The sequence below is a fragment of the Zea mays genome, chromosome 10, assembly GCF_902167145.1.
Source record: "Zea mays cultivar B73 chromosome 10, Zm-B73-REFERENCE-NAM-5.0, whole genome shotgun sequence".
NCBI lineage: Eukaryota > Viridiplantae > Streptophyta > Magnoliopsida > Poales > Poaceae > Zea > Zea mays.
The window spans coordinates 82,084,714-82,148,216 of record NC_050105.1 but is presented as its reverse complement, the minus strand read 5'-3'; the positions used below and the strand labels follow the sequence as shown (position 1 = coordinate 82,148,216).

General features: G+C 47.1%; 3 protein-coding genes and 1 pseudogene across 4 annotated transcripts; all 4 read right to left on the bottom strand.

Annotated features, from left to right (window-relative positions):
* Nucleotides 1-8,209: 8,209 nt before the first annotated feature.
* Nucleotides 8,210-8,778, bottom strand: LOC103641296 (uncharacterized). Its single transcript, XM_020545877.2, has 2 exons — nucleotides 8,622-8,778; nucleotides 8,210-8,513 (listed from the first exon to the last, which is right to left on the bottom strand). The coding sequence occupies exons 1-2, from the start codon at nucleotides 8,716-8,718 to the stop codon at nucleotides 8,329-8,331; spliced, it is 282 nt and encodes a 93-aa protein (XP_020401466.1). The 5' UTR covers nucleotides 8,719-8,778; the 3' UTR covers nucleotides 8,210-8,328.
* A 1,408-nt stretch (nucleotides 8,779-10,186) lies between these two features.
* On the bottom strand, nucleotides 10,187-13,066 carry LOC100272674 (rho GTPase-activating protein pseudogene; annotated as a pseudogene). The gene is made up of 4 exons (NR_158700.1): nucleotides 11,804-13,066; nucleotides 11,588-11,717; nucleotides 10,893-11,007; nucleotides 10,187-10,561 (listed from the first exon to the last, which is right to left on the bottom strand). The product of NR_158700.1 is annotated as a rho GTPase-activating protein pseudogene (transcript).
* Nucleotides 13,067-16,983: 3,917 nt separating this feature from the next.
* On the bottom strand, nucleotides 16,984-17,546 carry LOC542669 (basal layer antifungal peptide 1b). Its single transcript, NM_001112188.2, has 2 exons — nucleotides 17,401-17,546; nucleotides 16,984-17,292 (listed from the first exon to the last, which is right to left on the bottom strand). Exons 1-2 carry the CDS (start codon nucleotides 17,444-17,446, stop codon nucleotides 17,117-17,119), a joined length of 222 nt encoding a protein of 73 aa, NP_001105658.1. The 5' UTR covers nucleotides 17,447-17,546; the 3' UTR covers nucleotides 16,984-17,116.
* Nucleotides 17,547-32,884: 15,338 nt separating this feature from the next.
* On the bottom strand, nucleotides 32,885-33,508 carry LOC542024 (basal layer antifungal peptide). The gene is made up of 2 exons (NM_001111670.2): nucleotides 33,290-33,508; nucleotides 32,885-33,181 (listed from the first exon to the last, which is right to left on the bottom strand). The coding sequence occupies exons 1-2, from the start codon at nucleotides 33,384-33,386 to the stop codon at nucleotides 32,997-32,999; spliced, it is 282 nt and encodes a 93-aa protein (NP_001105140.1). The 5' UTR covers nucleotides 33,387-33,508; the 3' UTR covers nucleotides 32,885-32,996.
* Nucleotides 33,509-63,503: the final 29,995 nt, after the last annotated feature.

Below are 63,503 nucleotides of genomic sequence, written 5' to 3'. Positions count from 1 at the left end.
TAGTCCTCTCAGTCTGTCCATCAGTTTGAGGATGGTAGGCTGAACTGAAATTCAACTGTGTATCCAAGCTCTCATGCAACTTCTTCCAAAACCGAGAAGTAACTGTGATCCTTGGTCAGACACGATCTTCTTAGGCACCCCATGTAGACAAACTATCCGAATCATATACAATTCTGCTAGCTTGGCTCCCGTGTAATTAGTCCTCACAGGTATGAAGTGAGCCACTTTTGTCAGTTTGTCCACAATTACCTAAATAGAGTCATATCCTGCCGAAGTGCGGGGTAGTCCAACAATGAAATCCATACCAATTTCTTCCCATTTCCACTCGGGTATCTTCAATGGGTGCAATAGTCCAGCTGGTCTTTGATGTTCGGCTTTAACCCTTTGACACACATCACACTTAGCCACGTGTGCAGCAACATCCCTTTTCAATCCATACCACCAGTATTTCTGCTTCAAATCCTGATACATCTTAGTGCTAACAGGGTGGATAGAGTAATCAGAATCATGAGCTTCCTTCAATATAGTCTCACAAAGGCTATCAATCTCCGGAACACATATCCGATCCTTGAACCATACAGTGTCTTGCTCATCCTCCGTGAATTCTGGACCTCTACCTTTAGTAATGAGATCCTTAATCTCTTGAATTTTAACATCACCCACCTGACCCTTGCGAATTTCTTGCTCCAAGGTAGGTTCCAATTCAATGGTAACTCCTTCAGTGTGTGTAACAATTCCAAGGTTGAGTCTCCTGAAATCCTCAACAATCTCATCAGGTAGCTGGGCAACAATAGCTGAATGGACGTGCTCCTTCCAACTCAAGGCATCTGCAACCAAATTTTCCTTGCCTGGGTGATAGTGAATCTCCAAATCATAATCCTTAATGAGCTCCAACCAACGACATTGCCTAAGGTTGAGATCCTTCTGAGTAAATATGTACTTCAAACTCTTATGATCCGTATATACTTGGCACTTAGTTCCCATAATGTAGTGTCTCCAAATCTTAAGCACATGCACAACGGCTGCCAGTTCTAAATCACGAGTGGGGTAGTTCAACTCATGTTTCCGCAACTGACGAGACGCATAGGCAATCACGTGTCCTTCTTGCATGACCACATATCCCAAGCCTTCGCCACATGCATCACAATAAATGTCAAATCCCTTCTATAGATATAGCATAACCAACACTGGGGGCGACATCAATCTCTTCTTTAATTGATCAAAGCTTTCTTGGCACTTCTTGTCCCACTTAAACTCTCGTCCCTTCTCCAGAAGCGAGGTCATAGGCTTAGCAATCTTATAAAATCCTTCAATAAATCTCTGATAATATCCTGCAAGTCCTAGAAACTTCGGATCTCTGTAACTGTAGTGGGTACGCTCCACGCCATGATCTCCTTGACTTTAGCAGGATCCACTAATATTCCTCCATTAGAAATGATATGTCCAAGGAATGGCACCTTGTCCATCTAGAACTCGCATTTGCTAAACTTGGCGTAGAGTTGATTATCTCATAGCTTCTGTGGCACCAATCTCAGATGTTCCTCATGATCACTATCACTCTTGGAATAAATAAGAATATCATCGATGAACACCACGACAAATCTGTCCAGATACTCCATGAACATCTTATTCATCAATTCATAAAATAAGCTGGTGCATTAGTTAATCCAAATGACATAACAGTGAACTCATATAATCCATATCGGGTTGAGAAAGCTGTCTTAGGGATATCTGATGGTCTAATCTTCATTTGATGGTAACCCGATCTGAGGTCAATCTTAGAGAACACCCTGGCACCTCTTATCTAATCAAATAAATCCTCAATGTGGGGTAACGGATACTTGTTCTTCACAGTAACATCATTAAGTGATCTATAGTTCACACACATCCGTTGCGAACTATCCTTCTTCTGTACAAACAGTACCGGTGCTCCCCAAGGTGAGGAACTCGGATGAATGTACCCAACCTCCTGCAACTCAGTTAACCGCTTCTCAAGTTCCTTTATCTCTTCTACGGACATCCTGTATGGCCATTTAGAAATAGGAGCAGTTCCAGGTAAGAGATCAATAACAAACTCAACTTCCCTATCTGGTGGCATCCCTGGCAACTCCTCTGGAAAGACATCCGGAAAATCCGTAACCACACGGATGTTGTCACCAACAAACTCCTCAACTATAAAGAACATAGCACGTCTGGAAGAGGTGGTTACTGCAATTTGAACTTGAAATCTTTCTCCTTTGGGGCTGGTGAGTTCTACAGTACCCCTCCCACATAATATAATGGCCTTTGCCTTTCTTAACCATGACATACCAAGGATCAGATCTATGTTGCTTTCCTCTAATACTATAGCAGTAGCCCAGAATTCTCTTCCCATAATTGTTAATGTCAACCTATGTGTCATATGATTTGCCTCAATAGGCCCTTTAGGTGTGATCACTATCATTGGTTTTCTCATATTTAGCAGTGGTATCTCATTTGTGTTGGCATAATGAGCAGACATAAAAGAATGTGTAGCACCAGAATCAAATAATATTGTTGCAGGAATTGCATTAATATAAAATATACCAAGTGCGATGTTAGCACCATTAGGAGTAGCATCTGCGCTGACTTGATTAACCCTGGCTATAGAGTATCCCTTGCCAGGAGTCTGTTGCTTGTGCTTAGCTGGTGTACCAGAATTCCCCATCGGACAAGCATTAGCATAGTGCCCAATCTGACTGCACTTAAAGCATGTAGGGTCGGTCTTCTGTCCTGTAGGCCTCGTCGGGGTGCGAGTGGGAGCAGCCTGACGAGTGGGAGGTGTCCGTGGAGACCCCTATGGAGCATACTGAGCTGGGCGTGGTCCTCCTCCTAGATGAGTAGGTGTACCCTATGGCAAAACATAGCGAGGACGAACACTGCTGCTACCCTACCCCTATGAAATAGCCTTCCTCTTCAAGTCTCCTAGTTGAACACGCTTGTGTTCAATAGCAAGAGCCTTAACCAGCAATCTCTAAAATGATGGAAATGTATGTGCAACAAGTGCATACTGTAGTGGCCCGTTGAGTCCTTCTATGAAGTGCTCTTGCTTCCTTTCATCATCAACAACTTCATCTGGAGCATATCTGGAGAGCTGAATGAACTTATCACGGTACTCGCTGACTGACATGTTGCCTTGCTTCAATGACAGAAACTCCTTCTTGATCTTCATCAATCTAGCATGAATGTGGTAATTTCTGAACTGTGTACTGAATTCCACCCAAGTAGTAGTGTCAGCAGCATCATAGGTAGCAACATAAGAATCCCACCAGTCAGCAGCAGGACCTGTCAGACGACCAGAAGCATAAAGAACTTTCTCCCGGTTAGAGCATTGGGCGATGTTGAGCATCTTCTCAATTGATTTCAGCCAAACATCAACATCTAGTGGGTTTGGCGAACTGGTGAAGGTTGGCGGCTTGTGACTCATAAATTCTCGGTGCTTGTCCCGCGGTGGAACTGGAGGTGGTGGTGGAGGCAGTGGTGCTTGCTGCTGTTGCTGTTGCTGTTGCTGTTGTTGCTGTTGCGCCCTTCTCTCTTGGCATATCTCTTCTCGCTCTTGACGCAGCTCCTCACGTATCTCTTCTCTCTCCTGGCGCATTTCTTAGCGATCCTGCTGCATCTGCGCGTGCATATCTGCCATGGTGTCAGCCATTTGTTGCATCATCCTCATCTGAGCTGCAACCATTGGGTCAACTCCGACTCGTGGAGGCGGTGGTGGAGGATCCATCTCTGCTGGTTGTGGCTGAGGTTGTCTAAATATCCTCTGAGTGTGTCGATTGGGAGGTAGATCAATTCCACCACCCTTCCTGGTATTGACCACCTGAGTTAGAAACATATGGTAAGAGAGAATAGTTGACAAGGCAGTAGTTACGAAGCATGTTACTATGGGGGAATTTATTAGCTAAGCAGATTGGTGTTTTACCAACTAAAGCTATTTCATTACCTTATGGTGGTACATGCTAAGATGTCCATCTATAATATTTCAATCAATCAAAGAAGCAAATCAGACATTTATCATCAGAACAATCAACCAACATTTTTAGATATAGAAAAATAGTTTTAATTTTGTCTTAGGTTCCCTATCTCTTAAGAAGGTTATAAATGTAGGATTCCAAGGTGTGAAATCCATCTTGTCTCAGAGTAGAAAAAGGTAAGAATGATCAGAGTAGAACAATAGAAGGTGAGACAGGATCAAGATAAGTATAGAAAGAATCAGAGTAAGGTAAATAGGTAAGGGTTTTGTCCATTTCTATCTAGGTTTCGTCCTACAGTCAACATTTCCTCTGATACCACTTCTGTAACACCCGGGCTTTAAGGAACAAAGCCGGGTGCATCTCATATATGCGTCAGAGAAGACAACACATATAATAACAGAGTGCATAGAGATGAATGTCATAAATATCATAAATGTACTTATTACATAGCGGAAGTCTTACAAAAGTAAATGATAAAATAAAGCGAACTATATATTATTCCCTGGCGCCACAAAGCTGATTGGGAGACGCCACCTAGATCAAGCCGAAAGCCTCAGTGTTAGGCGGCTCCTCTTCGACCACCTGCTCTTCTCCTGTGGGGGGTGTGAGACAGCAAGAGTGAGCTCACATACGTTCATAGCTCAACAAGTCGTGGGGAATAATATGCATGAACTCACCAAAGGTGGGAGTTCATGTTAAGTGTAAGGTTGATCAATAAAATAAAGGTTGAAGCTGAGCATTGCTTTTATAAGTTTTTCAAAATTTTATTAGCGGTTACTAAGTGCAGGTAAATACCAAACCATAGTAATAATAAGTAAAAGTAATAATAAAATAATCCCAGATGCAATGAAATGACAAATTGAATTTAATTCCATAAATTAATCATGTGAGTGTCCAAGCCGCTCATGACCGTGAGCACGGCTAGTATACCAGTTTTACACTCTACAGAGGTTGCGCATCTTTACCCACAAGTCGTGTTACCCATTTGCCATAGAGTTGATCAGACCCCATACACCTCTAACAAGGAAGCGAGGCAGGGTACCACTACGAGGCCTTTACAAAGTTCCACTAGTTTCAGAAAACCCGCTATAGTTTATAGGAAGCTCCAGCGTAGGAATCCCTCGCCTGACCGCCATCGCAGCAAAATCAACCCAAGGACCTCCCTACACTGACCACTCCCCTACTGCCCTTGCCCCTTTCAGGTAAGGTAGTCATCCATTAGCTTTCCTAGTTAATCAGCCAAGGGCGTCCCATTAAACCCTTGTGGTAGCACTGTTTTCCCTTGTGGTTCTCCATGTTCCCATTAACATAATGATCTTATCATGAACAGTAAATAATAAATAGATAATAAAAAGAATAACAATGAGTGATGAATATCTCTATACCCAAAGCCACATAAAGCAATAGCATGTACTACCAAAAAAATAGTAGTAAAACCAGTGGTGAAACAAGGTATAAAGATAGTCAAAATCTAGGGTAACCTAGTGGGTCCCATCAAAATTAACCTATACAGATCATTATGATTAATAAGAACATGACTGCGTAAAAGAAGTGATCAAGGGCACAACTTGCCTTCAATGAGCTCCTGCTCAGCTACTTCTATCTGCTGGTCACCAGGATCCTTAGTGACTTGCTCGTCTATTCGCATCAATATAAACATACATGGTATAAAGGGAAAAAATTAACATCACACCAATCATGTAAATAAAATACATGATAATAATCTACACATTAAAATAAAATCCTAGGAACAGGAACCATTAATTTTGGAGTTATAGATTTTAAGATATGAATTTCCAAAGGTTTTATATGCTTGAAATAGGCTTAAGTGAGAAATTATTTTTCTTACTGTTTTCATGTCAAAACAGATACTCTAAGTGATAGAGAATAATATTACAATAGAAACTAGAATGGATAAATTTGGAGTTCATATGTATTTTCTATGAATTTAGCAAGTTTCTGCAATTAATATAATACTAAAATTCGTTTTCTAATTGATTTTATGAATATTATTCACTGTCTGGACCTCGCATCAATTTCCAGAGAGTCTAGGGGCCCCGGGGTAAGTTTGCCTAAGACACAGAAAGCTACTGGCGTGGACGGCGGGTTGATTCGCTAAAAGGTGAGGGTTTTATTTGCAAGATCAGCCGACCGAAAGGGTATCCTGGGTCCTCGGCCGCACGATCGCAAGCGAACGGTGCAGATTAGATCCAGATCAACCCGAACCGGTACGCAACAGTAGCCTTACGATCTGCGATCAATGGACCGCGTTCAACATAACCGAGATCAACGCGCCACCCTCGGATCATGGATCTACGGTCGCGCACGCTCGGCCGAAACGGTACGCTCGGCTTCTAATCTAAACCGTAGGGAACCGATCCAACGGCCCACGCTGCCTCTCCTACCTCCAGCACCGAACCATGGCAGCGCTGTACAGGGCCACGGCGAAGACGCCATAACCGGGACACCAATCGTGCCCCACAATGAACCACTACTAGTCCTGATGCGCGCAAAATGAAATTGACACGATAGCGAGTTCGGTTAAGGGATCTATACCGAGAATCATGCGCGCAGACGGGTTGTCCACGAGTTTAGGCGGTTCGGTGGTGTTCCCTCCACACCGGCGAGTGATTACGGCTTAAGCGGTTGCCAAATCCGCCCGAAGACTCCACGGGTGGCTTCCCTCTAGCTCGGTGCAGATTCTTGACCCGATCCTAGGCTTTGGACGACTACAGGGAAAAGAATTCGCGGCGGCGGCTATATCCTTCCGCACGGCGCGCGGTGGTGCAGTGGATGTCATGGTGAGTGGGTTACGGGGAAGGAAGGAACGAGCCCCGATTTGCGGCCAGCTTTATGGACACGCAGGTGATAGAGACACCACAATGATCCCGCCACAATGGCGCGGCCGGTGAGCGTGCAGCGGCAGAAGAAGCGGACTCGACTCAACAAACCGAGGAGACGACCGGCCTGATCCATGGGGCCATCGGATAGAGAACGCGAGAGTGTAACAGCGATGCCAGCCGACGCTCGAGTCAAGCGACGGAGAAAGGGGAGGCTGACAGCGGGCCCGCCCCGTTAGCTTGGAGAAACGGGCACCAGGCCTTCCGTGTTGGGCCTGCGCGGAGTGCTGGGAGGGCTGCGCGGTAGGGGAGGTTAGATGGGCCGAGTCCGGAAATTGGGCCCACGCGGTGGATTCCTGATTTTCTTTATTCTTTTTTTATTCCCTTCCATTTACAACTTCCATTCCACTTTAAATTCAAAATTTGTGGCAATTTCATCTTCAAATTTATATGTTCTATTCCTCTGAACATAGTATGGATAATTTTATTTATTTACAATTTATTCTGTTTTGCATAGTATTTTCTCTCTTGCTTTATATACATTATTTCCAATTTCCTAAAGTGCACCTTTTTAGTTAACTTAAAATTCTCAACTCAAGTATTATATATTGTTATTATTATTATTTTAAATGCACAAACAAATAAGGCCCAACATGATGCATAAGTTGTTTATTTGCTACTAGTTAATTATTCACTTTTAAATGTGGTTATTCACATGTACCAATGAGTAAAGGCAACACACATAAGGAAAATAATCTCATTTCTTATCCTTTTACACATTTGGGTATTACAGGTCTGCTGGGCGGCTCATGGCTCAGAACAGTTTAGCCCAATTCGTTGTACACCAACATGTGGCAACCAAGCCCGATCACTTTGTCGTGCCTGAGCATTATTTGTGGTACAGTGGGCTAGGCCTAGTACAGATCAGTTTTATTTGTTTTCTCTATTTTCATAAAATTATCTATATTATGTTTGGGTATATAATATAAAACACAAAAATAAGTAGGTTTGTTGACTTGATGAGTGTGAATGTATATATAACAACCAAGGTTTAAACCCTTAGTTGTGTACAATTTTATCTTATTTTTGCATAAAGCAGGAAGGGGAGAGGTGACGTGGTTGACACACGGAGAAACTTTTGTATTATAGGAGTAGAGATGTGGAAAACAATTTCATCCATGAAGTAGTTACTACCGTAATTCTAGAAATGAGGCCAAGCAGGAAATAAAAAATGTAATACCTAGGATTGAAGAAGTGATAAATACAAGTTTTTACTATGGAATATGTTCTTTATTAAAAGATTGATCATGCATTAAGAGGGTGTCTTAAATTTGGTATGTTTGTAAGGAAGATGTCATTTTTTTCAACAAAAAACTCTAATTAACCATGATTTTTTGAGCAGCTTATATTATCCTTTGGTACATGCATGAATTGGTAGAACATTTTTCTGATCACCAAATAAGATCCAAAGAAATCATATCCTTTTATTACACCTTTCAACCATGGCAGTGCTCCAAGCACTTCTTTATGTCATCATAGCACTGTTTGGTCCTTTCACAGCAATATTCTAGAGCCTTTAGATAGCACAATAAATTTTTATTATCTCCAATTATCTTTCGGTTTGCCCCCATCGTGACCATCACTGTCGGGCTCCCAATGTTGCTAACCTCTTCAGTTTCCCCTAATAAAGATCATTCAAATTACCAGCAATATGGTCAGAATCAATATTATGCATGTGTATATAATTTTAATTTACCGCAATGAAGAATATATCAAATTCATTGATTACCACTTATTATGTGTGCATGAATGACGCATGATGCCAGAAGTACCATAGAAAGCATCAAGAGTCCTTGGACGATGGTGTAGTTGAAGAACTTCGCCATGGGTGATGAACTAGCTAGGGTCTAATACTAACAATGTGTTATTATTGAAAGCTACAAGATATGGCCAATATATATATGTAGTCCATAGTCTATTTGTCTATCTATCTAGCTTTTGTCTATCTATCTCAATTTATCTATCTATCTCTTTGTTTATACTATATATCTCTCTATCTCCATTCATATATCTACCTATCTATCCCTTTATCTATTTGTATATCTTTTTTCTTTTTGTGTTTGTCTCTATCTATCTATATGTTTGTTTATCTTTCTATCTGTTTGCTCGTCTGCCATAGGCGCGGCTCTTGGGAGTTCTCGTATTAATTAGGGAACATTTTCTTAAACATAAAATTAGTGTAGGACCAAGTGCAAGAATTCAGAAAATCTTGCAATCAAAATATATCACGAAACACAAAAAATGTGCAAGTTTCCTTTTTAAACTTTGCGGTAATTAAAAATTATAGCTAGAACATTGATTTGGTTATGTGGTACATTTAATGTGGCTAGAAAATGAAGGAAAAAAACTAGATTTTGAATTACTTTCCTTAGCCAATTTGTATGTTTGCTACACTACCCTGTTTGCGTGTCTGCTGTATTTTGTAATGCTGCATCCAAATTACCGTGTAAGACTACTATTCTAATTTAGAAAAAAATCTTTTTCTATAAGACACTGCTACAATAAAGCTCTACATAAGTGATCCAGTTAGCGTCTATACAAGCGATTTCAGGAACTGCTTGTAGTCTACCGCATGTGATGTAAAACAACATCTCAGGCAGTCAATCTAAAATTGCTTGTGATAGACATATATCATAGGCAGTTCTAGACAAAGAAACCGCTTACGATAGACACACATCACAAGCAGTTTCTATAGTCCAAGCCTCCTGTGTTGGACATACATCATATGCGGTTTCTAGTCCTAGCTGCTTGTGATAACCACACATCACAAGCGGTCTTAAATATAAGTCCGATTGTAATTTCAATATACAGAATCAATACACAGAATGATTATATCCAGATTCATACAAATCAATATAAAAGATCCATATCCAGATTCATAACAAATCAACATACAGATTCATTCCAGATTCATACATCAAATAAATATACATATTCACACTACTACAAATCCTGTTATATGAGACGGTTAATTTTCTGTTAGTAAGGCGCTTATGAAGTGTCCATATTTGATGGAGTCGCAAAAGATATCCCACATTTAAGATGGTTATAAACCGTCTTAAAAGATATTTTATAAGACAATTTTTAATTTATAACCAACTAAAAAGATACTTGTTTAAGTCATTTTGTCCGATAAACTGTCTTAAATTAGGTTTTTGTTTAAGAAACTTCTTCTAAAGAACCGTCGAGAATACGAACATTATAAGTCACAGAGTATTTATCTAACTGTCTAGAATATCCTATAATAATAGACGCTTGCAACAAGAAAATCATCTTATTTAAAAGACATATATTGGACATTATGGAAACCGTCATATTAAGATGTAAACAAAATGACTTACATGGCAGTATATTCTTAAAAACAATGAACAACTCATCAAAAGCCAATATCATGGCTACAAAGAGTGTTTCCCATGCTCTTCACAAAAATAATGAACAACCCATATTATTCTTTAGTCGAGGATAATACAAATAATATCTTGGGACGAGTCTGATATACTAGCAGCCTCGACAATCCTGAGAACTATGATAGATTTGTATGTTGCGAGTTCTGTGTTTGTCATGAGAATTGGACCTTGTTGCGCAGTCGAATAGCTCTTTGTACAGCCTATTTTGCCGCACGTTCAGCTTGGGCAACTCTCTGCAATGCTGCCTCCTCTTCATCATTGTCTATCAACCATAATGCACAAACAAATGAAATAAGATTATTCTACCTTGGTAAAACCATATTGATGCGATAAATACTTGATTGGACACCACTTCACCAATTTAATGTCGTTAAGCGTATCATATTTAGGACACATTTTTATTTTTTTTATTTTATTTTATTGCCAAGTGCATAACAAGGTTGGCTTGAGAAGTCTGTGACATGGTCTTAATGTTAGGGATCTCAAATGTCAAACAGAGGAGAAAATTGTTGTTTACTTTACAACCAGAACAAAATAAAAAACTGGAAAGGAGGAGCACAAGAATTGAAGGTTTATTAAGCCGTACTAATTACCATGCAATAAAATTTCAAGCATTCCATGACCAACTTGGCTTTTTTGTCTCTTGAAAGATCTCTTTCGCTTCATGACAAACTTTTGTGATAGATGCCCTCACCTTATGGGTGCACCCTAAGATTGGAACATTGTTTCAATTAGATAATTTACCATGAACCTTGACAAAAACAAAAACAACAATAAGGGGACATAGCAAGAACCAATATATGTGAATCGAATGAACAAGCAGAAGGCATTTCAGTAATATTCTCTTATGGCATCAAGGAGCCTCAAGTCATCACAATACAGAGTTAGCAGTTCAGCATAAATAATTTCACATTTTTACTAGTTCATTTGCTCCTACTTAAGCAACCCTTAGTTATTCGGTACTTTAAAATCAATTTAAGGAAAAAGAATGCATGTCTCCATCAAAACAAGTGCTTTTATTACCAAGCACCTACTTGATCTTCTTAAAAGTTAAATACATAATGTAGTTCACGTATAAGTAGTAGAAAGAATAGAAATGCAACAGACTTGCTCATACCCAGGTCTAAGTATTAGAAAGATAATGTACACTTTTGGTAGGATGTAGAGCATAAAAATAGTTGCAAGTTTTGTGAAATTGAAAGGTCGAAGAATTACCAGTAGATCATATGAACAAAGGTCATATTTTAGTAAATGTAGCCAAAAAAACAGTGAAGAATAGAACTTGTACACTTTCTTTGTAGACCTGAAAAGGGAACTTCCTGCTCAGTGATGCAATACAACATGCCCGCCATGCAGTACACAGATATCCCTAATAGCTTTAGTATCAGGAGGGGGTAGATCTTCTCCATTCCATGTCCCTGAAACACGCTAATATGTTGAAACTAAGAATTGATATGCGAAAGGTGAATATTCACCAAAGTTTAATATAAACATTGGTACTCACATGAAGTCATTAAGCAAAAACTTGTATTAAGAGTTAAGACATGTGCCTTTGTAAGTTTGTGTTCATCACAAAATCCATGTATCCTTCCCCAAGTGAACACGATCTGACTGGATGCATCTATTACCCACAACCCGAGCTCCATCAACCAAAAACTCATTATACAAAACATGCAGCAATTGTGAGTCAGTGAATGATAAAGTTCCTTCATAACTCTACTGCTATAGATCTATAGTGATAGTGCAGTTCCACTCATTGTAGTCACGATTCTCTTCAATGTTGTAACTATGTTTTGAAGTGTGTACCACCACACATTTCCATAGAGCAAAATCGAGATCCCATCCATGAACTAATCCATTATGCAAGAACAAAAAGATATCAACCAAACAAAGCCAAGTGGATGGACAGAGTGCAGACACTGAAACTGTGTTATACTGTTATACCTTAATCATATGCTAGACACATCTCCACACATCTCTGGAGAAAACTACATCCATTATCTCAACAAACGTGTATTGAATTATTAAAATATGGAAAAAGGATTTACCATAATCTTTGATGAACTTTAAGGCCTTACCCAGGAATTTTGTAGTGCCATCAGCATGGACAAGTGCAAATGTTGTTGGTCTGCTAATTACATGCTTATCCTCCGCTGCAATAGATTGAATTTGTTTATTTGTATTCCAATTCCATGATAATATTCAGTCCCTCCCTACCAAATCATAGTAAGAAAGAAATACACAAAAACTCTTGATTCAAACTGAACCACCAAATATTTCCGTCAGAAGCATAAATCCCCAGCCCAGGCGCGTGAGCGCGTCCGCGTGTGCCGTGCGGGTTCGGGATGACTCGGCCGCTCTCAGGTGTAGGATGTTGCCGCCGCTTCTAGAACATGAACCACCGCTCGTACATGACCATCTCCAAACAACCCATGTCGTGGTAGGGCAGTGCGTCGCCATCGATGGCCACCAAGTCGCGGAGGAGTTCTTCACTGAGACCGTGTGAATGGGAGGGAGAGGGAGAGTGGGAGACGATACGAACCAGTGCAGTGCTAGTGCAGCTAAAGGGAGAGGGGTATTCGTTGCAGCGAGGGACGGGCCTCCGTTACAGCGAGGGACAGGTGTGCTAATACGAGTGACGTGGCTTCAACGAGTGGAGGCCTAGAGGTTTAATTTGAGGGATGAGGGCCGCGACGGTGGCGGCGGCGCAGGAGCGGGGAGCCCGAGGTCTGAAGCCGGGAGAGGTGGGAAGGGAACAGGAACGGGAACGCTCAAAACTCAAAAGTGAATTCGGGTCCATTTTACTTAGTAATGTTGTGTGACACATCAACAACTAGGACACAAGATGGGTCCATTTTACCCTATAATCAAATTGCAGAGATAAGTTTTACATCTTATATCATATATATCATCAAACTAAGTCGAATTTATTATTTACTATATTTTTATAATACGTCTTATCAGAACTATAATACGATGGTTTCATATTTATAAGTGTCTAGTATACTCACTAATATCTAAGACATTTCTTATAGTCTAAACGACTCTAATAATACCTTTATTTAAGATGGTTTATTATACCGAGGTGTCTAATATACTAACCAAAATATAAGACGATTTTTGCAATCTTAATGACTCAAAAGGTATATTTATTCGAGACAATTTTCAATAAGAATCTGTCTTCAATCAATATAAGACATTTCCTATGATGTAACTGTCTCAAAATACTTCTTTATTAAAGACGGATCTCCAACAAACCGTCTTACTTTACTCATCGCCATATGGTAAAAGACTCTTCTATAAAATACGCTGATATACGTCTTAAAATATGTGTCTTAAATAAGCATATCTCTAGTAGTGTCATACACATCACAAATCACATTCATAGAACGATAACAGTAGTATTATTAGCACCAAACCACAATAAGATACATCATCTCAAGTTCCATAAACATCTCAACATCATCTGAAGTACCACTTTCACATAACATGTTAACCAAACTAATGGCCTAAACATTGTGTGCTAGCGTGTACAAACTGAGTTATGGGAGGTGTTTCAAATTTCCGTTTTTATTGTAGAATAGCCCTTTTTGATGAAGAACTTCACGGCACGCAAAGCAAAGCAAGTATGTTACAACCTTAGCCACGCCGATGGTAACCATATCTCTTTCTAGCCATTCAGCATGGATCATGGATTTAGGAACATGCAATGAAAGCAAAAAGCAAGCAGTGCTAAGTAAGTGTAATGTGATGACCAACAATAAAACATAAAAATTACAACATAGACAATGATAGCGAACTTACATCCTCACGATTGACCATGTAATGGAAGGTGACACAACACCATTCGCATACAAAAGAACCGCACAGGACAGTACTCAGAGGTTGTTTGTCGCCAAATGGAAATAATGATGTTGATAAATTGGCTTGTCCTCTAGATGTTCGCCACCAAGATCTTTCAAATAAAAACAGTATGCACTCCATATAAGAATAGCATTGTGAGATTAAGAATACATTTGTTAAGTTGTAAGTACAAGTGTGCAAATATAAATTATCCGAGTCAATTCAATTAAACGAACAAAATCTAATAGTTATAGCAAACACTTTTATAATTTTTCAAAAATCGAACATGTAAGTCTACATAGTGTAGGAACAAACCACAAAAAGTTTGGTTTAAAAAAGAAAAAAAACTTTGCCGAGTGTCCATGTAAGGCACTCGGCAAAGTATGCTTTGCTGAGTGTCGCCCGGCCCGATACTCGGCAACGTACCTTTTTTGCCGAGTGTCAACATCTAGCGCTCGGCAAAGATAACGGATGTTAGCTATGGATGACTGCTGACGGTCCTTTGCCGAGCATCGCCAGTCGCCGAGTGTCTGGCTATGTCGAGTGTGCTACCCTCGGTAAAGGTGGTCGTTACGGGGAGTCTTCCTTTACCGAGTGTGGCACTCGGCAAAGAATGCTTTGCCGAGTGCCCGATAAAAGGCACTCGACAAAGCGTCGAGCACTCGGCAAAGAGCCAGATTCCGGTAGGGTATGCCATCAATTATATAAAAATATATTTTTAGAGACAATTTTAAAATTATTCCTATAAATTGATTTTTAGAGATGGTTTTCTTAAGGCAACTTTTCTTCAAAATCTATACATATAGATTGCAGGGGTGACGTACATTTAATGCAAGTGCTATCCTTTTAGCGTGCTAGAGAAGAACCCAAAGACAAGTAGGGATTTTTATTTTGATAGCTAAGGGGAGGTAGGGATACCTCTGTTTCATCTATTAAATTTTTCGCATTCCGAGGTGCCGAAGCCATTGATTCGAAACCTAGAATATTCCCTTTGATTTTGTTAGAGTAGCCTTTATCCAGGTAGGAAGGTATGGTTGCTGGTATTAATCTTGGTAGTAGGAAGGAAGTCGTTAAATCCCTTTTCGTAGCAAGGAAAAATCCGAAACCTCGGACCCTAATCATGTAGAAGAACAACTTTCTATACTACATCTCATATGCTTTCATAATGGTGGAATTGCCAAAGCTTTGGCCGCATGGATCATTTCAATACGAATACGGGGTATAAAAAGACACCGATTCTACTCCCTTGATGGTATGCATAAGGTGCAGAGCTCGCAATTCAACATAGACACATTGTAGTGCATCTCGACACATAAGTAGATCTGGGTAGTCACTTGGTTAGACTATCTCTAGCAGTATCTCACTTTCTATCTTATCTTTATTTCATACTACACTCTGTAAACAGTGTAATCTATAGTGCAAAATAGTATTTTGTACGATCGTTTATATGACTTGCTGGAGATGGTTGTGTAGATCTCTATCGTGATCGCCTAAAATGGTGTGTGTAGGGGGGTTAATAAGGTGGTTGCCTCACGTCGAAAGGGAGGTAGGCCTACCGCGAATCAAAGGCATGTTGGTTTTTTTATCCACGAACCGTTTGTAATAACAATAATCAAATACTTATGGATGGTAATGAATCACGATCCAAATGATTCTTCACAATTTGTTTAAGGATGTAGATAATTTTAATTAAAAAATGAATAAAATAGAATCTAATCCTAATCCGATTCAATCCTTAAATTTTATATTGTAAAATTTAGAGCACATTACCACCCTTAAATACTCCCTCCAGGTCTAAATTATAAGTCGTTTTGAACAAGGTTTGAGTCAAATATATAAAACTTTGACTATAAATAACATATTTCATTACCTAATTTTGAAACCTAATAATCATTGGCACCGATTTATCTTAAAAAGTACTTATACAAAAGTATATCCGCATTAAGAGTTTTTTTGTATTTTAATAAAAAACATTGGTCAAAGGTATATTTTGGAGACTTCAGGACTTGCAGGCGTAGCGTGCAGTGGTGCCACGATGGGTTCCTATGCCGACGCCCCTCCCCTCATCAATCAAACAACTACAGTCTCGAATTGAACCTAACTAATCCCAAATTTAACAAATCAAAAACTCATATCTCAATTGATGACTTGATAGCTCTGTTGCGCTGACACCTAGTAGCCCTATATGCATGGACCATCATCTGGATTGTGTCGATGCCTGCATGCGCGAGCGCATCACTGGTGTATGTGTATATGTCCAAATGGGCTAGGTCTACTGGACGGCCCATGGCTCAACATGGTTTAGCCCGATCCGTTGTACATCAACATGTGCCGACCTAGCTCGACCAGTATGTCGTGCCTGGGCCTTATTTGTGGCACAGCGAGCTAGGCCCAATACAAATCAGTTTTATTTGTTTCCCCTATTTTCATAAAATTATCTATATTATGCTTGGGTATAGAATATAAAACACAAAAATAAGTAGGTTCTGTTGACTTGATGGGTGTGAATGTAGATCTAACAACCAAGGTTTAAACCCTTAGTTGTGCACAATTTTACCATATTTTTGCAAAAAGCAGGAAAGGGAGGGGTGACGTGGGTAACACACAGAGAAACTTCTGTATTATAGGAGTAGAGATGTGGAAAACAATTCCATCCATGAAGTAGTTATTACCATAATTCTAGAAATTAGGCCAAGCAGGAAATAAAAAATGTAATACCTGGGATTGAAGAAGTGATAAATACAAGTTTTTACTATGGAATATGTTCTTTATTAAAAGATTGATCATGCATTAAGAGGGTCTCTTAAATTTGGTATGTTTGTAAGGAAGATGTCATTTTTTCAACAAAAAAACTTTAATTAACCATGATTTTTTGAGCAGCTTATATTATCCTTTGGTACATGCATGAATTGGTAGAACATTTTTCTAATCACCAACTAAGATCCAAAGAAAGCATATCGTTTTATTACACCTTTCAACTATGGCAGTGCTCCAAGCACTTCTTTATGTCATCATAGCACTGTTTGGTCCTTTCACAGCAATACTCTAGAGCCTTTAGATAGCACAACAAATTTTTATTATCTCCAATTATCTTTCGATTTGCCCCCATCATTGTCGGGCTCCTAGTGTTGCTAACATCTTCAATTTCCCCTAATAAAGATCATTCAAATTACCAGCAGTATGGTTAGAATCAATATTATGCATGTGTATATAATTTTAATTTGCCGCAATAAAGAATATATCAAAGTCATTGATTACCACTTATTATGTGTGCATGAATGACACATGATGCCAGAAGTACCATGGAAAGCATTAAGAGTCCTTGGACGATGGTGTAGTTGAAGAACTTCGCCATTGGTGATGAACTAGAGTCTAATAGTAACAATGTGTTATTATTGAAAGCTGCAAAATATGACCAATATATATATATGCACTCCATAGTCTATCTGTTTGTCTATCTAGCTTTTGTCTATCTATCCATATTACCATTATCTATGTATCAATTTATATTCATCTATCTGTCTCGATTTATATATCTATCTCTTTGTTTTTATACTATATCTCTCTATCTCCATTCATATATCTACCTATCTATCTCTTTATCTATCTATCTATCTTTTTTCTTTATGTGTTTGTCTATCTATCTATATGTTTGTTTGTCTTTTTATCTGTTAGCTCGTCTGCCATAGGCTCTTGAGAGTTCTCGTATTAATTAGTGAACATTTTCTTAATCATCAATTTAGTGTAGGACCAAGTGCAACAATTCAGAAAATCTTGCAATCAAGATATATCACAAAACATGAAAAATGATTTTTAGTATAATGTTTCCTCGCTAGTTATACCAAAAAAACTAACATTTGAATCATGGTGAAATATATTTTCATAGTTGTGTACTTGTTGTGATAATTGTGAACAATTTTGTGTATAAAGTTGGTCAAATTAAGTTAGTTTGACTTTGGACAAATATAGAATGATTTGTTTCTTGGAGGGAGAGAGTAGTTATTTCTATAGAACATATATATATATATATATATATATATATATATATATATATATATATATATATATATATCCAACTACTTAGATGCATGTGCATTGTTACAGTTTCTATATATCACATAGGTAGACCTTATTCAAACGGAATAGTTGTTCAAACATGTTCCAAACCTTTACAATAAGCATTCAAAAGTCTTGAATGGCTTGCAAGGATGGTGGTAGCTGGGTCCTGTTCACGTCCTCGAGACTTAAGGCCTTGCAGGCGTAGAGTGCGATTGTGCCACGATGGGTTCCTGCGCCAACACCCCTCCCCTCATCAATCAAACAACTACATTTTCGAATTAAACCTAACTAATCCCAAATTTAACAAATCAAAAACTCATATCTCAATCGATGACTTGATAGCTCTGTTGCGCTGACACCTGGTAGCCCTATATGCATGTGCCATCATCTTGATTGTGTCGTTGCCTGCATGCGCGAGCACATTACTGGTGTACAAGTATATATGTTCGAATGAGTCAGGTCTGTTGGGCAGCTCATGGCTTGGCACGGTTTAGCCTGATCCATTGTTGTCGGCGTTTCGACCCCGGGGGGTCCTTGGACCGACGAGTAAATTGTCGCCGCGTGCCCCAGCCCAGATGAGTCGGTGCGAGACGGAGCGCGAAGGGGGGAAACCAGGGGGAGACAGGCATAAAGGGGAAACCTGCGGCCTTCGTGTTGTCCCGCGCCCAGGTCGGGTGCGCTTGCAGTAGGGGGTTACAAGTGTCCGCGTGGGAGGGAGCGAGAGGCTTGCACGCGCCGTCCCGTCCTCTCCGTGCGGCCAACCTTCCTTGTGAGTGCCCTGGACCTTCCTTTTATAGGCGTAAGGAGATGGCCCAAGTGTACAATAGGAGATGTAGCAGGGTGCTAACGTGTCTAGCAGAGAGGAGCTAGTGCCCTAAGTACATGCCGTCGTGGCAGCCGGAGGGGTTTTGGCACCCTGTTCATGTGACGTCGTGGCCGTCGGAGGAGCGCTGGAGCCTTGCGGAAGGACAGCTGTTGGGGCTATCGAGTTGCTGACGTCTCCTTGCTTCCGTAAGGCGCTGAGAGCCGCCGTCGTCACGGAGCACGCGAGGCGCCATCATTACTTGTTTACCGGGGCGAGCCAGATGGGACGCCGGTCTTGTTCCCCATAGCCTGAGCTAGCTAGGGGTAGGGTAATGATGCCCCCCCTGTGACGTGGTCGATCCGAGCCCTAGGTCGAGCGAGGCGGAGGCTCCTCCGAGGTCGAGGTCGAGTCTGTCTTCCGTGGTCGAGGTCGAGTCCGAGCCCCGGGTCGGGCGAGGCGGAGACCGTCAGCTGAGGCCAGGGCTGAGTCCGAGCCCTGGGGTCGGACTAGGCGGAGTTCGTCATCTTCCGGAGCCGAGGCCGGGTCCGAGCCCTGGGGTCGGGCGAGGCGGAGTTCGTCGTCTTCCGGGGCCGAGGCCGAGTCCGAGCCCTGGGGTCGGGCGAGGCGGAGCTTCCTATGGCGCCCGAGGCCGGACTTGGCTGCTGTCAGCCTCACTCTGTCGAGTGGCACAGCAGTCGGAGCGATGCAGGCGGCGCTGTCCTCTTGTTAGGCTGGTCAGTGGAGCGGCGAAGTGACTGCGGTCACTTCGGCTCTATTGACTGAGGGGTGCGCGTCAGGATAAGGTGTCAGGCCATCCTTGCATTAAATGCTTCTGCGATACGGTCGGTCGGTGTGGCGATCCGGCCAAGGTTGCTTCTTGGCGAAGACTGGGCCTCGGGCGAGCCGAAGGGGTGTTTGTTGCTTGAGGGGGCCCTCGGGCGAGACGTGAATCCTCCGGGGTCGGCTGCCCTTGCCCGAGGCTGGGCTCGGGCGAGGCGAGATCGTGTCCCTTGAGTTGACCGAGCCTTGACTTAATCGCACCCATCAGGCCTTTGCAGCTTTGTGCTGATGGGGGTTACCAGCTGAGATTAGGAGTCTTGGGGGTACCCCTAATTATGGTCCCCGACAGTAGCCCCCGAGCCTCAAAGGGAGTGTTAATACTCGCTTGGAGGCTTTTGTCGCACTTTTTTGCAAGGGGACCGGCCTTTCTCGGTTGCGTTTTGTTCCGGTGGGTGCGCACGAGCGCACCCGCCGGGTGTAGCCCCCGAGGCCTCGGAGGAGTGGTTTGACTCCTTCGAGGTCTTAATGTGTTTCGCGATGCTTTGGCCGGTCTGGTTGTTCCCTCATGCGAACTGGCCGTAGCCCGGGTGCACAGTCGAGTCCCAAGTTCTCGGGCTGGTATGTTGACGTTGTCAATGGTTTGGCCGGAGCCGGGCTTGCGAGAGCAGCCCCCGAGCCCCCGCACAGAGAGAGAGGACGGTCAAGGACATACTCGATTTTTTACATACGCCCCTGCGTCGCCTTTCCACAAGGAGGGGGGGGAAGCGCCATGTTGCCCTCGGAGGGCGCCGAACATGGTGTCTCCAGTGAGTTGCTAACGGGTAATCCGAGTGGACACCCGTGCCCCATTTGTTAGGGGTCAGCTAGTGGCCTAGAGGCGCGCTCCAAAAGTACCTGCGGGTGATTTGCCGGACCCGGTCCCCTTTTGACGGGGTCCGAGGGCTCAATGCCTCCCTCTGGTGGGATTCTGTTATAAAATCGTTCCCATCAGTCTCGGAAATGTCCTAGGGTACCTCGGGAGCGTAGCCCGAGCCTTGGTTATGTAGCGAACATACCCAGGGTCATCCCTCGCTCTGCGTCTGAGGCGGCTGTCGAACCCTTCGGGGGCCAGCCTACGAACCCCTGATCAGTAATGGGCGCGGAGCCCGAGTGGCCTGAGGCGGCCGTTGAACCCTTTCGAGGGGCCAACCTTCGAACCTTTGACCAGTAGTGGGCGCGGAGCCCGAGTGCTCTGAGGCGGCTGTTGAACCCTTCCGAGGGGCTAGCCTTTGAACCTCTGATCAGTAGGGGGCTCGGGGCCCGTTTCCTTCGCGGAGAAGGATCCCTTTCGGGGTATCCCCTTTCCCGGTCCCTATCGTAAGAGAGAAAAAGAGGAAGAGGAAAAGGATACGAAATCGAATGACGTGGCACACCTTTTTTGACGCGGTCATTATGGCGGAGGTGAAGCGTCGCCTGCTTCGCCCGCCAAAGGTGCCGCCCGTCCTGCCGCAGAGTTAATGCGACGTGCGCGAGCCGTTCGAGGAACGGAACACGGGCGCGTCGTCTTCACGCCGTGGGAGAGGGTTCTCTCGCTGTCCCAGGAGGGGACGTGAGCTTGGCTGTCGACTTGACCGCTGCTTCTGCCCGCCTGCCACTGCCATTACTGCCGGCCCATTTCTGGCCGTATCGACCGTCGTGCCTTCTCCCGCGACTGACTGGCCCGTGACCGATGTGCCTGGTTGGCACTGTTGGGTCATGTGCAGGGTTGCCTCGAGTCGCGGTACTGGTTCCGCAGTCGAGGAGGCACGGTAGTGCCGCGAGTGGCGGTGCAGTTTCTTGCATGTAGCAACCAGCGCGCCGGTTACATGACGTGTGGGCCTGGGCCTCCATGCTGGACGCGTCAAAGTCGAAAGGGTGCGCCCCCTTGGTGCGGTTGCATGCCGCCTGCATGGCGGTCCGCCCTTTCGCTCGCTGGTCTGGGCGAAAGTGGAGGAATGCTCGTAACCGCTGGGCAGTTGCGCGCACCGCGCGCGGCGGTTTGGCTTCTTCTGCCCTAGGCCAGCTTGCATGACGCGTGGGACCCAGCCCTCGTGTCATAGGGGGAAGACCTTGGAGCGTGTTGGAGAAGACTCAGTCCGCGACGGCTGAGGACACAAGTGGGGAGAGTTGCTTTTAAAAGGAGGGTGATCCCCTTGGAAGGCAACCATGTCTTCGCACTCCCCTCATGTATCGCGTCCTTCCACCTTCCGAGCCCCCGGATGGGGAACACTCGCGTCGCTTTCGTCTTGCTGTCGGTGGAGGAACGCAACTTCACGGAAGTTGGTACCTTTCAGCCATCGTTCGGCTTCAAGGATTTTCATCAGGCAGCCCGGCCGCATCCCCTCGCCTGTGGTCACCCAAGACGGTGACCACCAGTTCGGTGGTGGGGAGAAGCGAGCCGGGCTGCGATCTTGGTCCTGCCCTCAGCTTCAAGGATCTTCATCATCCTGGCTGGGGCGGAGGCCAGGCTGAGCCGGAGCTCTACCTCCCGCGCGGGTTCATGGGTCACCTTCTCCCTCAGCATTCATGGGAGAGGGCGCTCGCCGGCCTAGCGGGAGGGTCAGACTTCGACAACGCGGGGCCGGTCGGCGGCGAGCGTCGCCAGCTTCAGCGCGTTGGGCTCGCTGGCTCAGCTGGCTCTGGCTTAGCTCCTGGTGGCCCCTCCTGCCGCAAGAGCGGTTGTCGCGCCGCGCGCACCGGAGAACCGCCCAAGACGTCGAGCGCTGCTAGGGCGGCGTTCGTGTTCTGGGGCTGTCCTGCCTTTGCCCCGGTACAGCGCCTCTGCGCGGAGGTCGGTGCTCCGCTCGTCCGGGAGGATCCGAGTGGGGATCTGCCGGTGGGCAGATGGCTTCCGTCGTCGGCGCTGAGGTGGTGGCGGCTGAAGAAGTCCTCGTCGCCGACGGGATCACCGCCACCATCCGCGCTTCGGGCCTCCGGCTCTTTGGCTTTGATAGCTTGTCCTCGCCCCTCGAGTGGGGACGTGGGTGAGGGCATTGTTGCAGCGGCGTTCGCCCTGAGGCCATCGCCGCTGCAGTTTGGCCACCTGGAGCGGAGGTCGTTGTCACTGCTGCCGGAGCGGGCGGCGGCGAGCCATCCGTCGGCCTTCTGTTGCTCCGCAGGCCCTCCAATCGTGGGGGGTTGTTCGTGCCTGCGGAGGTGGAACCGGAGTTCCGTTTGTAATGGCACCTTGAGTGCCGGTGTCTTGTTCATTGTGGCTGTCGGGGCCTGAACATGTATGTATTTTTGGCACGGAGCCGTGTTTTTTCCTCATTTCGAGCACTAGGACTCGCCTGTCGGCTATCTGAACCGCTTCACCAAGCGTGAGTTGCCTCGTGCGAAGGTGACGAGTGAGGTATCCGTATCCCGGAGGCTTAGGAGTCCCTCGGCTCGGTCGGCCTTGCTGCCCGAGGCTTCTCTTGCTTAGTTAAAGGAACCCTCGGCCGCTCTTCGATGAGCCGAAGCCGGAGGCAGCGGTGTCAGTGTGGACAGAGGCAGAGTTGGCTCGAAAAGAAGACTTCGTCGGCCGGAGCTTGACCGGGCCATCCACCGGCGGGACCGGCGCTGGGGTTGAGTTGCCGAGGCCATGAGCCAGGCTGATGTCCTCGAAGGACAGCTAGATGAGGCTTCGGGCCGGCCGAGCCGTCTGCTCGGGGCGGATTCCTGGAGGAGACCCTGGCGGCGATGGCCCGGGCGCGGTGCTGATGTCGTCCTTCGGAGCAGAGATCCTTCGACCGCGTTGCCGTCCGAGGCTCGGTCGGACTTCGCCGAAAGTGTAGTTGACGCCGAGGGTGCTGCTGCTCCCCCTCCGTCAAGGTCTGAGCTTGCAGGATCGGTTTATCTTGTAGCGCGCGTATGTTTTCTGCGGCCGCCGAGGCCCAAACATACTGTCGTTGTGTTGTAAAGCTGCGTTTCTTTTCCTCTTGTTTCGAATATCAAGACTTATCTGTCGGTAATAGAATTGTTTGTCCGAGCGAGAGTTACTTTTCATGGAAGGTGATGAGTGAGGTATCCATATCCCGGAGGCGTAGGAGTCCCTCGGCTCGGTCGGCCTTGCTGCTTACATGTACTCTTACTCGTCCGTAGGATTCTGCTATCGATATAGTCGAGAAGGCACGAAAAATCGTTTCGGCAAAAGAGCTTTCGAGCGTGAAGACTTGTTCGGTCCGCGGAATCGCTTATCCGAGCGTGAGTTACTTATCGCAGAAGGTGATGAGTGAGGTATCCGTATCCCGGAGGCGTAGGAGTCCCTCGGCTCGGTCAGCCTTGGCTGCTTACGTGTACTCCGTCGTTTTCAGGATCCCACTTTCGAAGTAGCCGAAAAGCACGAAAGACGTTCTGGCAGAAAAGACTTTTTCCGAGGAAAATTTTGACGCAGAGGGGGTTCCCCCTTCTAGCCCCCGAGGGAGGGTCGGGCTTTGCCGAGGCAAGGCTGACCCTTCCTTGATGGTTAGACTTCGTATGTGAACGAGGTGTATGAACAACTTGAAAGCATCTTAAGGATAGAAGCGACGTAGCTGTCGGATGTTCCAAGCGTTGCTGTAGACCTCGCCTTGACTGTTGGCCAGCTTGTATGTCCCGGGCTTCAGAACCTTGGCGATGACGAACGGCCCTTCCCAGGGAGGCGTGAGCTTGTGCCGCCCTCGGGTGTCTTGTCGCAGCCGAAGCACCAAGTCGCCCACCTAGAGGTCTCGGAACCGAACCCCTCGGGCGTGGTGGCGTTGTAGGGACTGTTGATACCGCGCCGAGTGTAGTAAGGCCATGTCCCGAGCCTCTTCCAGCTGGTCCAGTGAGTCTTCTCGGTTAGCTCGATTGCTTTGGTCGTCGTAGGCCCTCGCCCTCGGGGAACCGTATTCTAAGTCTGTGGGCCAGATGGCCTCGGCCCCATAGACTAGAAAGAACGGTGTGAAGCCCGTGGCTTGGCTCGGCGTTGTCCTCAGACTCCAGACCACCGAGGGGAGCTCCTTCATCCATCGCTTGCTGAACCTGTTGAGGTCGTTGTAGATCCGTGGCTTGAGTCCTTGCAGAATCATGCCGTTGGCACGCTCTACTTGCCCATTCGTCATGGGGTGAGCCACGGCGGCCCAGTCCACCCGGATGTGGTGATCCTCGCAGAAGTCCAGGAACTTTCTGCCAGTGAACTGGGTGCCGTTGTCGGTGATGATGGAGTTCGGGACCCCGAAACGATGGATGATGTTGGTGAAGAATGCCACCGCCTGTTCGGACCTGATGCTGTTCAGGGGCCGGACCTCGATCCACTTGGAGAATTTATCAATGGCAACCAGGAGGTGCGTGTAGCCCCCGGGTGCCTTCTGCAAGGGGCCGACGAGGTCCAGACCCCATACAGCAAACGGCCAGGTGATGGGTATCGTCTGCAGAGCCTGAGCGGGCAGGTGGGTCTGCCTTGCGTAGAATTGACACCCTTGGCAGGTGCGGACAATTCTAGTGGCGTCGGCCACCGCGGTCGGCCAGTAGAAACCTTGTCGGAAGGCGTTTCCAACAAGGGCTCGGGGCGCTGCGTGATGACCGCAAGCCCCCGAGTGTATTTTTTGTAAGAGCTCCTGGCCTTCGGCGATGGATATGCATCGCCAGAGGATGCCTGAGGGGATGCGGTGGTAGAGCTCCTTCTCGTCCCCCAGCAAGACGAACGACTTGGCGCGCCGCGCCAGTCGCCGAGCCTCGGCTCAGTCGAGGGGCAGCTCTCCTCGGTGGAGATATTGCAGGTACGGGGTCTGCCAGTTTCGATTAGGCGTGACCCCGCTCCGCTCTTCCTCGACACACAGTGCCTCACCCTCAGGGGCCGAGGGTGCCCGGGCTGAGCCGAGGGCGCCTCGGGCTGGGCCGAGGGTGCCTCGGGTTGGGCCGAGGCCTTCTCGGGCTCGGGCGTGTCGTCGGTCTTGATTGTGGGCTGATGTAGGTCTCGGGAGAAGACATCCGGGGGAACCGTTGTTCGCCCCGAGGCTATCTTAGCCAACTCGTCCGCAATCTCGTTGTATCGTCGGGCGATGTGGTTGAGCTCGAGCCCGTAGAACTTGTCCTCCAGGCGCCGAACCTCATCACAGTAGTCTTCCATCTTCGGGTCGCGGCAGTGGGAGTTCTTCATGACTTGGTCAATGACGAGCTGCGAGTCACCGCGAGCGTCGAGGTGTCGAGATGCGCAACCCGTTGACCAGAGCCTCGTACTCGGCCACATTGTTGGACGCTGGGAAATGGAGGCGCAGCACGTAGCGTAGGTGCTTCCCGAGGGGCGAGATGAAGAGCAGGCCTGCGCCTGCCCCTGTCTTCATCAGCGACCCATCGAAAAACATGGTCCAGAGTTCCGGTTGGATCGGAGCCGTTGGGAGCTGGGTGTCGACCCATTCAGCCACAAAGTCCGCCAAGACTTGGGACTTGATGGCCTTCCGAGGGGCGAACGAGATTGTCTCACCCATGATTTCCATCGCCCACTTTGCAATCCTACCTGAGGCCTCTCGGCACTGGATGATCTCCCCCAGGGGGAAGGACGACACCACAGTCACCGGGTGAGACTCAACGTAGTGTCACAACTTCCGCCACGTCAGGATCACCGCGTACTGCAGCTTCTGAATTTGTGGGTAGCGGATCTTGGTCTCGGACAGTACCTCACTGATGAAGTAGACTGGCCTCTAGACGGGCAATGCATGCCCCTCTTCTCGTCTCTCAACCACGATCACGGCGCTGACCACCTGAGTGGTAGCGGCGACGTAGATCAAGAGGGCTTCTCCGGTAGCGGGGGGCACCAAGATGGGCGCGTTCGTGAGGAGCGCCTTCAGGTTCCCGAGGGCTTCCTCGGCCTCAGGGGTCCAAGTGAAGCACTCGGCCTTCCTTAAGAGGCGGTACAGAGGTAGGCCTCTTTCGCTGCGGCGCGAGATGAAGCGGCTCAGAGCCGCAAGGCATCCCATGACCCTCTGTACGCCTTTAGTCCTTGATGGGCCCCATGTTGGTGATGGCCGCGATTTTCTCCAGGTTGGCCTCGATGCCCCGCTCGGAGACGATGAACCCCAAGAGCATGACTCGGGGGACTCCGAAGACGCACTTCTCAGGATTGAGTTTTACGCCTTTCGCCTTGAGACACCGGAATGTCGTTTCAAGGTCGGAAAGGAGGTCGGAGGCTTTCCTCGTCTTGACTACGATGTCATCGACGTAAGCCTCGACCGTTCGACCAATGTGTTCGCCGAACACGTGGTTCATGCAGCTTTGGTACGTCGCACCCGCATTCCTCAGACCAAATGGCATAGTAATGTAGCAATACATGCCAAAAGGTGTGATGAAAGAAGTCGCGAGCTGGTCGGACTCTTTCATCCTGATTTGATGATACCCTAAGTAGGCATCGAGGAAAGACAGGGTTTCGCACCCAGCAGTGGAATCCACGATTTGATCGATGCGAGGTAGAGGGTAGGGAACTTTTGGACATGCTTTGTTTAGACTAGTGTAGTCTACACACATCCGCCATTTCCCTCCTTTCTTTCTCACAAGCACAGGGTTGGCAAGCCATTCGGGATGGAATACCTCTTTGATGAACCCTGCCGCCATTAGCTTGTGGATTTCCTCGCCTATGGCTCTGCGCTTTTCTTCGTCGAATCGGCGCAGAGGCTGCTTCACGGGTCAGGCTCTAGCTCGGATATCCAGCGAGTGCTCGGCGACATCCCTCGGTATGTCGGGCATGTCTGAGGGACTCCACACGAAAACGTCGGTGTTTGCGCGGAGAAAGTCGACGAGCACTGCTTCCTATTTGGGGTCGAGCTCGGAGCCGATCCGGATCTGCTTGGAGGCGTCGTTGCTAGGATCGAGAGGGACAGACTTAACCGTCTCTGCTGGCTCGAAGTTGCCAGCATGGCGCTTCATGTCTGGCGCCTCCTTGGAGAGGCTCTCCAGGTCGACGATGAGGGCCTCGGATTCGGCGAGGGTCTCGGCGTACTCCATGCACTCCACGTCGCATTCGTACGCGTGTCGGTACGTGGGGCCGACGGTGATGACCCCGTTGGGGCCCGGCATCTTGAGCTTGAGGTAGGTGTAGTTGGGGACGGCCATGAACTTGGCGTAGCATGGCCTCCCCAGCACTGCGTGGTAGGTTCCTCGGAACCCGACCACCTCGAACGTGAGGGTTTCCCTTCTGAAGTTGGAGGGAGCCCCGAAGCAGACGGGCAGATCGAGTTGTCCGAGGGGCGGACGCGCTTCCCGGGAATGATCCCATGAAAAGGCGCCGCGCCTGCCCGGACCGAGGACAGATCGATCCGCAGGAGCCCGAGGGTCTCGGCGTAGATGATGTTGAGGCTACTGCCTCCATCCATGAGGACCTTGGTGAGCCTGACGTTGCCGATGACGGGGTCGACAACGAGCGGGTATTTCCCCGAGCTCGACACGCGGTCGGGGTGGTCGCCCTGGTCGAAGGTGATGGGCTTGTTGGACCAGTCTAGGTAGACTGGCGCCGCCACCTTTACCGAGCAGACCTCCCGACGCTCTTGCTTGCGGTGCCGAGCCGAGGCGTTCGCCACTTGTCCACCGTAGATCATGAAGCAGTCGTGGACCTCGGGGAACTCCTCTACCTTGTGATCCTCCCTCATGTCGTTGTTGTGGGCCCTGCCACCTTCCGCGGGTGGCCCGACCTTGTGAGAGTGGCGCCGAAGCATGGCGCACTCCTCAAGGGTGTGCTTGACGGGCCCCTAATGATAGGGGCACGGCTCCTTGAGCATTTTGTCGAAGAGGTTGGCGCCTCCGGGAGGTTTTCGAGGGTTCTTGTACTCAGCAGCGGCGACAAGGTCCGCGTCGGCAGCATCGCGTTTCGCTTGTGACTTCTTCTTGCCCTTCTTCTTCGTGCCGCGTTGAGTAGACGCCTCGGGGACATCTTCCGGCGGGCGGCCCTAGGGCTGCTTGTCCTTCCGAAAGATGGCCTCAACCGCCTCCTGGCCAGAGGCGAACTTAGTGGCGATGTCCATCAGCTCGCTCGCCCTGGTGGGGGTCTTGCGACCCAGCTTGCTCACCAGGTCGCGACATGTGGTGCCGGCGAGGAACGCGCAGATGACATCCGAGTCGGTGACGTTGGGCAGCTCGGTGCGCTGCTTCGAGAATCGCCAGATGTAGTCCTGGAGAGACTCTCCCGGCTGCTGGCGGCAGCTTCGGAGATCCCAGGAGTTCCCAGGGCGCACGTACGTGCCCTGGAAGTTGCCGGCGAAGGCTTGGACCAGGTCGTCCCAGTTGGAGATCTGCCCCGGAGGCAGATGCTCCAGCCAGGCTCGAGCGGTGTCGGAGAGGAACATGGGGGAGGTTGCGGATGATGAGGTTGTCATCGTCCGTTCCACCCAGCTGGCAGGCCAGCCGGTAATCCGCGAGCCACAGTTCCGGCCTCGTCTCCCCCGAGTACTTTGTGATAGTAGTCGGGGTTCGGAACCGGGTCGAGAACGGCGCCCGTCGTATGGCCCGGCTGAAAGCCTGCGGACCGGGTGGATCGGGCGAGGGACTCCGATCCTCCCTGCTGTCATAGCGTCCCCCACGCCTGGGGTGGTAGCCTCGGTGCACCCTCTCATCGAGGTGGGTTCGACGGTTGTGGTGGTGGTGCTCGTTGCTGAGGAGACCTGGGGGCGCAGGTGCTGTGTTGCGCGTGCGCCCGTTGTGGACCGAGGCTTCCCGCATGAATCGGGAAGTCGCGGCGCGATGCTCCGAGGGGTACTCCTGCCTTCGGGAGGCAGAGCTTTCGGCCCGTCGGACCGCGGCATCCTCCAGGAGATTTTTGAGCTCTCCCTGGATACGCCGCCCTTCGGTAGTTGATGGCTCCGGCATCGCGCGGAGAAGTATCGCGGCTGCAGCCAGGTTCTGGCCGACCCCACTGAAAGCCGGTGGCGGCCTTGCCCTGACGTCGTCGGCAATGCGGTGCTGGATGCCGTAGTGTAGATGACGCGCTTCTCCGGCCGGAACTTGGCCTGCCCATTCCTGTCCGATGTCCCGGTGGAACGGCTCAAGTGTTCCTGCTCCCTCGTCGAGCCTGGCCTGCATCTCGCGGATTTGATCAAGCTGTGCGTCCTGACCCCCCGCAGGGACTGGGACCACGGCTAGCTCCCGAAGGATGTCAACGCGAGGCGCAGGCCTAGTGGGATCGCCGTTTTCCGGTATACCAAGATGGTTTCCTTTGCCGGGACCCCCTAGATCGACGTGGAAACATTCACGACTTGGGCCGCAGTCCTCGTCGCTGAAGCTGCGGCTACCGTCAGAACAGTCGGAAAGGCAGTAGTCGCACGCGGTCATGAAGTCCCGCATGGCACTGGGGTTACCAAGTCCGGAGAAATACCAACAAAAGTCGGGCTCGTCATCTTCCTCGGAACCCGAGGGCCCGTAGGTCGAGACGGCCCTCAGCCGGTCCCAGGGTGACCGCACACCGTACCCCGGAGGGTTTGGACATGCCTCTATGAAGGCTTCCACCGAAGCGAAGTCGCTTGGTGGGTCGAGGCTGAATCCAAAAGGCACGAGATGGGAATCGGTCGGTACCTCCTGGTCGACGGGCGGTGACGGAGTCGCGTCAGGGGTAGACTACACCGTCGTCTTGGGTACGAGGGTGACGCCCAGCAAGACCTTTGCGAGCGTGCTGGCGTCGTCCGTCCGCTTGGAGTTGGCGTGTTGCGGGGAAACGGCGCTCGTCTTCGTCTCAGACGCGAGGTCGATGCCCAACGTGTCCCCCGTTGGGGCGCCGACGCCGTCGACTCGCTCGACAGCCGACGAGGTGTCGCCTCCTGCTTGGCCTTGGTTGCCCCGCCTCCTCCTCCGTCGGCGGGGGAGGCGACGGGACAAACCCGAATGTTGTTCTTCCGCCACGTGGGGAAGACGTCGTCGATTCCGCCGCCGGCGGGCGGGTTGTCGGCCGCCATTGTCGCTGTCGCGCGGCGGGGGAAGGAGTATCATGTCGTAGCTGCTGTCGAGGGACATGAACTCGAGACTCCCGAAATGGAGCACCGTCCCGGGCTGGAGAGGTTGCTGGAGACTGCCCATCTGGAGCTTGACGGGAAGTTGTTCGTCAACACGCAGCAGGCCCCTACCTGGCGCGCCAACTGTCGGCGTTTCGACCCCGAGGGGTCCCTGGACCGACGAGTAAATTGTCGCCGCGTGCCCCAGCCCAGATGGGTCGGCGTGAGATGGAGCGTGAAGGGGGGAAACCAGTGGGAGACAGGCGTAAAGGGGAAACCCGCGGCCTTCGTGTTGTCCCGCGCCCAGGTCGGGTGCGCTTGCAGTAGGGGGTTACAAGCGTCCGCGTGGGAGGGAGCGAGAGGCTTGCACGCGCCGTCCCGTCCTCTCTGTGCGGCCAACCTTCCTTGCGAGTGCCCTGGACCTTCCTTTTATAGGCGTAAGGAGAGGGCCCAGGTGTACAATAGGAGATGTAGCAGGGTGCTAACGTGTCTAGCAGAGAGGAGCTAGTGCCCTAAGTACATGCCGTCGTGGCAGCCGGAGGGGTTTTGGCACCCTGTTCATGTGACGTCGTGGCCGTCGGAGGAGCGCTGGAGCCTTGCGGAAGGACAGCTGTTGGGGCTGTCGAGTCCTTGCTGACGTCTCCTTGCTTCCGTAAGGGGCTGAGAGCCGACGTTGTCACAGAGCATGCGGGGCGCCATCATTACTTGTTTACCGGGGCGAGCCAGATGGGACACCGGTCTTGTTCCCCGTAGCCTGAGCTAGCTAGGGGTAGGGTAATGATGGCCCCCCTGTGACGTGGTCGATCCGAGCCCTGGGTCGGGCGAGGCGGAGGCTCCTCCGAGGTCGAGGTCGAGTCTGTCTTCCGTGGTCGAGGTCGAGTCCGAGCCCCGGGTCGGGCGAGGCGGAGACCGTCAGCTGAGGCCAGGGCTGAGTCTGAGCCCTGGGGTCGGACTAGGCGGAGTTCGTCGTCTTCTAGAGCCGAGGCCGGGTCCGAGCCCTGGGGTCGGGCGAGGCGGAGTTCGTCGTCTTCCAGGGCCAAGTCCGAGCCCTGGGGTCGGGCAAGGCGGAGTTCGTCGTCTTCCGGGGCCGAGGCCGAGTCTGAGCCCTGGGTCGGGCGAGGCGGAGCTTCCTATGGCGCCCGAGGCCGGACTTGGCTGCTGTCAGCCTCACTCTGTCGAGTGGCACAGCAGTCGGAGCGATGCAGGCGGCGCTGTCCTCTTGTCAGGCTGGTCAGTGGAGCGGCGAAGTGACTGCGGTCACTTTGGCTCTGTCGACTGAGGGGGGCGCGTCAGGATAAGGTGTCAGGCCATACTTGCATTAAATGCTTCTGCGATACGGTCGGTCGGTGTGGCGATCTGGCCAATGTTGCTTCTTGGCGAAGACTGGGCCTCGGGCGAGCCGAAGGGGTGTCCGTTGCTTGAGGGGGCCCTCGGGTGAGACGTGAATCCTCCGGGGTCGGCTGCCCTTGCCCGAGGCTGGGCTCGGGCGAGGCGAGATCGTGTCCCTTGAGTGGACCGAGCCTTGACTTAATCGCACCCATCAGACCTTTGCAGCTTTGTGCTGATGGGGGTTACCAGCTGAGATTAGGAGTCTTGGGGGTACCCCTAATTATGGTCCCCGACAATTGTACACCAACATGTGCTAACCTAGCCCGATCACTGTGTCCTGCCTGGACCTTAATTGTGGTACAGCGGGCTAGGCCTAGTATGGATCAGTTTTATTTGTTTCCCTTATTTTTGTAAAATTATCTATATTATGTTTGAGTATAGAATATAAAACACAAAAATAAGTAGGCTCTGTTGACTTGATGGGTGTGAATGTAGATCTAACAACCAAGGTTTAAACCCTTTGTTGTGCACAATTTTATCTTATTTTCACATAAAGCAAGAAGGGGAGAGGTGACATGGTTGACACATGGAGAAACTTCTGTATTATAGTAGTAGAGATGTGGGAAATAATTCCATCCATGAAGTAGTTACTAGCGTAATTCTAGAAATGAGGCCAAGCAGGAAATAAAAAATATAATACGTGGGATTGAAGAAGTGATAAATACAAGTTTTTACTATGGAATATGTTCTTTATTAAAAGATAGATCATGCATTAAGAGGGTCTCTTTAATTTGGTATATGTTTGTAAGGAAGTTATCATTTTTCCAACAAAAAACTCTAATTAACCACGATTTTTTGAGCAGCTTATATTATCCTTTGGTACATGCATGAATTGGTAGAACATTTTTCTGATCACCAACTAAGATCCAAAGAAAGCATATCCTTTATTACACCTTTCAACCACGGCAATGCTCCAAGCACTTCTTTATGTCATCATAGCATTGTCTGGTCCTTGCACAACAGTACTCTAGAGCCCTTAGATAGCACAATAAATTTTTATTATCTTCAATTATCTTTCGGTTTGCCCCCATCGTGACCATCACTGTCGGGCTCCCTGTGTTGCTAACCTCTTCAGTTTCCCCTAATAAAGATCATTCAAATTACCAACAATATTGTTAGAATCAATATTATACATGTATATATAATTTTAATTTGCCGCAATAAAGAATATATCAAATTCATTGATTACCACTTATTATGTGTGCATGAATAGCACACGATGCCAGAAGTACCATGGAAAGCATCAAGAGTCCTTGGATGATGGTGTAGTTGAAGAACTTTGCCATGGGTGATGAACTAGAAAGTGTCTAATACTAACAATGTGTTACTTTTGAAAGCTGCAAGATGTGGCCAATATATATATGCAGTCCATAGTCTATTTGTCTGTCTATCTAGCTTTTGTCTATCTATCTCGATTTATGTATCTATCTCTTATATATATATATATATATATATATATATATATATATATATATCCCTTTATCTATCTGTCTATCTTTTTTCTTTATGTGTCTATCTATCTATCTATCTATTTATCTATATGTTTCTTTACCTTTCTATATGTTAGCTCGTCTGGCATAGGCTTGGCTCTTGGGAGTTCTCGTATTAATTAGTGAACCTTTTCTTAATCATCAATTTAGTGTAGGACCAAGTGCAACAATTCAGAAAATCTTGTAATCAAAATATATCACGAAACACAAAAATGTGCGAGTTTCCTTTTTAAACTTTGCGGCAATTAAAAATTATAACTAGAACATTGACTTGGTTATCTGGTACATTTAATGTAGCTAGAAAATGAAGGAAAAAACTAGATTTTGAATTACTTTCCTTAGCCAATTTGTAAGTTTGCTACACTACCCCGTTTGCGTGCCGGCTCTATTTTGTAATGCTGCATCCAAATTACCGTGTAAGACTACTATTCTAATTTAGAAAAAAAATCCATTTCCATATAAGACACTGCTGTAATAAAGCTCTATATAAGCAATCCAGTTAGCCTCTACACAGGCGGTTTCAGGAACTGCTTGTAGTGCACCGCATGTGATGTAAACAACATCTCGTGCGGTCAATCTAAAACCTCTTGTGATAGACATACATCACAAGCGGTTTTGGACAAAGGAATCGCTTGCGATAGACACACATCACAAGCGATTTCTAGTCCTAGCCGCTTGTGTTGGACATACATCACATGCGGTTTCTAGTCCTAGCACCTTATGATAACCACACATCACAAGCAGTTTTAAATATAAGTCTGACTATAATTTCAATATACAGAATCAATATACAGAACGATTGTATCCTGATTCATACAAATCAATATACAAGATTCATAACAAATCAATATACAGATTCATACATAAAATAATATACATATTCATACACATCACAAATCACATTCACAGAATGATAACAGTAGTATTATTAGCACCAAATCACAATAAGATACATCATCTCAAGTTCCATATACATCTCAACATCATCTGAAGTACCACTCTCACATAACATGTTAACCAAACTAAAGGCCTAAACATTGTGTGCTAGCATGTACAAACTTAGTTATGGGAGGTGTTTCAAATTTCCATTTTTGTTGTAGAATAGCCCTTTTTGATGAAGAACTTCATGGCACGCAAAGCAAAGCAAGTTTGTTACAACCTTAGCCACACCGATGGTAACCATATCTTTTTCTAGCCATTTAGCATTGATCATGGATTTAGGAACCAGCAATGAAAGCAAAAAAGCAAGTAGTGCTATGTAAGAGTAATGTAATGAGCAATAATAAAACATAAAAATTGCAACCACAACAGAAATCCAGATAATTCCCGTCGGCTAGAATAATTCTCGTCGGCTTCGGTAAAGGCCGATGGGAACAAGAAAATCAACGTCGGCTATCAGACAGCCGATGGGAATTACATAACTTTCATAATAACCATTCGCATACATAATAACCGCACAGGACCAGTACCCAGAGGTTGTTTGTCATCAAATGGAAATAATGATATTGTCAAATTAGGCTTGTCCTCTAGATGTTCACCGCCAAGATCTTTCAAATAAAAATGGTATGCACTGCATATAAGAATAGCATTGTGTGATTAAGAATACATTTGTTAAGTTGTAAGTACAAGTGTGCATGTACAGAACTAACAAATAGTTGATTTAGAGGTACTTACATGTAAAAGAGGGTTAAGTAGTTGGTTTCCATCCTTTGTCGGTGGTACAACGACAACAATCGTCAAAGAATAAATGTCGCACATGATCTATATTATCTTTGCTCGAAAATGCATCTATTGGCACAACAAATGTGAAGTCCTCGAGTTTGTACTTGTTGCTAGCCACCATGTACCACTCATGCATTCTAATCTCCAGAGTCGACAACTGGTGAATAAGTTTCGTTGAAATCAACGCCGGGTCTTAGCGTAAACCCTTGTGCTACTAGCCTTGCTTTGTATCTCACTATGTCACCATTTTCATTTTGTTTCCGAATGAAAACCCACTTGTATCCCACATGGAAGATACCACGTGGTATAGGCATTACAGCCGAGAAAACTTCTCTTTTCTAAAGCAAAGCTAACTCCGCTTCAATTGATTCCTTCCACTTGATCCAATCCGAGCGCTTTGTGCATTCTACCATATGGTCTTAGAATCTAGATCATTCTGAAGATCCTTAGTAGTTTTCTCGAAGAAATATATGTCGACAATGGGGCTTTTCTATCATAGGTTTCACCAGTTTCAACATAGTTGATGACAATTTCATCTCCCTTTAAAGACTCATCATAATTTCCCAAATTAATGTGTCTAGGGTTTTGCGATGTCCCAGCCTCGGCAATGCGCACATCCGAGCTAGGTCACGGATCATCAAAATCCACTTGATACAGTGCATTCTCTTGGTTTTTGTCTGCATTCAGTAGTTTCTTTGTTTCTTAGCAACAGAACAACGCTTAGTCACCATACTTCTCCTCTCTGGGAGTTGAGTGGTTTTATTCGGTACTTCCACTCTTTCTAGTGTATTCCTAGAAGAAATGAAGGATTTAGTGACACCTTTATAATTAGTGAATGCATCTGGCAGTTTATTTGCAAGTCTCTACAAATGTATAATCTTCTGAACTTGCGGGTCAGTTTCTGTAGTACGTGGATCAGTACCTGGAACACCTTGAGTATTCCAATTTATTTACCTGCTAAAATAGAATCAGCAGTCTGGGCCGTAAATAGATCCCCTATCAAGGGTTCTAATTACTTTATGATCGATGGAGATTGAAATCCCACATAGATCCTCACTTTCTTGTGTGGGCCTATGGCTGTTCTTTGAGGTGGTGAGATTGGGATGTATACACAACAGCCAAATTTACGCAAATGAGAAATACTTAGAGGATTTCCATGTACCATTTGTATTGGGGAAGTAGTATGATATGCAGTAGGTCATAGTTGTATAAGGTCAGCAGCATGCAGAACTGCATGACCCCAACACGACGAAGGCAATTTGCAATTCATTAACAATGGTCTTGCAATGAGTTCAATCATCTTGATTAGTGACTCAGCCAAACCATTATGGGTATGGACATATGGTATCAAGTGCTGAACTTAAATACCCAGGCCATACAATAATCATTGAATGTCTGAGATGTAAATTCAGCAGCATTGTCCATCCGGATTTCTTGAATCCGATGTTCAGGAAAATTTGCCTTTAACTTAATAATTTGAGACATTATCTTGGCAAATGCAAGGTTGCGTGTTGAAAGTAAACAAACATGTGACCATCGGGTAGATGCGTCAATCAATACCATGAAGTACCTGAATGGCCCACAAATATCTCCTTGAATTCTTTCAAGGAATTTTAGCGGTTTAGCTTTAATTTTGAGATGTGATGGTCTCAAAATCATTTTCCTAATTGCACATGCAGTGCAAAAAATCTTTGGATTTAGGAAACTTTGTTGTGGGTAAATTATGACCAATAGAATTGCCTATGATTTTTTTCATCTTCCCTATGCCTGGATGACCAAGTCATCATGCCATATCTGGAATGGATCAACATTTTAGAAAACCACCTTATATACAACATGTGCAATGGACTTAATGTATGTATAGTACAACCTAGACGTGAGTGATGGAATTTTCTCGAATATGTGTTTGCCATATTTGTTCGACTTAGTCAAAAAGTGAAATTCTTCTTGATTTTCATCATGGGTTTCAATATGGATCCCATTTTGCCGGATATCTTTGAAACTTAGGAGGGTATGAGTGGAATCAAGATACAACAATGCATCCTCGTTAACAATTTTAGTAATCATGGGGAGGGTAATAGTTGCTCGTCTAGAGCCAACTATCACCGCATCGCGTCCAACAATGGTCAAAACTTTTCCATCTCTCTTTTTAAGAGCAAAAAATATTTGATCTCCCTAAGTATAGAGTTTGTGGTACAACAGTCCACAAGCCATAATTCCTCCTCCGTCAAGTTGAAATCATGATGCATCTATAAATAAAGAAATCCTAAATAAGAATTTGTGATGCAACTTGGTACTATACAAACATCTTATTCAACATCACATTATAGAAACAACTTTACAACAATAGTATGGCAACTCAAATCTGATGAGTCTGTACAACTCACATGACCCAACAAAGGTCTAGAGAGTATCATACATCTCATGACATGAGTTTGTACATCTCTACTTTATTACAACAACAATAAAATGACAATATAGGACATTTGCACAAGCCTAATTGATCATAGATCAATTCTCCAAGTACGAGAGATTACACCAAATCTCTATATGGATCCTTCAACAGATACTTAAAGATCATGTCATCTGTTTCATCATCTTGTGGAAGGATAAGCTTATTGTCAACATCAGTGAGCTTCTCTCCAGCAAGAGTGTTCTGTGGTTCAATAGAAGCCAGTGAAGAACTTCCAACCTTAGGTGTTGCTTCAGCAAGATTGAAATGAGATTCAAATCTTGGCTTGTCAGCCTTTTCCTTCTTGAGGGATCGTTGATATAAAAGAACAAGATGCTTAGGGCAAGTATAGTCCATAGCAAAGTGGCACTCACTACCACATTTGTGGCAAACTTTATTGCCCTTAGGTGGTGGAGGCTTGCCTTTACCCTTTGCTTTTCCTCTCTTATGGAATTTGCGCTTGTTGAATTTGCGAGGTCCAGTGGAATTCTTGATTTTTTTGAATCCCTTCTTATTATTAAGCTTATGAACATTGAAATGAACTTCAGGCAGTGGAGCAGAACCTGGAGGGCGCTGCTGAGCATTCTTTAAAAGAAGATCATGATGTTTTTTTGCCTGAGTCAATGTATGCATAAGCTAAGAAAATTTCTAGAAATTGTTAGAGCGATATTGCTGGTGCAATATCCTATCCTCTAGAAGTATAGTAGATAGAGTCTTCTCTATCTTATCTGTTGTTGGGCAAAGGCGAACACGCTACCCTTCGCTCTACGACTTCGTCCCCTCTTCACACTAACGAAGGCTACATCGACAGCACGCCAGAACAAGCCAGGGGTGCCGCCCCCGGACGGCGACCAGTGCGACCCCCTTCGTTCTGGTGTTGCTTGACGAAGGCCCCACCGAAGTCTATGGGCCTCCCACGCTCCCGTCCGCCTAGAAAGGCCCATGTGTAATTCGGCCCATGGTGATGGGCCCCACGAGGTCAGGTGCGATAAGGGTCGTGTCTGTAATAGGGTTTACCTTAATGACTATCTATAACCTCCCCTCGTGGGAATATTCTGGGGATAAACCGGGTACTCGAGGGTCTAAACATCTTTGACAAGGACAGGCGGCCCCTCGAGTACCTATAAATACCCCCGTACAGTGCCCACATACGGGTGATTAAGCTTTCGGCATTCTGTGCTAAACTTTGCAAACACACTTTCCTCCCCCTTGTTGGATCAACTTGCCCAGGTAGATTAAATCCCAACATTTGACGCCCACTGTTTGGGCTACAAAAAACAACCCACGATGGCCCCCAAGCGAGCTAACTTGAAGGCTGCCCCATCCATTGACGGCGTGGCGAAGGCAGCATTACTGGCGGAAAAGAAAGGCCAGACCCTCACGGACAACACCCCCAGGAGGCCTTCAAAGATGACGCTGTCAACAGCAAAAGATAGCATCAAGACCATCCCACCCTCGAGGGCATTGTACGCACCTGTAGCTGCAAAGGCGCACCACAAGCACCACCGCCAGGCTTCGCTCCACCAGAGGGTGAAGACACCATAGAGGACAGAGAAGTCATCGGCATCTCAGCTGAAGACCAGTTCAAGCTGCAGGCTCTGCGCATCAAAAACAACCACCTCCAGAAGCAGAAAGAAACCCTCGAAGCCAAGCGCCAACGAGTCATCATGCAAGCAAAGGTGCGGCAGATGATACAAGATGAGGAGCAGAGGGCTCGAGAGCTCAAACATGAGATAGCACTTATGCAAGGCGAAGGCTAGTACAACCTGCAGCGTGGACTGCCCGTACCGCCAGCGCCTCTACAGCAGTACGTACAAGCCGGATACCTATTCATACCACAGCACGACCCACTTATTCCACCCGCCGCAGCTTTCCAGGGGATCAACTACTTCGACGAGCGCAGCCCCCTGGCTCCACAACTCCAAGCATCGCCCTGGCCTGCCAACTTCCGGGCTGGTACCTACCCCAAATACAACAACAGTACTGACCCAGCTCAGTACATCATGAGCTACCAGGTCGTCGTCGCATCGTCCGGAGGGAACGACGCCACAATGGCCAAATCCTTCATCATCACACTCGAAGGCCCGGCCTTGACCTGGTACACCAGGTTACCGCCATTGTCCATTGATTCCTAGAAAGGGCTTCGCGACAAGTTCTTACTCAACTTCCAAGGATACCGACCTGATACAGACGCCCTGGCCGAATTATCTCTCTGCAAGCAGCAAGAGAAGGAAACCCTTCGCGAGTACTACAGGAAATTCATGTCGATCAAATCGCAACTGCCTTCGATTGACGACCACATCACAATCCATTACGCCATCAGCGGCCTTCGGGCTAGCATCCTATACAGCCATTGCATCAGGGATCCACCCAAGAGCCTACAAGAGCTATACCAATTATTTTAGAAGTACGCCAGGTCTGAGGAGCTCCATCAACGCAAAATTGAATCTTAGAGGAAGCCCAAGGACCCTCTGTAATCCAGCAGAACCTGGACCAGGCCAGTGCAGCCAGACTCTGGCCGAGACAACTGCAATCATCAACAGGTGCACAACATAGCCAACTAGCACCTAGCCAGAGAGACCATTCGTTGTCAGGAATACCACCCCCAAGGCCGTGGCAACGGCACAAGGGGAAGAGGCCGTGGACGGACACAACAACCACACAGATTCTACTGCTTGTTTCACGGCGAAGACTGCGCACACCCAATAAGGGATTGTTCGGAGACCAAGGCCACCAGGGACAGAATGTCCAGAGCACAACCAGCCGACAACCAGAGGGTCGTCGCGCACACATATCATCACCAGCAACCCGACCACAACGAGCAAATCCAGCATCCACCCAACCACGCTTATCAGCACCATCAAGAAGTGCAGGTTCTGCCTCCGTCTCGTCCTCATCACCCAAATCCACCACACCACAACAAACACCCACAACCACCCAAACAGGAAGAGTTCACCGAGCAACCCTATCGTGGAGTCATCCACATGATCACTAGGGGATCAAGTGTGGACTTCGACACAAAGCGGCAGAAAAGGGACCACTACCGAAGTGTGAACCGCGTCGCTCTCACTGGCCCAGTAGTGCAAACAAAGTGGTCTCATGTACCGCTCACCTTCGACGCCAGAGACATTGATTTGCGCAGCGCTCCTCACATAGACACCATGGTGATCAACTGAAGTGTAGTAGGTTGGGACCTACACAAAGTGCTGGTCAACAATGGCAGTCAAGCTAACATCATTTTCCTGCACGCCTTCGATCGCATGGGGATAAGCCACAACTTACTCAAACCTTCAGACAATCCCCTATACGGCTTTGGTGGCAAGGGTACCTTCCCCGTCGGCAAGATAGAGCTCCCCCTATCATTTGGTGTAGCACCTAATGCGCGAAGTGAGCAGATCACTTTTGATATTGTCGACATGGTCTACCCATACAATGCCATAATGGGTCGGGGCTCGATCAACAAATTTGAAGCGGCCATTCACGGACTCTACCTCTGCATGAAAATCCCAGGCACGCAAGGCGTGATCACTGTCTATGGCAACCAGCAGACAGCATGCAACATTGAGAGGGACTTCGTTCCAGGGCAACGGAACATACACTGCCTCATGGCACAGCGTGAAGCCTTCGAAAGTAGTCGCCCAATCGCAGATGAAAAAGTCAAACCGCAGCTCCAAAGTAATGATGGAACGAAGGCGGTACCCCTCGACCCGATAACGCCTAAACAAATGGTTATAATAAGCGAAGACCTAACCTCGCGAGACAAGGAAAACCTCATTTCCTGTCTCTCCCGAAACAAGGACGTCTTCGCTTGGTCCGCCCTCGATCTGGTCGGGGTCAGCCACTCCATCATCGAGCATGGCTTGGGCATCGACCCTTCGGTGCGTCCAAAAAAGCAGCGACAGCGCAAAATGTCCAATGAGAAAACTGAAGCCGCCAAGGCGGAAGTGCACCAACTATTGGATGCCAGATTCATCAAGCCAATCGCTTATCGTACATGGCTCGCCAATGTGGCCATGGTGCAAAAGAAGAGTGGCAAGTGGCGCATGTGCATAGACTTCACAAGCCTCAATAAGGCTTGTCCTAAGGATAATTTCCCCTTGCCACGAATCGACAAAATAGTCGATAGCGCAGCAGGCTGTGAAGTCATGTCCCTCCTCGATTGTTTCTCCGATTACCACCAAATTTACATGAAAGAGGAGGACAAGGCAAGCACAAGCTTTATCACACCCTTCGGCACGTACTGTTTTGTCCGAATGCCAGAATGACTCTAGAATGTTGGATCAACCTTCTCTCGCCTCACCAAGAAGGTCCTCGAAAGTCAAGTAGGCCGCAACATTTTCACCTACGTAGACGACATTGTCGTCGCAAGCAAAAACAAAGAGGCTCAACTGGCCGATCTTGCAGAAACATTCACCAACATGCACGACGCATGACTCTAGCTGAATCCTAAGAAGTGCGTCTTCAGAGTTCGCCAGGGGAAAATACTTGATTACCTGGTATCGCACCGAGGGATCGAGGCCAACCCAACTAAGATCCAAGCGATCATCAACATGGAACCTCCGCAGTCCACCATGGATGTCTAGCGACTGACAGGAAGATTGGCCGCCCTGAACAGATTCATCTCCAAATCCACAGAGCGCAGTCTACCTTTTCTCAAGACATTGCGTGCTGCAAAAGACTTCGCTTGGGGACCAGAGCAGGCGGTGGCCTTCGAGTCGCTAAAACAACACCTGTCCGACCTAGCAACCCTCACAAGTCCCGACCCTTCGCTGCCGTTGTTTCTCTACATTGCGGCTTCACCATGTGCAGTCAGCGCAGAATTAGTCCAAGAGCAGGACCGAGAGGGCAAAAGTCGGCAGTGCCTAGTGTACTATGTCTCCGAAGTCCTCACGGCTTCTAAGTGCAACATGACTGAACTTGAAAAAATTTCATACGCCGTTGTCATGGCTTCGCGCAAACTACGACACTACTTCGAGGCATTCATAGTATGGGTCACTTTGGACAGGGGTCTGGGAGAATTGTTCAAGAACCCGGAGGCATCCGCTAGAATTGCCAAATGGACAGCTGAACTATCCGGATACCACATCACCTTCGAGCCTAGAACAGCGATCAAATCACGAGTCCTGGCAGATTTCATTGTCGATTGGACAGGACCAGCATGGCCACAAGAATCCTCGAAAAAAGTTTGGACCATCCACTGCGATGGCGCAAGGTGCCATGCGGGGGCAGGCGCCGCGGCGATTGTCACATCACCCGCAGGCATCAAGTACAGATATGCAACACACCTCATCTTTGCCTTAGAGTCCGACAGGTGCACTAACAACATCGCAGAGTACGAAGCCGTCATCCTGGGACTTCGCAAATTACGAGCCCTCAGTGTCACTACATGCATAATCAGGACAGACTCCAAGGTTGTGGCCGGCTAGATCGAAAAGGAGTACTCAGCAAAGGAGCATGTGCTCATGCAATATCTCACCGCTATCCGTAGCCTCGAGAAATAGTTCAAGGGTTTCACCCTGCAGCATGTCGACCGCAACAAGAACGAAGAGGCCGACGCGCTGGCTAAAGCAGCGGCCAAGGGCGAGGCCCTGCCCTTTGACGTGTTCTACCACGTCATCGGCACGCCAGCCGTCCGCAACCCCGAAGGCCTGCAAATAACCTAGGACACTAAGGGCCACCGCATTGTCAACCTCATCATGGCCGAAGACTGGCGGGCCCCAATAACACTATACCTGCAAGGCCACTACCATCCAACAAATCACAATGAGGCCAAGCGACTGAAGCACAGGAGCAGGAACTTCGCAATAGTCGAAGGTCAGCTATACAAAAAGGGGATTAGCGAGCCTATACTGAAATGCATAACTGAAACCGAAGGCATAGAACTCCTCCTCAAAGTCCACAGTGGAACCTGCGGCTCACACTCAGGAACTAGAGCCCTCGTAGCCAAAGTGATTCATCAGGGATTTTACTGGCCCGCAATAATTTGCACTGCCAATCGAGTCACAAGGTCATGTGAAACCTGCCAGAAGTTCTCTCCTCGCTCAGGTAACCCTTCGCAATTCACCAAGCTCATCGCCCACACATGGCCACTTCAACGCTGGGGCTGGACATCGTTGGACCACTACCCACAGCTCAAGGAAACCTCAAGTTCACCTTCGTCACCGTTGAATATTTCACAAAGTGGATTGAGGCTAGGGCAGTCTCCACAATAACATCAAAGACCGCCCAAAAATTCTTCTGGCAAAACATTGTCTGCCGTTTTGGAGTCCCGTCCGAACTCACAGTCGACAACGGTAAATAGTTCGACAGCCAAGACTTTAGGGAATTCTGCTGTTCCATCAGCACCAAGCCTGTCTTCGCCTCTGTATACACCCCACAATCCAACGGCGTCGTCGAGCGCGCCAATGGCAAGATTTTTAGTGCCATCAAGAAGAGACTTCTCGATGACAAAAAGGGCAAATGGGCCGACCAATTAGCTGAAGTAGTATGGGCCCTGAATACGATAGAGTGTCGAGCAACCGGGTTCACTCCCTTCCGCTTGATGTATGGTTCTGAGGCAATGACGCCGCAAGAGTTAAAGCATGGGTCCCCCCGAACAAACAAATCAGTCGTCCCCGAAGTCGATGTACTAACTTCCAAAGATCTTATCGATGGAGACCGTGTCCTCGCCTTGCAGACCCTCAACAAATATCAAATCCAGACCAAAGCCTGGCATGACAACACAGTCATCCCAAGAGAGTTCAATGAAGGGGACCTCGTACTTGTAAGAACCACCCGAATAGAGTCCTAGGGCAAGCTAGAGGCAAAGCGGGAAGGGCCTTACATAGTCAAGGCGAAGGCATCCTCTAGTGCTTACAAGCTAGCAACGTCGTCCAGCGAAGACTTAGAACATTCCTGGAACATCGATAATCTCCGGAAATTTTTCATTCAAGTCCCAAGGCCTAAGCGCCTTTGTAATTCTTTGTATAATGCTATTTAGGCCTGCACTCTTTTCCTCCCGGGGGGTGAGGTTTTTAATGAGGCGGCGCCATGTAATATACCAATGAAAAAGCCCCCACAAAAAGAAAAAATACAAGCATCATTACCATGTCGAAAAAGACTGCTCCGACGATCTTCGACATTTGACAGATACGAAGTCACCACGATAGGTAGCGTAGACTACCCTCGCGTGCGACAAAATCCACGCAAAAGTCGCCTAAGGGTGCAGCCGGACACGCACAACAAGTGCACGATACGAAGTCTTTACTAAAGACATCCGCGCAAAAGTCGTCTAAGGGTGCAACCGGACAAGCACAACAAGTGCACAATACACAGTCTTTACTAAAAGACATCCGTGCAAAAGTCGCCTAAGGGTGCAGCTGGACAAGCACAACAAGTGCACAATACGCAGTCTTTACTGAAAGACATCCGTGCAAAAGTCGCTTAAGGGTGCAGCCGGACAAGCACAACAAGTGCACGATACGAAGTCTTTACCGAAAGACATCCGTGCAAAAGTCGCCTAAGGGTGCAGCCGGAGGAGCATAACGAATGCGCAACGCGAAGTCCCCATCTCATTTCACAACAAACAAATCTTGTCATATGGTTACATACACACAGCAAAGGGCCCCCGGCCACGTTACACAAACAACACACAAAGTTGTCATAGTTTACATACACAAAGCGAAGGGCCACCCGCCACAATGCACAAACAAGAACAATTTTGTTGCCCTCCCTCTTTATTGCGAGCCGGGGGAGGGCAGCGTTTTCACTCACTATCGTAAGACAAGAGCGAGGGCAGCAAACACGCTACATCGGCTCAGCCTTCGGGATAAGGCCTGCCTCCTGAAAATTAAACAACATCATTTTCAGCTCCTCACCCTCAAAAAGATTCCGCAGATCCCCCTCCCCGATACATGTCCCGGACGACGAGGACAACAAATCTCGTTGGCCACCCCGATCCACCCGAAGACGGGTTCGCTCCATCCCCATCCGACAATGCCTACCACTTCGTGACATCTCGCTGACACTAGGCTTCGACACCAGTTTGTGCCGGTAGTGCTCCTCAGTCCTCGCCCCAGTCGGAGGATCGGACGCTTCACGCCCATCCAGCCGCGGCACGGCCTCCGCCGTGGCCACATCCAATGCAGCAAATAATCCAAATCCTCATCCGAAGACTCTTCAGTCCACGAAAACGGACTCTCAAACTCTGTAATACCCAATTTGTAATTTGTTAGAAATAATATCAATAGAGAAACAATTTCTCCTTATGTGAGTTTGACCTTTATGCATCATCACATGTGAACACCCTAGGTAAAAACAAATAATTAATAACATAAAAGCCACTAAAATATGTATCATGCTGGTTTTCATTTTTGTGTGCATCTTATGACCATATAATAAATCATATGAAAAGAAAATATTAAAGTCTCAAGTGGAATTTAGAATATACAAGAGATTTTAGAATTTAGAAAAGAGAGAGAGAAATATTGGCCAATACCAAATAAAATCCTTAGAGAAATAAATTCATTTCACCATGGCATGTTTGAATCATACCTTCAAACAGTTGAGTACAAATTCATCACAAAATTTGAAATCCAAAATTTGGATTTCAAAATAAAGAAGAAAGGAGAAAAGAAAAGAAAAAGAAAAATAAAAATGGAAAAGAACTCGGTTGGGCCCAATTTTCTACCCTCGGCCCACCTAACCTAACGCGCCTGGCCCAAACACCATTGACTGCGCAGCTTACCGCGTGTCCGCGCCGACAGGTGGGGTCGTATGGTTGTTGCTCTGCGCGCTACCAAGTATACGCTGACGGGAGGGACCCAGCGTCCTGTGGCTTCCAGCCGTTGCGCCGGTGCTTTGACACTTACGCGTGGGGTCACGTGTTCAGATCCTTCCTCAACGAACGGTCCGAACTCGACAGGGGTGATCCCGCCATTGTTGCGTTTTCTCCTCTGCTCGGTTGACTGCTTCTATAGATAAAAAGCCAATGTGGTCGTGGACTTGTTCGCCCCATACCCTCCCACTATTTCCCTTTTCCCTTGCCGCATAGCAAAAGTTGCGCCGCCTGGGCTACTGCCGTGCCGCCGGTGAGAACCCTCCACGTCGTTGTTCCAATCCCTGCGCGCGGTTGTCGGTGTGAGCCAGCGTCCGGGGAATCTTTCCGTGCTCTCAGAACGAGCTGGGCGACCCTTAATCGGGGTGAATTTCACGTCGGTGTGCGCGGCAGGGCGGGATTGCCACCTTACCGTGGACAGCTCTTCTGCGTTCATGATTTTTGGTATGAATTCCTCGCCTATGCCCGCTTTCTTTACCACAACGTGTAAGATAGATCCAATTAGGTTTAGTCGCGCCTTTGCCGGTGATTCGCCTCGCTGGAGTTGGGTTTTCGCCGTGGCCGGGCCGCGGCGGACAGAGGGAACCAAGGCACGGAGAAGACGATGGGTCCGTGGCCATCGGATCCGTGGGCGACGGTTCGGATTAGATGCAAGCCAAATCCCTAGCGCCCTAAATCTTGGACCGTTAGATCGTGATCTCACGCGTTAGATTAGATCGCGTCACTTTAAACTCGGAGCCATCGTATCTAGATCGGGCAGCTCTGAGCGCATACCAGTTCAGTAAGTGAGGGGTTCATCTGGGACCTTGGTTTCTAATCCAGCATCTGAGATCCATCCATACCCCTTCGCGGCACATTTTGCAAAAGAGCCCCTCTGGAATTACAGATTATAACCCGCCGTCCACTGCATAGTATTCTGAGTCTTAGAAAATTATGCACAGGAGCCCCTGGCCTTTTATGAATTTGAGGCCCAGTCCAGTGCCGTGTTAAATGAATAAATGAGTTAGAAAATTGATTTTTAATACAAAAATATATGCTAGAACTTTAATAATTCATAGATAATTCATATGAGCTCCAAATTAATCCATTCCACTTCCTAAAATTTTGTAATTTTATTCTCTATCACTTAGAGCCTCTATTTGGCCATGAAAACAATAAGAAATTTAATTTCCCACTTAATCCTATTTCGAGTACATAAAGCCTTTGAAAATTCATATCTTAAAATCTATAACTCCAAAAATTATGATTCCTGTTCCTAGGATTTTATTTTAATATGTAGATTATTATTGTGTATTTTGTTTATATGTTTGGTGTGATGTTAATTTTCTCTATATACTGTGCTTGTTTGTATTGTGGCGAGTAGAAGTGCCCGTGACTGAGGACACCGGTGAGCAGCAGATAGAAGTAGCTAAGCAGGAGCTCATTGAAGGCAAGTTGTGCCCTTGACCACTTTTTACCCAATAACGTTCTTTAATATCATTTATTCATGCATAGGTTAATTTTGATGGTACCCGATAGGTCACCCTAGATTGTTTATCTCATTACCTTGTTTACCCCTAAATCACTTGGGTAGTTTGCTATTGCTTTACATGGTTTTGGGATAATCATTTATTATATCTATGTTCCAATTCTTTTTGTTGTTTTATTTATGTTCATGTCAAGATCATTAATGTTAATTGGAACATAGAGCTTAACTTGAGAAACACGTGCCACCACAAGGGTTTAATGGGATGCCCTTGGCTGACTAATTAGGAAAGCTAGTGGAAGACTACCTTACCCGAAAGGGGCAAGGGCAGTAGGGGAGTTGCAGGCAAGGAGGTTCTCGGGTTGATTTAGCTGCGATGGCGGTCAGACGGGGGATTCTTGCAAGTGCTCTTCCCATAAACTGTAGCGGGTTTCGGAAGCTAGTGGAACTTTGTAAAGGCCTCGTAGTGTTGCCCTGCCTCGCCTCCTAGGTAGAGGTGTATGGGAGTCGCGATCCCTTGGCAGATGGGTAACATGACTTGTGGGTAAAGGGTACAACCTCTGCAGAGTGTAGAACTGGTATACTAGCCGTGCTCGCGGTCATGAGCAGCTCAGGACTCTCTGATGATTAAATTATGGAACTTAAATTCAATTTTGTCATTTGCATTGCATGGGTTTATTATTAATTTTGTTCTATTACTTCACTTAAGGTTTGGTATTTACTTACATTTAGTAACTGCTAATAAAATTTTGACCAACTACTTAAAAGCAATGCTCAGCTTTAACCCCTGCCATTGATTAGCCTTACACATCACATGAACTCCCACCTTTGTGAGTTCATGTCCACTGGTTCCCCACAACTTGTTGAGCTATGATCATGTGTGAGCTCACCCTTGCTGTCTCACACCCCCCACAGGAGAAGAACAGGTGGTTCAGGAGGAGCCACAAGGCGAGGAGTTCGATCTGATCTAGGTGGCGTTTCTCAGTTGACATTGGCGTCGACGATCCTTAGTCCGTTTTATATTTATTCTTTTATTTTGTAATAAGACTTCCGCTATGTAATAAATACTCTGATGTTTTGTGACATTTATCTATATACACTCTGTTATTATATATGTTGTCTTCTTGGCGCATGTATGAGATGCACCTGGCTTTGTTCCTTAAAGCCGGGTATGACAAACTCACCCCCAGCAGACGACTAAGACCTAGTTTCCGAACCAGACAAATTTTCGCTAACAAGCATCGCATTCACGACCACCACAAAATTAACATCATCAGTAGGGGTTTCTTGCGCAGGCCCAGACGTCGGAACCTATGTAGCAACCGACTTTTAGTATCACACAAATAAGGTCCTAAACCCCACACCCCTAACACGATCCCGCCACCTGCGAAGGAGCGGTCGGCGCAGCAGGGTCTTCGGCAGCCGATGCAGCCATCGCTGGAGGGTCTTCGCCAACCAGGACAGCGGGCGCCGCAGGGTCCTCGCAAGGGCTGGTTAGTGGAGCCGGTTGCTCCCCAGCCTCTGTCCTCACAGCTTCCGCCCGGGTCACCGAGCTTTCTAGGCCTCCGAAGTCGTCGACTTCTTCATCATTTGCCATCTACAGAAATAGCACAACATATAAATATATATTAACAAAAAAACTTCATGCACCTGCTCCAACGCCCGGTCCGACCTCTCCCGGATGGTATCACGACCGTGCGGGCCCCACATCCTATCGTAAAGCGCCCTAGCGGACTACTTTAACACCTCGTCTCCGACCTAGAAGATCCCACGGTCAAAGTCCTTGTTGGATCGGTCAAAAACTTCGAAGTGCCTGCATCCCTCACGGGACAAGGCATTCGCAGCTCCTTCATAGGTAATGAGCGAGGCGAAGGACATGAGACCCATCATAATCGCCGGGAGTAGCTCTAGCTCCTCCTGCAACCACCCGAGGAAGCGGAGGCCCACCTCCTCGCCAGACGCATCAAAGGGGGCGGTACGCACACCAAACTCGTGGTACGCGTCCATGAGCAACTTGTGTGCTCGGTCGACCCCTGTGCGAGTGGAGGCCTCCGCTCTGTCCAGATAGCCGCGAAGACTCCTATGCCCCGACTCCGCATCGGTAGTGTGTCAGAGGGCGAGGTTGGCCTCGGCACGAGTAGCCTGGGCCTCCGCGTGGGCCCTGTGTGCGTTCTCCTTTTTCGCCACGAGCCGGCAGCTGAGGTCCTCTTTCTCAGCCTCTGCTGCCGACAGCTTCTCAAGCAAGTTGCGGCTTCTGTTCTCCGCGCCTGATTTGTCTCGCACCACCTCAGTATGCTACGTTTGGAGGCGCTCAATCCTCCCCTCGAGTCGCCGCCTTTCGGTAGCAAACTCTATGGTTAGCACCCCTGACGCGATACGCTCGGCGAAGCCGGTCGCCTGGCACAAAAGACTATCAAATTCGAAGACATAACATAAAAAACCAACCACCAGAGGCAAAGATTACTCACATGCTTTAGCTACTGCACAACTGAGCCAACCACGTCCTTCGCGGCGGCGGCCAAAGCAATTTCGTCGCTAGCGCAAAACCTGGACCACGGGTCCTACGTAGACCCCTTTGCCCCGGCCGACGCAACAACGGGGCTAGCCGCCGGCGGCGCCGGGACAACAGCCATTTGCCCAGACTCCGCTGCTGCACCACGGTCACGTCAGAATCCCAGACTCCGCAATGAAACAAAAAAAACAAACACTCACCGGCAGGTCCTTGCCTAGTGTGGGCGTCGAACATCACAACCCTGCCCATAAGGTAGTCCTCCATGGAAATATCCAGGGAGACCTCGGTGCCACCCATCATCGTCTCAGCAGCGCGTGGCGACGATGCTGGCCTTCACTCTTATGTGGGCAAGGCAGGCAGCGACGCGCTGGCGCCAGGCGGAGGCATGCTGGCGCCAGACTTCGTAAGGGAAAATTTTCATCTCACGAGCTAATCGAGATGTAAACATGTCCCCACCGGCCGCCTGGGGAATCAGAACATTCCTAGGCCAGCGACCCCTGGTAACCTTCAGCATTCACGCAGAAGATTCCCGGAGCTCGGGCAAAGACATCGTCTCCTCGGGAACCGCGCATGTCTCCAATAAATCGTTGTACCTAATTTCCTCTTCTTAGCAGCCGTGCTCGGCGCTGCTCCCCACGAAGGGCCTTCGTCGACCGTCGTCACCACCGTTTTCCCCTGGCGGACAGTAGCAACATCGGCGGTGGTGTCCCATGGGTAGCCGGCATACGACAAATGGTTCAACTTAAAAACACGGTTCAACCGAATATTCGAACCACAGATATACCAACTCCTCAGAGTCTCCATCCTCGGCACATATCTTCCCACAATCTTCACGGCCTCGGCCTCCACCTTGCGCACAAATGTGGCCAGGTTCTGACCACGTAAATCCACAACGAGGGCAGGATTCTGCACCAACTAGTCGCCTAGGGTCGGCATCCGCCGAGGGCACACTTCGCCCAGTACCCAGCCGTGCGCCAAGGGCCACACTCCATAGCCAATAAATTCCTCAACCAAATCACGCCCGCTACTCAAGCGGGCAGCATATCGAAGGGCCCCTTCGTCCTTGTAATCCTCTGCCACCTCGAATTGAATGAATGCCACATAACAATGTGAGCATAGAATGGATGAAGGGAGGCCAGGCAGGTCTTCGACTTCACCAGGAGACACATAGAACCAATAATCCCACTAGTTGCCCCACTTGTTCCTGGCGCAAGGGACTATCTCCACAACTTCCGCTGAAGTCTTTCCAGTCCTCGGTGTGAAGGTGCACGGTCCAAATTGTGCAATCTTATTTCCTATTTTCCTTTTCTGCCAATGCAGGCAATAATTCTTGGCGAAGACCTCCACAGACGGCTGCCCGCCATACGAAGTAACCGCCCAAACATACTTTGCCAGCGCAACCACGATGTTCGGCATCAATTGGTGAACCTGCACTTCGAACCTTCGCAGCACCTCCGCCACGAAGCGATGCGCCGAAAGGCGAAGGCCGACGACAAAAAACGCCTCAAAAACAACCAACTCACCTTCAGGCTCGGAAATCTCCTCTGCACCCGGAACCCACCCGACGCCGTCACCAAAGTACCCAAGCCGCTGCATCTCCAGCATGTGGACCGAGGAAATCCTCGAGGTACTGAACTCTACGATATGGCCAGGCTGCAATTCCATCACCGCCAAATCGCTCAAGGTATCCTCGGACGACGACGCGACCAACGACGCACTCGCAGCAGACGAAGAAGAAGACATGGCAACATACCGTCAGCGGCGGCGCGCGGTCTGCTTGATGCAGGACAGAGTTCCAAAGAGGGAGAGCTAGGAGGGCAAGCGAGCAGTTCACAAAAGCTAGGGTTTCTACAGCGCAAACGGAAGACGAGACTAGGCGCGGCCGTGGTCGGCTTTTTATAGGCACGACAAGACGCCTCAGGAAACATGCAGTCCAACAGTAACACGTCCATCAACGGTCACATTTCAAAAACCCCTGCGGGACCACTTCGAGCGAGGGTAGCGTCTTCACCATCTAGCGGCGTCTTCGGCACCAGCTGACTTAGTCGAACTGGTCCCTTGGAGGGCAAATGTTGGGGCAAAGGCGAACACGCTACCCTTCGCTCTACGACTCCGTCCCCTCTTCACGCTGACGAAGCCTACATCGATAGCATGCCAGAACAAGTTGGGGGTGTCACCCCTGGATGGTGACCAGTGCAACCCCCTTCGTTCTGGTGTTGCTAGACGAAGGCCCCACCGAAGTCTATGGGCCTCCCGCGCTCCCGTCCGCCTGAAAAAGCCAATGTGTAATTTGGCCCATGGTGATGGGCCCTGCGAGGTCAGGTGCGATAAGGGCCGTGTCTGTAATAGGGTTTACCTTAATGACTATATGTAACCTCCCCTCATGGGAATATTCTGGGGATAAACCGGGTACTCGAGGGTCTAAACGTCTTTGACAGGGACATGCGGCCCCTCGAGTACCTATAAATACCCCTGTACAGTGCCCACGGACGGGAGATTAAGCTTTCGACATTCCGTGCTAAACTTTGCAAACACACTTTCCTCCCCCTTGTTGGATCAACTTGCCCAGGCAGATTAAATCCCAACATCTGTCTCTAAGGGCTCTTTCTCACAAAATTTCAACTTAGAGCAAATACTATGAAGAGCATGATTGTATTCTACAACAGATTTGAAATATTATAGACGAAGATGATTTCACTCATGATTGGCTGAAGGCCATTTGAGTTCCTTCTGATGTTCATAGCGCTCTTTAAGAGCTTTCCAGAAGTTATGTGGGCATCTTTCCATAAGGTACTCTTGCTTGAGATCTTTATAGATGTAGAGCCTCAAAAGAAAAAGAGTAGTGTTCTTTTTGACATCATTAACTGCATTAGCACCATTGATTGATGTTGTAATAGCATCAATAATCACACGAGAAGCAAAACTAATTTCAATGTCTAATGTCCAAGTTGAGTAATTGTGCCCATCAAGAGCGAGTTCCTCGAACTCTTTAGTTGCCATATCCCTACAGTCATGAACATGGGCTTCCATTAACTTATGTGTAAATTAAGAGTCACAATGATGATGTTGTAAGCTCAAATGCAAAAATTCTTAAAATTACATATGATATGAGTTGCATAAATGTATTTAAACCTTCCAATCGAATGAATATTTTGAGTATTAGTGAGCATTTTATAGATAATCCTCAAGTTAATGAGTTAGATCTCCTATTAGTGGGTAAGTAGCTTGTGCCTAAAAGCATGGTCTCTGGGCTGATAAGTTCATGAATGAACAAACCGTAACCAATGCTTAGGTCTTCACTACCCATGCTCAACTAATTGTCAAAATAATATTCAAGAACTTCATATGGTATTTTATTTTGAGCTAGCACGTATAGGTAATCATCCTAAAAGATGTAGACCTCATAGTATAGGCATTCAAATATGGCCTGAAGCACGATCTCTGAGCTACTAAACTCTATAAAAGAATTTAGTGCGGCTAGTGCTTAGGACTCCATCACCATATGCTCATATCCCAAAAATAATGTAATTTTGTTTTGCATGAGAATCATGAAGTTTGAACTTAATTATATCTTATGTTTTGCAAGCCAACTTTAAAAGAATGTGAAAAGCAAAAGCAAGTAAAGATATGTGAATTGTAAATGTAAAAATAAAATAATTCACGAACAAGTCTACTATATTCATAAAGAAAACAGACAAATATGTATAATTACATGTAACAATTTGCGGTCTAAATAACCGAATTTAGACGCACTAACATGGGTTAAAACCGAATTATATACAAAATAGAGTCTTGTACTGAAAGTTGTAGAAAAACAAAATAATAAATGGTAGGACAGGCCTTGTAGGCCATTTCTGGCCCATGATGGCAGCCCAGGCCGCTAGCAAGGCGGGCCAGGCGACGGGCTGGCGGTCTGCACGCCAGCCCAACCGAGCAGCCAGCCCAGGCAGCCCAAACCGGCCTCCATCGCCCATTATAAAAGGGAGGCAGTTAGGGTTTTCAAAACCCTAACCGCCTGTCACACCTGGATTTAATGGACAAAGCTAGGTGCATCTCATACATGCGCCAAAGAAGACAACATATATAATAACAGAGTGTGTAGAGATAAATGTCACAATAACATCAGAGTACTTATTACATCGCGGAAGTCTTACAAAATAAAGGATTAATATAAATCGAACTAAAATCCATCTTTGGCATCAATAAGTCAACTGGGAGACGCCACCTAGATCAGATCAAACTCCTCGTTGTGTGACTCCTCTTGAACCACCTGTTCTTCTCCTGTGGGAGGTGTGAGACAGCAAGGGTGAGCTCACACATGATTATAGCTCAACAAGTTCTGGGGAAACCAGTGATCATGAGCAATTCACTTCACGCCGCTGTAACTCGCGCCCGAATTCTCCCCAGTGCACGATCCACACACCCGTAGGGTAGTCCCGGAGCGCACGGCGAGTGTTTAGCAGGAGCGACGGTGGCTAACGCCTATGGCAGCTATCGGCGAGGTGGTCTGGCGCGGCGTTAGTGGTCGAAGGGGGCGAGGTAGGTCAACAGGGCGTGGGCGGCTATTTGTAGGGCGGCGGATACGGCACCCACAACCGAGTTGAGCACAACGGCCCCGCGCAATTTTCGCGCACGCCGCCGCCGATCTCGGTGAGGTGGGTAGCTAGGGGAAGATGGCGCCTGACAACAGGTCCATTTGCACATGCACAGACGACGCGGGCGTGGCACACTAGGCTGACCGGGAGGACCCACTGGTCGGCGCAGGTGCGTTACTTGAGGTGAGCGGCTAACGAGGCGACCCGAAAAGTCATTGAGTGTGATGGCACGCAGAGTGGCTGACGGGCGGGGCCCTCTTGTCGGCGCAAGCGTGGTCATGGGAGCGCGATGATGGGCTACGCGAAGGGAGTTAGATGGACCGAATAGAGTTGAGCCAGCCCGGTTCTGTGTTTTAGCTTTTTCTTTTCTTATTTTTCCCTTTTCTCTATTTCCAAATTCAATTTGAATTCAAACTTAAATTCAAGCTTTGTGGCTCATCATTTACAAATGATATTTGTGAAATTAGAGGTAGTAATCTCGAGATATTTATTTATATATATTATTTATTTATTCATATCCTTTATCTTTTTATTTTCTCCACATTTCTAGAATTCCCTTTACGTCTTAAACTCACATTTAGGTATTAATATATTTCTCTTTATATTATTTTTATATTGTCACAAAAAGTACACAAAATAAAATCCAGCACGATGCATAACTTAGTGGCATATATTTTATTAATTATTTGTTTTTAAATATGGTGTTCACAAGTGATGGTAAGTAGATACAACACACACATATAAATAAAGGAAATAATTTTTCTCCTTTTATATTATCTTTTACAAATTGGGTATTATAAATGCTACCCCCTTAACAAGAATCTCGTCCTCGAGATTTAGGAAGGACTAGGGAAAAGATGGGGAAAATCTATGTGAAGCTCTTCTTCTCTCTCCCAAGTAGCCTCATCTTCTCCATGGTGACTCCATTGTACTTTGCACATTTTAATCACTTTGCTCCTTGTGACACGAGTTAGTGTATCAAGAATCTTGATAGGATACTCAACATAAGTCAGATCATCTTGAACACTAAGATCCTCCAGTGGTAGCTGCTCTTCAGGTACCCTGAGACATTTCTTCAGCTGAGATACATGGAAGACATCATGTACATCCGCGAGATGATCGGATAGTTCCAGTTGATAGGCAACCTCTCCCACTCGCTTTAGGATTAAGAAGAGTCCAATAAAGCGAGGGGACAACTTTTCTTTGACTTTAAATCTCCTCATGCCCCGAATCGGTGACACCTTCAAATACACGTGATCACCCTCCTTAAACTCTAGCAGTCTTCTTCGGGTATCCACATAGCTTTTCTGCCTTGACTGCATAGTTCTCAAATTCTCCCTTATCATTCGCACTTGTTCTTCTGTCTCTTGTATAACTTCAGGCCCAAATAACTGCCTTTCACCAGTTTGATCCCAATACAGTGGAGTCCTGTACTTTCTACCATATAAAGCCTTAAATGGGGACATCTTCAAACTGGCCTGGTAGCTATTATTGTAGGAGAACTCCGCATATGGTAAGCTCTTATCCCAACTACCGCCATGTTTAAGAGCACAAGCTCTTAACATATCCTCTAGTACTTTGTTAGTTCTCTCGGTCTGTCCATCAGTTTGAGGATGGTAGGCCGAACTGAAATTCAACTGTGTGTCCAAGCACTCGTGCAACTTCTTCCAAAACCGAGAAGTAAACTGTGATCCTCGATCTGACATGATCTTCTTAGGCACCCCATGTAGACAAACTATCCGAGTCATATACAATTCTGCTAGCTTGGCTCTCGTGTAGTTAGTTCTCACAGGTATGAAGTAAGCCACTTTCGTCAGTCTGTCCACAATCACCCAAATAGAGTCATACCCTGCAGGAGTGTGGGGTAGTCCAACAATGAAATCCATGCCAATTTATTCCCATTTCCACTCGGGTATCTTAAGCGGGTGCAGTAGTCCAGCTGGTCTTTGATGTTCGGCCTTGACTCTTTGACACACATCACACTTAGCCACATGTGCAGCAACATCTCTTTTCAGCTCGTACCACTAGTACTTTTGCTTCAAATCCTAATACTTCTTAGTGCTACCAGGGTGGATAGAGTAATTAGAATCATGGGCTTCCTTCAATATAGTCTCACGAAGGTTATCAATCTTGGGAACACATATCCGGTCCTTGAACCATATTGTGCCTTGCTCATCCTCTGTGAATTCTAGACCTCTACCTTCGGTAATAAGATCCTTGATCTCTTGAATTTTTGCATCACCAATCTGACCCTTATGGATTTCTTGCTCCAAGGTAGATTCCACTTCAATAGTGACTCCTTCGGTATGTGCAACTATTCCTAGATTTAGTCTCCTAAAATCTTCAATAATCTCCTCAGGTAGCTAAGCAACAATAGCTGAATGGACATGTTCCTTCCGACTCAAGACATCCGCAACCAGATTCGCCTTGCTCGGCTGATAATGAATCTCCAAATCATAATCCTTAATGAGCTCCAACCATCGGCATTGTCTAAGGTTGAGATCCTTCTGAGTGAATATATACTTCAAGCTCTTATGATCGGTGTATACTTGGCACTTGGTTCCCATGATATAATGTCTCCATATCTTTAGCGCATGCATTACGGCTGCCAGTTCTAAGTCATGAATGGGATAGTTCAACTCATGTTTCCGCAACTGACGAGACGCATAGGCAATAATGTGTCCTGCTTGCATGAGCAAACATCCCAAGCCTTGGCCACATGTGTCACAATAAATGTCAAATCCCTTCTGAAGATCTGGCATAACCAACACTGGGGGCGACATCAACCTCATCTTTAGTTGATCAAAGCTATCTTGGCACTTCGAGTCCCACTTAAACTCTCTTCCCTTCTCCAGAAGCGAGGTCATAGGCTTAGCAATCTTAGAGAACCCTTCAATAAATCTCTGATAATATCCTGCAAGTCCTAAGAAACTTTAGATCTTCGTAACTGTAGAGGGTATGCTCCACGCCATTATCTCCTTGACTTTAGCAGGATCCACTGATATCCCTCCATTAGAAATGATGTCTAAGGAATGGCACCTCGTCAATCCAGAACTTGCATTTGCTATACTTAGCGTAGAGTTGATTATCCCTTAGCTCTTGTAGCAACAATCTCAGATGTTCCTCATGCTCACTATCACTCTTGGAATAAATAAGAATATCGTCGATGAATAGCATGATAAATCTGTCCAGATACTCCATAAACACCTTATTCATCATATTCATAAAATAAGCTAGTGCATTAGTTAGTCCAAATGACATAACCGTGAACTCATATAAACCATATTGGGTCGAGAAAGCCGTCTTGGGAATATCCAATGGCCTAATCTTCATTTGATGGTAACCCGATTGGAGATCAATCTTCGAGAATATTCTACCACCTCTCATCTGATCAAATAAATCCTCAATGCGGGGTAACGGATACTTGTTCTTCAAAGTAACATCATTAAGGGATCTATAATCCACACACATCCTTTGCGATCCATCTTTCTTCTGTACAAACAGAACCGGCGCTCCCCAAGGTGAGAAACTCGGACGAATGTACCTAGCCTCTTGTAACTCCATTAACTGTTTCTTAGGTTCTTTTAACTCTTCTACAGACATCATGTATGGCCGTTTAGAAATAGGAGTAGTCCTAGGTACGAGATCAATTACAAACTCAACTTCCCTATCTGGTGGCATCCCTGGTAACTCATCTCGAAAGACATCCGGAAAATCCCTAACCACACGGATGTTGTCTCCAACAAACTCCACATCTATGAAGAATGTCGCACGTCTGGTAGAGGTAGTTACTGTAATTTCAACGCCAAATCTTTCTCCTTTAGGGCTGGTGAGTTCTACTGTACCCCTACCATAGTGTATAATGGCCTTTGCCTTTCTTAACCATGACATACCAAGGATCAGATCTATGCTGCTTTCCTTTAATACTATAGGGGTAGCCCAGAATTCTCTTCCCATAATTGTCAATGTCAATTTATGTGTCATATAATTTGCCTCAACAGGCCCTTTGGGTGTAATTACTATCATTGGTGTTTTCATAATCTTCAGTGGTAACTCATTTGTGTTGGCATATTGAGCAAACATAAATGAATGTGTAGCACCAGAATCAAATAATACTGTTGCAGGAATTGCATTAATATAAAACATACCAAGTGTGATGTCATCCCCATCAGGAGTAGCATCAGGGCTGACTTGATTAACCCTAGAAATAGAGTATCCCTTGCAAGATCCTGGAGTCTGTTGTTTATTCTGAACTGGGGTAGTAGCAATCCTCTATGGGCAAACATTTGCATAATGTCCAATCTTCCCACACTTGTAGCAAGTAGTTCCTGCACTCTATCCTGAAAATTTCGTCGGGGTGCCAGTGAGGGTAGCCTGACGAGTCAGTGGAGTCCTCTGAGGTGAGTGCTAATTTGGGCGCTGTCCTCCTCCAGTGTGAACTGGTGTACCCTGGGGTGAACCATAGCGTGGACGAACACTGCTGCTTCCCTGACCCTAGGATATCGCCTTCCTCTTCAAATCTCCTATCTAAACACGCTTGTGTTCAATAGCTAGGGCCTTGTCAAGCAGCCTCTGGAATGATGGAAATGTATGTGCCACTAGAGCATACTGTAGAGGTCCATTAAGTCCTTCAATAAAGTGCTCCTACTTCCTCTCATCTTCAGCAACTTCATTCGGTGCATATCTGGAGAGCTGAATGAACTTATCGTGGTACTCGCTGACTGACATGCTCCCCTGCTTCAGCGACCGAAATTCCTTCTTCTTAATCTTCATCAGTCCAGCAGGAATATGGTAGTTTCTAAACTGAGTAGCAAACTCCGCCCATGTGATAGTATCAGCAGCATCGTGGGCAGCAGTGTATGAATCCCACCAATCAGCAGCAGAACCAGTAAGACGACCAGAAGCATAGAGAACCTTCTCCCGGTCAGAGCACTGAGCAATATTCAACATCTTCTCTATAGACTTTAGCCAATCATCAGCGTCCAGTGGATCAGGAGAGTTAGCAAATGTTGGTGGCTTGTGGCTCATGAACTCCCGGTGCTTGTCCCGGGGTGGAACTGGTGGTGGAGGTGGTGGCAGTGGTGCTTGTTGTTGTTGCTGTTGCGCTCTTCGTTCCTGGCGTATCTCCTCTCGCTCTTGGCGCATCTCTTGGCATTCTTGCCACATCTATGTGTTCATATCTGCCATGGTGTCTGCCATCTATTGCATTATCCGCATCTGAGCTGCAACTGCGGGATCAACTATGGCTGGTGGAGGCTGTGGAGGATCCATCTCAGGTTGTTGTTGTTGTGGTTGTGTCAATATCATCTGAGTGTGTCGATTGGGAGGTAGATCAATTCCACCACCCTTCTTGGTATTGACCATCTGAGTTAGAAACATATGGTAAGAAATAATAGTAGACAAGGAAAGTAATTACGAGTCATGTTACTTTGGGGGATTTATTAGCTAAGCAGATTGGTGTTTTACCTACTAAAGCTAATTCATTACCTTATGGTGGTACATGCTAAGATGTCCATCTATAATATTTCAATCAATCAAAGAAGCAAATCAGGCATTTATCATCAGAACAATCAACCAATATTTTTTAAATAGAGAAAATAGTTTTAATTTTGTCTTAGGTTTCCTATCTCTTAAAAAGGTCATAAGTGTAGGATTCCAAGGTGTGAAATCCATCATGTCTTGGAGTAAAAGATAAGAGTAATCAGAGTAGAACAGCAAAAGGTGAGACAGGATGAAGATAAGATAAGTATAGAATGAATTAGAGTAAGGTAAGTAGGTAAGGGTTTTGTCCATTTCTATCTAGGTTTCATCCTACAGTCAACATTTTCTCTGATGCCACTTCTGTCACACCAGGATTTAAGAGACAAAACCGGGTGCATCTCATACATGCACCAAAGAAGACAACATATATAATAACAGAGTGTATATAGGTAAATGTCACAATAACATCAGAGTACTTATTACATCACGGAAGTCTTACAAAATAAAGGATAAATATAAATCGAACTAAAATCCATCTTTGGCGCCAATAAGTCAACTGGGAGACACCACCTAGATTAGATCAAACTCCTCGTTGTGTGACTCCTCTTGAACCACCTGTTCTTCTCCTATGGGGGGTGTGAGACAGCAAGGGTGAGCTCACACATGATCATAGCTCAACAAGTTGTGGGGAAACCAGTGGGCATGAACTCACCAAAGGTGGGAGTTCATGTGATGTGTAAGGCTGATCAATAATAGGGGTTAAAGCTGAGTGTTGGGGACTTGTTCTCAAATGCTATGAATTAAGAACAAGGCAACACAGAAAAGATTAATGGTTAAATGCCCTTCGTCCTTCGAAGCATTATTTCCCTCAGGATATAATGATCTTCAGACGAAGGTCATGAAGAACATACCTTCATCATCTCAATATGTACTAATTGAAAGGAGAAGCATATTGTTGGAGACTTGTTCTCAAATGCTATGAATTAAGAACAAGGCAACATACAATGTTAAATATCAAAGCCCTTCGTCCTTCGAAACATTATTTCCCCTTGGATATATTGGATTTCGGACGAAGGTTATGAAGGTCACACCTTCATAATCATAATAAAAGATAAGAAAAGATTTATGCATAAAATACGGAAAATGATATGATTACTTTAAACATTATTATTAATTTATTTCTATTTACTTTACTTATATAAACGATAACAAATTACAAATGTACCTTCGGCTTGAAGGAAAATAAGGGTACAAGCGTGATGTAAATGCCGAGTCAGCGTGAACAGTACAGGAGTACTGTTCATCTATTTATAGGCACGGGACGCAGCCCATGTAAAATTACATTAATGCCCTTTGCTTTCATCAATAACTCTATAGTAATTCTTCGAGGTCTAACTTGGCTTTTCATCTTTAAGTCGGTTCCCCTTTTCTGCTGTCATGCCGAAGCCTTTCTGCACGTAGCTTCGTGGTCGCTTCATCCTTCATCACGATCGTCTTCCATTTCAGTCAAGCTTCGTCTTGACCATGCTTTTGTATACCCGCAACCTGATTCCGAAGATACCTGCTCGCATACTTGGAAAACATTGTCAAATTATGTTTTTGAGGACCTTCGGAAGCCGAAGGCCCCCAACAGTAGCCCCTCGCAATATTAATTTGCTGTAATGATAAATTCATATTGCGATATGGACGAAGGCCTTAAGCCGAAGGTCCGAAAAAACACCTTCTCTTTGCTAGAATAGCAACAGTCTTTGACAAGCGGGACCCTCCAGTTTTCAACGCTCTGGGTGTATAAATAAGAGCTCATCCCGATTTTATTTGGCACGCTCTCTTGCCAACTGCTTTTACTCACCCAGCTATTAGCCTGCCCGCAGCAATACTTGTTTGGCCTTTTGGATTTTTAAGCTTCGGTTTCGAGAGCCCTTTCTCAGCGTTTTCAAGGATGTCTGAGGATAAAAAAGTTGTTAGTGATTCGAAGCTAAGTCTTTCTGAGGAGATGCATCTGGGCTTTCTTCAATCAATGTCGAGGACTAATACAGAGAAGATTACTAAAGAAATTTTGGAGGGTTTGTCTGAAGATACTGGTGACAGTGACAGTTATGATGTAGAAAGTGGGGGCAAAGACTCCGAAGATCGACCGTGGCGACTGAAAGGGAATTAGGCTTACACCTAGTTCCTAAATAATTTTGGTGGTTGAATTGCCCAACACAAATAATTGGACTAACTAGTTTGCCCAAGTGTATAGATTATACAGGTGTAAAAGGTTCACACTCAGCCAATAAAAAGACCAAGTTTTGGATTCAATAAAAGAGCAAAGGGGCAACCGAAGGCACCCCTGGTCTGGCGCACCGGACTGTCCGGTGTGCCACCGGACAGTGAACAGTACCTGTCCGGTGCACCAGGGGACTCAGACTCAAACTCTTCGCCCTCGGGAATTCTCGGAAGCCAGCGCGCTATAATTCACCGGACTGTCCGGTGTGCACCGGACATGTCCGGTGCTCCAAGGAAGCGCGGTCTCCAGAACTCGTCAGCCTCGGGTTCGCACGGCAGCCGCTCCGCTAAAATTCACCGGACTGTCCGGTGTGCACCGGACTGTCCGGTGTGCCAGCGAAGCAATGGCTCCCTGCGGCGCCAACGGCTCCCTGCGGTGCATTTAATGCGCGCGCAGCGCGCGCAGACGTCAGGCACGCCCATACTGGCACACCGGACATCAAACAGTACCTGTCCGGTGTACACCGGACACCCAGGCGGGCCCACAAGTCAGAAGCTCCAACGGTTAGAATCCAACGGCAGTGATGACGTGGCAGGGGCACCGGACTGTCCGGTGCGCCATCGAGCAGACGCCTCCAGCCAATGGTCAAGTTTGGTGGTTGG

What these genes read in the sequence shown, in the direction of transcription:
- LOC103641296 (XM_020545877.2), bottom strand. Translation starts at nt 8,718, where the DNA reads ATGGCGAAGTTCTTCAACTACACCATCGTCCAAGGACTCTTGATGCTT. An exon ending in TCATGCACACATAATAAGTG is followed by an intron (nt 8,514 to 8,621) that starts GTAATCAATGAA and finishes GATCTTTATTAG; the next exon opens with GGGAAACTGAAGAGGTTAGC.
- LOC542669 (NM_001112188.2), bottom strand. Translation starts at nt 17,446, where the DNA reads ATGGTACTTCTGGCATCATGTGTCATTCATGCACACATAATAAGTG. An exon ending in TCATGCACACATAATAAGTG is followed by an intron (nt 17,293 to 17,400) that starts GTAATCAATGAC and finishes GATCTTTATTAG; the next exon opens with GGGAAATTGAAGATGTTAGC.
- LOC542024 (NM_001111670.2), bottom strand. Translation starts at nt 33,386, where the DNA reads ATGGCAAAGTTCTTCAACTACACCATCATCCAAGGACTCTTGATGCTT. An exon ending in TCATGCACACATAATAAGTG is followed by an intron (nt 33,182 to 33,289) that starts GTAATCAATGAA and finishes GATCTTTATTAG; the next exon opens with GGGAAACTGAAGAGGTTAGC.